The 66802-nt window shown below is 43.5% G+C and overlaps 2 protein-coding genes across 2 annotated transcripts; both read left to right on the top strand.

Annotated features, from left to right (window-relative positions):
- The first annotated feature begins 42213 nt into the window (after positions 1-42213).
- Positions 42214-44269, top strand: LOC148008126 (uncharacterized). Its single transcript, XM_087674470.1, has one exon. It carries the CDS (start codon positions 42647-42649, stop codon positions 44267-44269), a length of 1623 nt encoding a protein of 540 aa, XP_087530596.1. The 5' UTR covers positions 42214-42646.
- A 205-nt stretch (positions 44270-44474) lies between these two features.
- On the top strand, positions 44475-49508 carry LOC148008125 (putative sphingolipid transporter spinster homolog 2; the record flags this gene model as incomplete). The annotated part of the gene is made up of 5 exons (XM_087674469.1): positions 44475-45475; positions 47037-47113; positions 47687-47800; positions 47932-48051; positions 49380-49508. Coding segments are annotated over exons 1-5 (480 nt in total), but the record flags the coding sequence as incomplete, so codon positions are not given.
- Positions 49509-66802: the final 17294 nt, after the last annotated feature.

Below are 66802 nucleotides of genomic sequence, written 5' to 3'. Positions count from 1 at the left end.
TTCATAGTGAGGCCGAGATATATGGATGCTCAACTCTCTCATGGGCTTCGAGTTGCTATTGGACAGATTTGCAGCTCATCACATTAGCTAATGATTGAGACAGGTCGATGGAGTCATGTTGCAGCAAATGAGAGGATATGCCAGAGTTGCGGATGGGAGCCAGAGATGTAGGAATACTACATTTGTAGATGTACTGTATACTATGATATTCGAGGCCACTACCATTGCCGCTTTAAGGAGGGCTTTGGACCATTGAGACGGGTGATGGACTATGAGGACCATAGATGTTTGGGTCTTTTCTTATTGGAGCTCGAATGGAGCAGAGTAGCATAGTTACGGGATCGGAGCCAATCCTAGCCACGTCCACCCCTCCAGAGAGTAGTTACAGACTTTTTCAGTATAGCTACCCCCTCGGCCACTGCCACCTTAGACACATCTCCTACTACTGACAGGCGCCATCAAGGGACATCACTAGGTGGCATCATAGTAGACAGAGCTACAGCATTGTGCAGAGCACGACACCCTTGGGTACCTGCTCGGCAACGTAGGCATGCTCATAGGCAGCACATTCTCACCACGATTGCTCGCTACAGATGAAGATTACCACGCTGACTTAGTCGGAGATAGTTGGCAGAGTTTTGTTGGATTCATAGACTGAGAAGGAGATACTCTTTCCTTATTTTTCATTTCACATTTCAGTTTATCATGTAGATCTAGACATAATATTGTTTTTCTTATTTGATGAGAGATGATGATACCAGTTGTATTGGTTATGGTCTCATAGGCCATCTTGGCCTTCTAGAGATGCTAATAGATCTTTATTTATTTATTTCTTTCTCTATATTCGTGTTCTTCTTGTGTACTCTCATAAATCAAGACTAGGGGCCCATACATGTACTTTGTAGAGTAATGGGGACTTGACCAATATATCAAAGAGCCACATTGTTATGTCCTTGCACATCCGGATGGACGCTAGTAGCATTGGTCACAGTGGTCATAAAGTGACTTAGTGTGAATGTCCTAAGGGCACTTTCGGGTTAGGGCAGTTGAGTCCGATTTATAGGATTCCCTACTATGCACATTCATTGTGTGATCACCACTCTTGGACTCTTAGCCCATTGGCTGGCACATCCATACACTCGAATGGTGTGGGCTTGTGGTATGGGATGCCAATCCTTGGGATGGTTGTGGCTTGGAGTGCTGCTAGCTCTTAGGCTCAAGGGCGAGCTTGCTTGGCTCTATGGTTGGGACGTGAGTCTGATGTCCTGTCCCTTTTATGCGAGTTTGTCGAGTCTTGTGTGCAGGTTGGATCTGAGGGGGGATGTCAACTTGCAATTGGACGTGACATCCAATGATGTGCACAAAACCACTTTTGCTCATGGAACCATGATGGTTCACACCTGACAGGTACGCCTTTATCTCATGAAGGGTGGTATGAGACTGCTGGCAGGAGGGGCATGCACGGGGACATGTGTTGTGGATGGTGGGTATGAAACCGAGGTATGTTTCTTGTTTTGTACTAGTGCTCGAGCTTTGTGTTGGGTCGATGCTTGTGCACAAGGATTTTCGGTGATTCTGATGATTAGAGTCCAGGGAGTTGCCACTCTAGGGCTACAGCAGACCAATGTCGGAAGTTGAAACCTTGTGGCTTGGATAAGCATTAGAGTTTTGGTTTATAGTAATTTTTATCGAATTAATATTTAACGTTAATGGTATTATTAACTTTAACGCTATTGTAGATAGTATCGTCACCATAACATTTAATGATTACCCTAATGATATACTGATTTTGATCTTACCATTATGTTTAAATATTTAGATAAACATTGTTGTAGGCATCAAGGAGAGAGGGAGACTATGATGGCCAAGAGAGAGAAAGGTGTCTTCGACAGAAGAGAGAGAGAGAAAGAAAAGAAAAGAACGAAAGATATATTAACGTCTGCAAAAGGCAAAGTGGCCTATAAGACAAAACCAAAGTACATCTTTGTTCAATGTCATCTCATTATGAAAGTGAAAGAAAAATGCATCCTAGTATAAGGCTAACATCTAAAGATCTGTATGCCTAAAAAATTGAGTGTATAAAATGTCTAGCTATAGTAGCTCCTCTCTAAATGTGAAGATCAACACAGGATCCCAACCATGATGTGATCCAGGGCTGCCTTGGTAATGTGTCGAAGGGTGAGTCTCCTGTGTCTTGTTATGATGGCTTCGATCCAACTATAGTATGGGCCCCTCAGTCATCGGCCATGTGGTTGAAGTCACCGTGCTTGACAAAGTGCAATGGCCTTGTCTAGTGTGACTCCGCGGCATGGAGTAGGGGTAGTTTGGCCTGATGGATTTGTGCCTACTGAGCTAGTAGTGCCTGTGGGGTCTAATCTATGAATGAAATCAATCCATCACTTCTCCTTGCCTGGGTCCTTGTGGGTGAGTTGGTATCTTGTCTCGTAGTAGTGCTGTGTGGTGCCTTTAAAGCTCTAGGAGGAAAAGCCCCAGACATCTTTGGTCCTCATACTCCATGACACGACGAAGAGGTCCAAAGCCCTCATGGAAAAGGCAGTGATATATGTCATAGTACATTGTACGTCTGCATATGTAATGCTCCTCCATATTAGGCGCTTTATCATAGAGCTGGCATATCCTATTCTCTGTTGGAATATCTGCCCATCTACCTGTCTCTATCTGCAATTGATGGGAGTAGGCGTGCATCTGTCCAATAACAGCCTGCATACTGTGGGAGAGGTGCATGTCCATATACTACAGTCGGATAGTAAATCCATCCTCAGAGAGGTGTAGGAAGTGATGTGCATATACTGGCCTAATTTGGAAGTACAAGTTTTCACCTCCAAGTGTTTGCACTATCTAGTACTAGTGTTATGAAAAAGCATTCTCATGTTTTTGAAAAGAGTTGAACTTTGGCATGTGGTAGTAGTGAAATAGTAGCAAGTATGTTACAGAAGCATGTTGTAAGTGAGTACCAAGGTAAAGAACAGAGGGTCGATTTTAATTGAGACAACAAGTCCATACTTCTATTTTAGTGATTGCCATAGTCGAAAGCTCTATTGAAAGTCAAGGAATTTTGGCAGAAGAGTTTACTCCTTGCATGTAAAACTCCATCTACAGTCCTAAAGGGAGCTGCGGGTGGTGGATCAAGTCCTCCCAGTCTCAACTCTTAGGACATCAGCCCTAATAACTGAATTTAGCTCTGACTGAGAGGAAGTGTAGGATAGTTGAAGCTGTACTCAAAGGGTGGGAGTTGGTTGATGTCTAGCCCATGTAAGGTCATCCAAGTAGCCATTTGTGAGTACCAATAGTCCCTCTCACTTGCCTTTGCTAGGAAGTCAATGCCAATCTTGGATATTTGTGGCACAGAAGCTCCCATATCCTGTGTAAGAAAGTCACTGCTCTAAAGAGTGCCTCCACAACCATAGATGTTGCCCCTAACTTTGCTCTGATGATAGGGAGTGGGATGGAGGGCTTGCTCTTGATCATGCATGATATCATCATCACCAATGGTCTCTCTATGCGATCCCAACTATCATAGTGGTCTCTCTCTGGGCCAGTCTGGTTAGCGAGTGGGCTCAATTGTCTGTGATATAGGCTGCAACCCTAGACCTACTCTCCATACGGAAGAGTAGGTGTGACTAGTGTGTCAAACAATCTTAGTTTGGGGCGAGGTTCCTGAAATTGTATATGGGCACACTGGCTCTCAAAGGCCCCTAGTGCTGCATAGCCTCATGCCAACTGGGCCTTAGCTGCCCCCCTTAGTGAAAATCTTGGACTAGAGAAAGTGACTCCTAGGTATATATAGTGGAGGGCCCTCCTCAATGTTTGCCTTGAGTGTAAGAATATGATCCAATGTGGTATTTGGAGGGAATGTAGTGGCACTCCAATCTCCTGCAATCTCTGCATGAAACATGCTTGAGATACTGTGTCAAATGGCTTGCAAAAATCTACAAAGCAACAATAAATCCTTGTCTCGAGCTCAGCCCTCCTCAATGATTGCCTTGAGTGTAAGAATATGATCCAATGTGGTGTATCCATGCCTAAAACTAGCTTGCCCCTATGCTCTTTTGCCTTGCATCTCAGCCCATGCACTAAGCTCATGCTCCAATATCGATCCATATATCTTAGCTAGTGTGTGGCCAATCATGATGGTCCTATAGTTATTGGGAATTAGAGGTTCGCCACTCTTAAAGAGTGGGAGTATAGTATGGTTTGACCATACTATACTCCCACTCTTTAAGAGTGGCGACCCTCTAGTATGGTCCTATAGTTATTGGGAATTAGAGGGTCGCCACTCTTAAAGAGTGGGAGTATAGTATGGCCTGACCATACTTTTGGGAATCCCTCACATACTGCTTTGTTGAACATACCTGTCGATATGGGTGTTAGTGTGTTATATTCATGTGAGAAGTGCACTGCCACTAGACTGTCCTCATCTTGTGCCCTCCCATTCTCTAGTCTGTAGATCGCCTCTCTAACCATCTTACTAGTGAAGGAGCATTGCATTGTCCTGTGGGCTTGTGTAGGCTGTATGGGTGTTTGTCCCAGTACATCATATAATTGTCTCCCATAATGGAACTAAGCATCAAGTGATGTAATTTGTATAGGGGGACTTTCTCTCTCCATGCTCTTTTGCTATCCCATCCCAAAAATAGCTAGTATATCTTTGTCTCAATTTTTGGTAAGTAGTCTTGCTTCTTCTTTCGCACTAGGCATCTGAAGAGCGTCCTTGCTTGGCTATGTGTCTGACTGCCCAAAGCAATCTCTCTCTATAGGCGTGTATGAGTGTCCTTGTACTCATTCATCATCAAACCATCCATTTTGGGGGATTGTAGAGGGTGGGGGTTTGCATGGGGTCAAGGTGTGTGGGAATGCATACATAGTTGAAGTATGCAAGGTCTTTACCAAATCTCTTGTGCATTCTTCTAGTGATCTACTCAAATCTAGCATTTGTAATTTGTCATGCACAAAGCCACTGTATATATGTGAAGTTTTCTTTGCAAGTGATATTTGGGGTGCTTGGGGATATATGGCATAGTGTCTCACATGTGTCTGCAAGAGATTGCAAAGATCAAGATGGCATGATCCACTACTATTCCTATCGGTCTCGCGGAGATCTCAAAGTTCTTGATGTTTAGTATTAATGATGTTGATCCTATCAGGTAATTCACTGTACTTGCTCGTCACTTGTGGTTCCAACATGCCAAAGTATCTGATTCTGGCCAACGTGATAGACCATTCAAGATGGCTAATCGATGTGTGCTTCCTAGAGCTAGTAAGTGTGTCCCGTAGGTATTCAGTTCTTTGTCTTGGACCATCCTATGTAGACCCACCTCATCTACATCAATCTCTTTGAACATGGCATCCTTATGTATGTAAAAGTCACTTTTCCTGGCCCTAGTCTGTGTATTAAAATCCCCTACGAAAAGTACATCTCCCAAACTAGCCTATCTCATGATATCCTCGTGTAATGCGTGAAAGGGTGACCCATCTCGTGAAGTGTAGTTCGAGTTTGCAGGAGGAAAGCAGCATATAGCGATAAAAATATCACGTGATCTCCCTCTGTGTATACTGATCCACATGTATCGTGCATCCTCATCTTATGCATCACCTGCACAATATCTCAGAGACCCTCTCGAAAAAGTATGGCCCCGCCCCTAGATCCCCTAGTGCCACCAGGATTTCTAGCTTGTGGGCTGAATGCACTTTCCCATTTGAAACCCTAAAAATTTGATAGTTAGCTCCCTTTGCATTGGCCATTTCTCTATACATGGCTATGTCTATTTTTCTAAAACTATCCTCAAAATACCCAGCATCCAAACCGTAGCGCTCCATTGCAATTCCATATTGACATCCTAAGTGTCTCATAGGCCACGCACTATCATTGTGATTGATGTCTTGCAGTAATTATCCTACCATCTTTGTATATTGCGTACTTTCTCTCCTTACATGCCTCCAATATCTTGGGCATGTTGGCTTTTCTATGTTCTAGTTGAGCAGCTGTTAAATCCTCATCAAGGTATATTTTTTCTCCCTCATGAGGGCCCCACGTTTTGTGAGGAATGCTTTTTTCTTGTCCATGTTTTCAAACTTCAGCATAAGGATACACCCTCTCGTCCATTGGATCTCCTACTCTCCATGCATCTGGAACGGATCTCTTTTGCCCCCATTTTCTCACTCAAGGTTGTCGCATCTTCTTGTGGGGTGCTCTTTTCAGCCCATTCTACTGCATGAATTTAGAGTGCTCGGATTTTCCATCTTGCTTTTTCCTCTATGGTAGCATTCGTCACTTTCACTTTGCTTGCATGCCCTCCTTTGTTTTTCCTTGCAACTTCAATCCATTGAGCATTTTCTTTAGTGACATGTTCCATTGTTTCTACCTTCTTTCTTGCCCCTTCAACTACGTCGGCCCATGTATGTGTGTTCTTAAGACATTCCTTCTCTTTTTCCAATGCGGATGCTATTAGTGTTGGCTTCTGTGTATCAAGTTTCTCCTTATATGTTGTGACACCTTGCTCATAAGCATTTAGCTTGTAGAGAAAAAGAGACATCGCTGTCTCCAGATGAGATATTGGTGCTGCAAGAGAGAAAGTACGTGAGATAGGATCGTCTCAGAATGGATGCAAGTCTAGCATAGATGTCTGACAGAACATCTATTGTAGGCGGATATCATTTTCGAGATGACACGGGGGTAGTTGTCAGTTTGGGGGGGGGGGGGGGGTTTGATTTTCTGCCACCTAGATGGGGAAGTTGATTCCCTTCCTAAGAGGGGGACTAACGTGTATAATAAGCCATTCGTATGGAAGACGTGGACAATTTTCTTTTAGCCACGTGTAAGTTTCTTTTTTTTAAAAGAGAGGAGAACCTTAAAAAATTATTTGAGCTTGATATGGGGAAGAAAAGCTTGGATGCATATTCACAAGAGTTTAAAGATTTGTTGCATAAAACTAAGGCCTTGGATGATCCTCAAGTGCTGCTCTACATGCGATACCTTTTTGAATTGCTGTTGGACTACTAGAATGAGGTGCTCTGCAATCCCCTTTATTCGCTCGAGGATGTCTACAGATATGTAAAGAATTTTGATAACACTTCCGATGCAAGTAGGGATAGCCAATCGATAGGGGGTTTCCATCGAGCTGCCTCGGTCTTTAAGCCAAAGAAGTTAGCTAGCCCAATAGCAACTTGTTAGCCGTCTTTGGAGTTACATAAGCAGAAGGATGGTAAGCACAATGTCACTCATAGCAAGGAGTGCTCAAAGGGCCGTTGCTTTGCTTGCTATTAAACAGATCACTTTTGTGGTGATCATAAGTGCCTTGCCATTAGATGGATCACTTTTGCAGTGCTCATGAGTGTTCTCAAAACAAGATGGTGAAGTCTACTTCTAAGACTTCGATAAATACTCTTGAAGCTCTAGGTATATCTTCTGAAATTTTATTTGAAGATTGTTTTGTTAATGCTAGTTATAGCAATAGTAGTTCCATTAATAAAACAATTTTTGGCCCGCATGACCTTTTAAAGGTCATTGGTTGTCATAGTTGCTTGAAGTGGTGTTTTCGGGCTGCCCAAAACTGAAATATTTCAGCCCCGAAAGGTTTTGGTTGTGAAATGTGTTTTGGGACAACTATTTCGGGACAAGCAGGGTAACTCACCCAATTTCGAGACAAATTGTTTATTTTGCCTTGCTGCGTGCAGATTTTGCCCTGTTTTGTTTGCTCTCCACCCTCTTTCTTAGCTGTTCACTCTCCCTACTTGGTGTTTGCTCCCCCCCTTTCATATCTACTGCCGTCTACAGCCTTGAAACCCATATTCCTCGTCTCTCAGCTGCCCAATTCTTTTCCTTTCCTATTCGCACTATTTACAACACTTCCTCCCTAGATTTGGAGTTGTTTTTTAGTGTTTCCAGCAAGCAACCCCTCTTCTCTCTTCATTATTTGCTGTCCATACCGGTTTGAGTTGGTTTTCTCGAAGTTTGCTGTTGGTTTCCTCTATTTCCAGCGAGGAACAACCATGGTGAAGGATATATTTTGGAGCCACACGTGTATCATTAGTAACTATGGAGCTAGCAGTAGCTCAAAGTGGTGGGAATGCAACTATTGCCATGTCATACACATGGGGAGTGTTACATGAGTGAAGGATCATCTTGTTTATGTTAGTGGTGAGGATATTGATAATTGCCTTGATGTGCCTAATGATGGTTTGCTAGTTTAGAGCATTAGAGGCGGCTGCCACGGGGACGTGAAATTTTAAGATACTCTAATCTTGATGATAACATTTGATTAAGATATTAATCAAATGTGCAAGGTTTATTTAGCATATGTGATGCACATGGTATCTATTTTATGGTAACAGGCCAAGGACCCGAGGATGTAGATAGTAGGTGATACCTGGTGTCAGATTTGGGCCTAGACCAATTTATTGGCTACTAATGTCAATGGGGACATTAGAGACTAGGCATTAATTAATTAATTAATGAAAGTCTAAGGGTAAATAATTAGTTAGGGATACTTGGAAGACAAATTGGCCTAGCCAATCTAATTGTTGATTGGTGAAATTGAGAATTAGAATAATTATTAAATTAGTTTTCAAAATTAATATTTTGAAAATTAATTTAAATAAGGTGGATAATGCTAGAAAATGGGATTAGAAGGTTGTCACTTGGCAAAACTTGCCCATGCAAGTGAAAAAAACAGAGCCTTCTAAGTGTAGGCGATAGCAGTCCAAGGTCCTTCTGGTGCAATTGACAGCATACATGAGGGGGCAATTGTTTTTTTGGTGGTTCTAAGCTGTAGATGATAGGTGCCATGGCTATTTGAGCAGGGCAATAACAGTTTTTTAGTGTTTCTCATGATAAAACTTTAAAATTTATCTCTCTACAGCATTTTTTCTCATCCCTCAGCCATTTGTCAAGTTATCTTAATATTTTCTAGTAGCTTGAGCTATCAAAGGAAGAGATTTTAGTCAATCTTTACTGTTAACCCTAATTTACAACAAAAATTAGGGTTTGACAGCAGCCTTGGCATGTGTGCTTAGATTGAGAGCCTAGGACTTGAATTCCAGTAGCTAAATTGACAAAATTCAGAGAGATTCAAGAGGCCAGCCAGCCAATTTGGGGCTGAATTTGTTTTTCAAGGAGCAGTGTGAAGACCAATCCCCAAGCAAATCAAGGGGCAAATTGGTTTGAATACTTGCTAGTAAGTTTTGACAGTAAGAGGCACTTGGATTAGTGGAGGAGATCAGAGGATCTCAGTTGTACTCCTTCCATTTGCAATATAAGATAAAGAAATACCGCAAGGGGCGCCAATTTTGGAGGCAACTAGATGTTCAATGTCCAAGATTAAAGTGGTAAAGTGTGCATTATCAGTTTATGTGAATTTTATGCTTGCTGTAATTAGTACTTAATTAGGTTATTTACCACCGTATCCGAGGAGGAAGGCTGGTTTCAATGGCCTTGTGGTCAGTGTTGCAAATGAGGATGATACTCCATGACAAAGTGCGTGTTGTTTGGTAACGTAGTTGTATTTATTTTTCGTGCACTGTTTAGCGAGTACTCTATTTTTTGAGTCTATATGATATAATATGAGTCTATGATTGGTTGTTGTTGAGTCTTCAATTTGTTGGGTGTAAAGCCCCTTTGGGTGTAAACTCCCATTTATCCCGTGTGTATAAACTCTGTGTACCGTGCAATACGCTGGTACCCTCTTACTCGATTCTCTTCCCTCTCAGCTCTAATTTTTGCTCATTCCAGGCTCGCATTCTGGTCAACACTCCAGCGTAACAAAGTGGTATCAGAGTCAGGTTACAATATTCGTGTTTCCCAAGAGTGTTAGGTCGTAGGACTGACAGCAGTCTACAAACAACAGTTGACACGTGAGGCAGAATAGGTTGCGTGTAAACGGCCATCATAGATGGTGCACAGATCGGATGCCGTAAGCGCGCGTAATGAGCGTCGGAAGGTCTCCAAGAACAAAAGGACTCTACTTTTTGCACAAAACTCAAGGTAGAAAGCATGCACGACATGAAAAAGAGACCAATTGGGTGCAATCTCCCCCCATGCCTTGTGTGAGCGCTCCACAAAGCATGTATTTTATGTATTAATCATCTTTAAGCTCAAATAATAGCCCAAATTACAAAATAGCACGCTTTTGGCTTTTGAGTTTGCTTTAGTGCTAAATAGAAATAAAGTTAATGGGCGGGCGCCCAAGGAGTCAGGCATACCCAATACAATGTCCAAATACAAATATCAAAATCGTGCGCCCATGCGTATACAAAAATAATAAATAAATATCCAAACCCTTAATAAATAGGCGCGACAAAATATAGGTGCCATGCCTAAGGTATGCGCCCATCAAAATATAGGTAATAACTTGAATACACGCTATTCTCCAATGCTTTCCTCCGCCACTGCTGCTATCTCTACACATCAACTGAAGTATTCACAATCGTTAGTAAAATAATATAATTAAACCGACAAAAGTGAATACCTAGCAGTCTTCAGCTACATAGATAAATCAGTTGGTTAGAAATCAATCCTAACCTTAATTTATCACGAGTGCGCACTCTAAACTCATAAACGTTTATTAATTTAATATATATTTTGCGGAATCACCCGCTATGGAATCACCCATGTACACACTCAATTAACGAAACGCTCGAAAAGGATAGGCGTCCCATTGACTTCTCGCACAAAGAATCCACTTTGTGTATGAGCCCCGGTAATCAAAGTTTACGGAATCCACCGTAAAACCTCACGGAATCCACCGTGGCACGGAATCCACCGTGTAATATGCCTCCTGGTATCATACCCCCGGGGTGGGATAGCAATTGTCCTCAATTGCTATTAGCTCAATGTGGAGCTAACAGAGTGGGGAAAACATTTAAGTCTCTAGCGTGCATCCATTGAGTCTCTTCAACAGGATGGTTTTTAAACTTGACCAAATATCTAGAATATCTACAGACAATTCTAGTGGTCATAAAGTCAGTATCTATGATAGCTTCAGGCTCAAGGATTTCAGTCTCTTTATCTAACAAAGGTGGGTTTTCATAGACAGGGTGTACAAGTAATTGGCCTCTAAATGGTCGTAATAAACTAATGTGAAAGGTGTTGTGAATTTTCCAATGTGGTGGTAGTTCTAACTTAAATGCATTGTCATTGATTTTGTGAATGATCTTAAATGATCCATAGAATCTACGTGCTGATTTTACAACTGGATGTTTATCTACACTTTGTAATCTACGTTTTTCTATTCTTAACCAAACATAATCATCAACTTTGAAATTCATGGCCTGTCTTTTCTTATTTGCTTGCTTTGTATATGATTGTTGGGCTTTGGCAATCATGTCTTTAACTTCATAAAAAATAGTAGCGTGCATGTTAGTAATATTATCAGCACTCTGAATTTTATTTGATAAAGATGTAACAGGTGTAGATAATCTATAACCATAAATCACTTTAAACGGTGCTTTCTTTGTAGCTGTGTGTGGTGTATTGTTATATGCAAACTGAAGTAAATGTAGATGTGTATCACATGTATGTGGTTTAGAAATAGTGTATGCACGTAAAAGATCTAAAATAGTACTGTTAGTATCTTTTGTTTGACCATTTGTTTCAGGATGAAATGCAGATGAAAAATCAATCTTTGGATCTAAGTTAGCAAACAAAGTAATTCAAAAATTATTACAGAATCTAGAATCACGGTCAGAAATAATAACTTTTGGTAATCCATGATTAGTGAAAACAGTTTTCAAAAACAACTGAGCTGCTTGAGATGTAGTTAAAGTTTTCTTGGATGGAATAAAATATGCTTGTTTGCTAAACCTGTCTACAACAGTTCAAACAATATCATGGTTAGCTTTAGTGTTAGGTAAACCAGTAATAAAATCCATAGAAATTTGTTCCCATGGTCTTGATGGAATAGATAAAGGCATAAGTAAACCATACTGTTTACCATGATGTCTCTTAACTCTTTGACAAACTAAACATTCAGAAACAAAGTTAGATACATTAGTGTCCATATGTGGCCAATAAAAATCTTCAGTCAATGTACGCAAAGTAGATATAATACCTCTATGATCTTGATATGGAGGACAATGAATCTCATTCAAAACAAAAGATCTAAATAGAACTGTAACACATAATCTCTTTTCATAAAACATGAATCCATCATTGTAATACAGTGAATCAATAGGAATTCATTTATTTGCAACTAATTTATTCCAATCAGCTTGAAAAGTAATGTCCTGGTAATAAGTATATTTCATAGGGATAAGGGAATCAAATGATATGACAGAAATATTATGAATGGTCGGTCTTTTACTTACAGCATCGGCTACTATATTCTCTTTTCCTGGTTGATATTGTATAAGAGGATGAAAACTCTGAATGAAAGCTGCCCATTTGATATGTCTGTCAGAGATTTGGGGTTGACTCTAAGGAGATGTCTAATACTTTGTTGGTCAGTCTTAATCATAAACTCAGAACCCATTAAGTAATGTTTCCATTGACGTAAGGCTTGTACAACAGCTAACAATTCTTTATGATAAGTGGAATATTTAAGTTCAGATGGTTTCAGTTTATAGCTAGAGTAGGCTATGGGATGATTATCTTGCATAAGTACAGCTCCTATTTCAGATCCGCTAGCATCAGTAACTACTAAAAAGAATGGTCTATTGAAATCAGGTAGTTGTAATACAGGAGCATGGGTTAATGCATGTTTCAATAAATCAAAAGATTTTTGTTGATTTTCAGACGAATGATAAACAATACCTTTCTTTAAAAGTTTAGTCAAAGGCAAGGCAAGTAATGAAAAATTTCGCACAAACTTTCTGTAAAAACTAGCAAGACCTAGAAAAGAACGTAACTCATGCATATTTTTGGGTATGGGCCAGTTTAATATTGCTTCTATCTTCTTAGGGTCAACCTTAATACCTTCTGATGACACAATATGACCTAAATATTCAATTTTCGTTTGAAAGAATTCACTCTTTTTTGGATTAACATATAATTGATTATCTTTCAACAACTTGAAAACTAAAGACAGATGTTCATAATGCTCTTTCTCATTTTTACTGAATACCAATATATCATCAAAGAATACTATAACACAATGCTGATATTTCAAAAATATGCGATTCATCATTCGACTAAATGTAGCAGATGCATTAGTCAATCCAAAAGGCATCACTAGAAATTTATAATGTCCAAATTGTGTTCTAAATGCAATTTTGAATATATCAGATTTATCTAATCTCACTTGATGATAACCAGATTTAAGATCTATCTTACTGAATATAGCAGAACCTTGTAGTTTATCCATAAGATCATCTACCCTAGGAATTGGATATCTATTCTTTATAATAATCTTATTCAGGGCACGATAATCAATGCACATGCGATAAGTATTATTATTATTCTTTACCAATAAAACATGTGCACCAAATGGAGAACTACTAGGTCTAATTAATCCTCTGTTTAATAATTCCTCTATTTGATTTTGGATTTCTTTCTGTTCAATTTGATTATGCCTATATGGTGCTTTACATGGTGGTTGTGTACCAGGAATTAAATCTCTTTTGTGATATTCAGGACGTGAAGGAGGTAGTCCAGGTGGTAAATCTTCAGCAAAATAATCTTTAAATTGTGCAAGGAATTCTTTGTGCCTAGGGTGCATATGTTTTTCTTTAGCTTGAAGTTCATTCACCCAAATTAGATAAGATTTACTACTTTTACGTAATGCACGTTTAGCTTGAGTATGAGTAAGCAGTGGAAAATTATTAGATGCGTGCATACCATACAATGTAATTTGTTTTCCTTGAAAATGAATTTTAATTGAATGCGTGGAATAATCTATGTCAGGATTATGCTGATGACGCCAAGGCATACCTAGGATAATATCACTAGACTGCAAAGGTACAACTAGGAAATTCCATTATACCTTGTGCCTAAGAATGTTGCTTTAATGCGATAATGCGTAGAAACAGTTTGTAATTTCAATTCTTTCACTAACTTTGCAGAAATAAAATCATGTGTACTACCATCATCATGCAAAATAATCTTTTCTTTTTCATGCACTAAACATTTCATTATCAACAAAGAATGTGGAGTTGGCATACCTGGTAAAGTATTTGAAGGAGTAGCAATGTCGTCTTCATCTTCCGTAAAGTCAGGCATTTCCTCACGTTCTTCATCTTCCATTGCTCCAAGATAATTGATATGGACAGGTGGCTTCTTCGATTGGCAATTGGCTGCTAGATGTCTAGGTTGATGGCATTTGTAACACACTATAGATTTAGCTTTGGATACATTGTTGGCAATGGCAGGAAGTCTAGGAATATTGGGATTTGGCTGTGAAGATGGCTTAGGGTCTTGATTGGTATTTGATGGCAAAGCAGGTGGTTTTGCCCAAGACTTACGGAAAGATGATGAAGGAAAAACGACTTTGATTGAAGCTTCTAAAATTTGAATTGAATTGCTTAGAACCATAGTTACCATTTGCTTGAAATTGTTCTGGACGCTTGTCTCTTCCTCGAGTCTTGTCTTCAGTGTCATGAGCCAGAGAAATTGCATCTTCAAGGGTTGCAGGCTTGAAACTTATTGACTTCAACGTAGTAATGTCCAAGTAATCCAGACATAAATTTGCGCTTGTGAGTCGCTTCAGGTACGTCTTCAAGCATTCTGAGTTGCAGTAGGGCATTCCAAAAACGTTCGGTGTATTGGAAAGTAGGCTCACGATCTCTTTGCTGTAGAAGATCCCATTGCTTTATGGCTTTTTCATGGAATTGAGAAGGAAGGAAATTCTGCAGAAACTTCTTTTTGAAACTCTCCCTGGTAGTGGGACAATCAATGCTCTTACGAACCACGGTCCACCAAAGAGAGGCTCGATCGACTAAATGATTAGTGACACATTTACTTTTGTCTTTTTCAGCGTATGTCTCTTCATGAAAGTAATAATCAAACTGACTTATAAATGCAAGTACAGTCTTTTCATCTCGAGTTCCATTGAAAGTACGGAATTTGAAATTTCTTTTACTTATCTTTGTTTCTTTGCGGTGGATTGAGCTTCAAGCGTCGCATCAATGGTACGTCGGATAAGATTTTCGGGTTGCGGTCCATCTTTGTCGGTAGTAGATCGTTACAAATTAGCCAATTGAACTTGCAAAGCTTGTCGGGCTCTTCGTTCATTATTAAGTTGCATCATAATTAAATCCAATTTTTGTTCCATCGTAGGTTTAGGAAGATCGCCTTCAGCCATTAAATCATCCATATTTTGTTCCGCCATCCTGTAAAAATCCAAAAGACCTTATACTCTTAAAATCAATTAGCGGGATGGGCGTAGCTCAAAGTCGGGTATACAAGGCTTATATATTTTTGTTTGGCTTTTACGGTCTTCGTCCTTTGCGGTTGCGGGATTTGTTGCCTTCGAAAAAAAAACTGCGTATGACCTTCTGCGTGTGCTGAAACTGGTTCAACAAGTCTGCGTATGCGAACAGAGTCTTCCAGGAAGATTTGTAGTTCTGTGCTTCTGCGCAGGAACAATCCTTATGGGAGTAATTGGAGTTAGTCTGTTTTGATCCTCTATGGCTTAGAGGACTTGCAGAGTAAGTAAATTTGAACTTGCAGAACTTGCAGACTTTGAAGACTTAGAAGATTTATGACTTGTAGCTTAGGTGACTAGAGCTTGGAGTTGACCAGTGGACGATTTTTGAGGGGGAGGGGGGGCGTTTTTGGTCCGCCGAAAATCACGCTGAAGGGCCGCTGCTGCCGTCGATTTTACGATTGAGGAAACTAAGCTTTTTAAAAGCTTAGTTCTAAGCTTTAACTTAAGCTTATGAAGTTTTAGATATGGAAGCTTATCTGTTGTTGACTGTGGAAAAACGACTTGATGAAGAAGATATTCACGTGGTCCTCCGCTTCCTCAGGCCGGTCCTTCGCGATCAGAGGCTGTAGACAGAGGTTCTTGACCGCCAGGAATCCACCCATATCGACCGTTCGCGATGAAATTGATTGTAGAGCTCGATCGTTCCAGGAGCTCCGCCTTCGCGCAAGATGGATAGCGATTGGAAGCTCTCGATCTCAGCTTCGCTCTAATACCACTGGTGCACAGATCGGATGCCGTAAGCGCGCGTAGTGAGCGTCGGAAGGTCCCTAAGAACAAAAGAACTCTACTTTTGGCACAAAACTCAAGGTAGAAAGCATGCACGACATGAACAAGAGACCAATTGGGTGCAATCTCTCCCCATGCTTTGTGTGAGCTCTCCACAAAGCATGTATTTTATGTATTAATTATCTTCAAGCTCAAATAATAGCCCAAATTACAAAATAGCACGCTTTTGGTTTTTGAGTTTGCTTTAATGCTAAATAGAAATAAAGCTAATGGGCGGGCGCCCAAGGAGACAGGCATACCCAATACAATGTCCAAATACAAATATCTAAATCGTGCGCCCATGCGCATACAAAAATAATAAATAAATATCCAATGCCTTAATAAATAGGCGCGACAAAATATAGATGCCATGCGACAAAATATAGGCGCCATGCCTAAGGTATGCGCCCATCAAAATATAGGTGATAACTCGAATACACGCTATCCTCCAATGCTTTCCTCCACCACTGCTGCTATCTCTACACATCAACTGAAGCATTCACAATTGTTAGTAAAATAATACAATTAAACCGACAAAAGTGAATACCTAGCAGTCTTCAGCTACATAAATAAATCAATTGGTTAGAAATCAATCCTAACCTTAATTTATCACGAGTGCGCACTCTAAACTCATAAACGTTTATTAATTTAATATGTATTTTGCGGAATCACCCGCTATGGAATCACCTATGTACACACTAAATTAACGAAACGCCCAAAAAGGATAGACGTCCCCATCGACTTCTCGCACAAAGAATCCACTTTGTGTATGAGCCCCGGTAATCAAAGTTTATGGAATCCACTGTAAAACCTCACGGAATCCACCGTGGCACGGAATCCACCGTGTAATATGCCTCCTGGCATCATAGGTTGACTTGAAGAAAAACGATCTGTGCAGCACAGGTTGTGCAAAAGACCAGCGAATAGTCGTGCAGAAGACCAACAGTGCCAGCAAGTAGGTCAAGTAGAAGACCAGCGGTGCTAGCGAGCAGTCGAGTGGAAGACTAGCGGAACCAGCGTGCACCAGCTAGTGGCGACTAGATTTGACAAAATAATGGCAGACGGGACCAACGTGGCGGTTAGGCAGACATATGATACGGGTCGATGTGGGCAGACGAGCGACTAGCCAAAAATTCGTTTTTTTGGGTTGTGAAGTGGCTTACTTTAAGCCATGGTTCGTGTGTGCAAGCATGATCTACAGACCGGTGCATTTTTATGCTTGGAAGTTTGGGGGTTTTCCCAAATTTGATGACGGTTATACATAATAGAACAATTTGACTAGAAAATTGCAGAAATTGCACACATTGGTTCCAAAATTTTTGGGGCTTTTCTCATATCAATGAAATTTTGCTTAGCAGAGTCAAATTTGTTGACATTGGTGCACAATTAACCTGAGAATTTTTGGGGCTTTTGCTAGATTGTGGCAAACTTTGCCAATTTTGCCCATTTTATGGTCTCGGGTTTATGTATTGATGCAATCGGCTCAGATTTGTTGGTAAAATTTTGGGGGTTTTGCTGAAATTTGAGAATTTGGCAAAAATGATGTCTGAGATGTTCATTGGAAACATTGCTGATGCAATCTTGGTGCTGTAAGCAGTGAGATTCATTCCCCACTAGTGAAATATTGAAGAAATTGCAGAGAATCTTAGTTTCTTCTGTGTATTAGAAGTACTTGGTCACACATGTATGCAGTGCATATGTTGGGCAGCTTCCATTGAGTTGATGTATTGCTGAACAGTCATTTTGCAGCAGTCTTAGTGATCATTTGCAGATCTGGGATTATTGCAGATGTACTTTTGGTGATACTGCTGAAGCGGGAGTCACCTGACAGTGATGTATGCTTTGAGTATGTGCTGGAATTTCAGTTATACTGCTGAAAGTCATCAGTTCTACTGCTGCACATGTACTTGGATTAAACCTTGCTTTCATTGACTGAAAATTTGGGCTGATATTAACTAAACTTTCAGCTCATTGTTTATAAATTGCAGTTTTTTTTTGGGTACATTGCTGACCAATGGCTGCAAATGCTTCAAGCAGCAGTGACACTAAATCCCTTCTTGAAATCAAGAGATTTGATGGCATTGGTTTTTGACTTGTGAAAGGATAGGATGCAATGCATTTTGTTTCTCAAGGATTGTGATGATGCTCTTTTGGAAGTCAAGCCTGTAGCTATGGTAGATGAAGATTGGGCTAGACTCAACAAGGCCATTGCATACATTAAAATGGCTGTATTTGATGATGTACTTACAGACATTAAGCGTCTTGATATAGCTTATGCCATATGGAAAAAGTTGATGGATACTTATGAAAATACAACTCCAGTAAATCAAGTTCATCTTATGCGCAAGCTTTTAAACATGGAGTTGGATGAGTCTAAGCAAGCATCGGAGCATTTGAGTGCTTTCATAGGGATTTTGAGCCAGTTACAAGACTTTGCAGCCCTTCAATGATAAATTGAAGGCCATTTTCTTGTTGATGAATTTGCCTTATAGCTGGGAGTCTTTGGTTGTTTCATTGAGCAACAACCTTGCTTTAACCTTCGATGGTGTTAGGGGCTCTATTCTCAATGAGGAGATTAGAAGAAAGTCCAATGGAGAAAGCAGTGGTTCAGCTTATCCTCTTAGAGGCAGGTCAAAAAAGAGAGGTAATGTAAGAAATAAAGGCAAAAGTAGAAGTAAAAGCGAGGGCAAACAACAGGATGTCACTTGCTATCAATGTGGACATAAAGGGCATAAAAATCTCGATTGTCGCTACTACAAGAAAGAGCGAAAAAGAAAGAAACAATAAGGAAAGAAAAAGAAGGATGACAAGAAAGATGATGAAAGCTCTCCCCAAAAGAAGTTGCAAAGGCAAATGTTGCATCTAGTGTGGTTATTAAAGAGCTTTCTGACACTAGAGAGATACTTGTTGCAGCCTCATATAATGATGCAGGTATTGTGGCAGCAACAGGTGATATGCACATCACTAAAAAGGAGGTGATTAATGCCTTACTTTCAGCTCATGATGGGCTGTCTCAATCATGGATAGTGGACTGCGGTGCCTCTTTTCATGTCACTCCCTCTTTGAAGTCATTTTCTGAATACACTTCAGGTTGCCTAGGCAAGATTTACTTGGGCAACAATTATGCATGTGAAATAGAGGGTGTAGGTACCATTCACTTGGCTCTTGAAAATGCTCAAGAGCTGATTTTGCATGATGTCAGATATGTACCTAGCTTTAAAAAAATTCTACTATCAGTTGGGCAGCTTGATGCAAGACAGTATTTTACTACCTTTGGTGGTGGATCTTCAAAGGTTCACAAGGGCTCTATGCTGATTGCTAAAGGCAGCAAAAAGGGGATTTAGTATTATTTGCATTGTAAAGCATTACCTGGCAAGTTTTTGGCTGTGGTTGAAGTCCATTCGTAGATGGAACTTTGGCACAAAAGACTTGGTCATATGAGCCAGAAAGGCCTTCAAGTTCTCTTCTCTTCAAGGAGATTTGATGTGAAAGGCTTTCGTCTTGACTTTTGTAATGATTGCATATATGGAAAACATGTGAAGTTTCCTTATTACTCTGGTGTTGTTAAGAAGTCCAATGCTCTTGACTTGATATATTTAGATGTGTGCACTATGCCTGTTAATTCACATGGGGGTACACAGTATTTTGTCACTTTTATTGATGATTTCAGTAGAATGTCATGAGTGTATGTATTAAAGAGTAAAAAGGAAGTGTTTAATGCTTTTAAACGGTTTCATACACTTCAGGTTGCCTAGGCAAGATTTACTTGGGCAACAATTATGCATGTGAAATAGAGCATATAGGTACCATTCACTTGGCCCTTGAAAATGATCAAGAGCTGATTTTGCATGATGTCAGATATGTACCTGGCTTAAAAAAAATTCTACTATTAGTTGGGCAGCTTGATGGAAGAGGGTATTTTACTACCTTTGGTGGTGGATCTTCGAAGGTTCACAAGGGCTCTATGTTGATTGTTAAAGGCAGCAAAAAGGGGATTTAGTATTATTTGCATTGTAAAGCATTACCTGGCAAGTTTTTGGCTGTGGTTGAAGTTCATTCGTAGATGGAACTTTGGCACAAAAGACTTGGTCATATGAGCCAGAAAGGCCTTCAAGTTCTCTTCTCTTCAAGGAGATTTGATGTGAAAGGCTTTCGTCTTGACTTTTGTAATGATTGCATATATGGAAAACATGTGAAGTTTTCTTATTACTCTGGTGTTGTTAAGAAGTCCAATGCTCTTGACTTGATATATTTAGATGTGTGCACTATGCTTGTTAATTCACATGGGGGTGCACAGTATTTTGTCACTTTTATTGATGATTTCAGTAGAAAGTCATAAGTGTATGTATTAAAGAGTAAAAAGGAAGTGTTTGATGCTTTTAAACGGTTTCATGCCTTTGTTACCACATAGAAAGGGCTTAAGTTAAAAGCTATAAGAATAGATAATGGGGGCGAGTATATCTCTAATGAGTTTAAAAGATTTTGTGAGATGCATGGTATTAAGAGGGAGTTGATAGCCCCTTACAACCCTGCATCAAATGGCATGGCTGAAAGATATAATTGCACACTTTGTGAGAGAGTCAGATGCATGTTGTCCACAGCTAATCTCCCGCAACAGTTTCGGGGAGAGGCTCTTAAAAATATAGTTCATGTGTGTAATTGCTCTCCCAATCGTGCATTGGAAAATGACATTCTTGAATAGGTTTGGTCTGGCAAACATTCTTCATATGACCATTTGTGTGTCTTTGGTTGTGATGCTTTTGTGCGTATTCGTGTAAATCAGAGGACTAAACTAGACATGAAATCCATCAAGGGCATCTTCATGGGATATGGAGATGAGGGAGAGATGGGATATAGAGTTTGGCTTTCTTAGGATAGGAAGATAGTACGTAGCTGAGATGTAGTATTTAATGAGGCAAAGTTACTGAAAAATGCTACATATGGTGACCTTGACAAGAAGAAGGTCAAGTTTCAGCATGAACAGCCAGCCATTCAGCAACCATTAGCTGAAGATTTTGTCCCTTTTGATGTTGAAAATGAGCAGCAGCCTATTGTGCTACAGCCAAAAGATAATGGATAGCAAATTGATGCACACGATGGGATAGGACAGGAAGAAGAACATGCTGAAAACAGGTTACAGCAGCAAGAAAATGCTGAAAATCAGCCACCAGGTGATGGTGTGCACATACCTGAGGATGTAGCCCCATTGGCTATCAATACAGATCATTGGGTAAGAAGGTCTACACGGGTCAGAAGGCAGCCACAGAGTTTTCAGCCATCTTTGGATTTCATTTTATTGACTGATGAAGGTGAGCCTTTGACATTTAAAGAGGCACAGACATGTGAAAACAAGAGAAAGTGGGAGCTTGCTATGTAGGAAGAGATGGAATCTTTATATGTGAACAACACATTGAAGCTTGTACCTTTACCCAAGGATAGGAAGGTTATTCCTAACAAATGGGTTTATAAGGCGAAATGTATTGATGGGAAGCCCAAATACAAGGCACGTTATACATAGAAGTGTCAGATGGGAGAGGATCGAGGTGCAGCTGAAGTGCAGTAGACAGTGTGAGAGTGAGAGACAGAGTTGAGCACGATACCCAATGCAATAGTACTGAATAGAGTGTCTAACTGAAAGTACAAATGATAACCCTTATACCTTAGGGTTATAAGGGGCTGTTCACACCCGAACACAGTAAGTGCCCGTAAGTGTGCACCACAAGCACATACAAAATAGTACACATAATCTGGGGGAAAAAACCTCTCCTACCGAGAGTAAAAAGTGCCCCAGTGTCCTAGTGATCACCCGCACACTCCCATATGAGCGTAGGCGTAAGTAAGGCGTGTGAGATACCCAACAAACCCCCCTGGAGTGAAGAGTGATCAAGTGTACAAGGATCATCCGCCACCAAAGGGCGTCAAATTCAAAGCATCGCGAAATGCTTCAAATTTGTCTCGTGGAAGAGCTTTGGTGAAGATGTCTGCCACATTGCTGGTGGTAGGACAGTAGACAAGGCTGATATCACCTGCATGTAGCCTCTCTCTGACAAAGTGGTAGTGAATCTCTATGTGTTTCGTGCGAGCATGAAACACAGGGTTCCGTGCCACTGCAATGGCACTCTGACTGTCAGTATATAAAGGAGTAGGCTCCATAACAGATACATCCAAATCAGCAAGTAAGCGTCTAAGCCATACGCACTCAACTGCAGTAGTGAAGGCTGCCTTGTACTCAGCTTCACATGACGACGTGGCAACAGTGGATTGTTTCTTGCTAAGCCAAGAAATGCATGACGAGCCAAGAAAGAAACAATTGCCACTAGTGGAGTGACGAGTATCAAAATCACCAGCCCAATCAGAGTCACTGTAAGCATGTAACTGCAGTGGTCCCCCCTTGGCATAAAGCAATCCAAGAGCTCTAGTGCCCTGCAAGTATCGAAACACACGCCTCACAGCTTGCCAATGCGACATACGAGGCTGATGCATGTACCTGCTCAAAACTGAAACGGCAAACTGTATGTCTGGCCGAGTGTGGCATAGATAGATGAGACATCCCACTGCTGGAGCATAAGTATGGATATCAAACAAATCACTGTCATCATGTAATGACAGTTTGAGCCCAGGTTCCATGGGTGTACAAACTGGCTTGCAATCCTGTAAGCCAAACTTCTCAAGAAGTTGCCCAATGTACCTTGACTGACATAATCCAATGCCTCTAGCATCATGTACAAACTGGATGCCCAAGTAATAGTGCAAAATACCCAAGTCAAACATGTCAAAAGTTTGCTGTAAATTATTTTTGAATGCTGAAATCTGATCAGCATGTGTTCCAGTGAGCAAAAGGTCATCTACATATAGACACAAAATCAGCATGGATCCCCCCTCTTTATGTACATAAAGGGTAGACTCAGATGGGCTGTTTACAAACCCCTGACTAAGCAAGAAAGCATCTATCTTTGCGTACCAAGCTCGTGGAGCTTGTTTCAAACCATATAGAGCTTTTTTCAGCTTGCATACTAAATTTTCTGAGCCTTCAACTGCAAAACCAATGGGCTGCTGTACATACACTTCTTCCTGAAGTTCCCCATGTAAGAATGCAGTCTTTATATCCAGCTGATGCACTTTCCAACCAAAATGTGCAGCCAAGGCAATCATAGACCGAATGGTCGTCATACGGGAGGTAGGAGCAAAGGTCTCCTCATAGTCAATGCCCTTTTTCTGTGCGTAGCCTTTAGCTACCAGCCGTGCCTTGTACTTATCTATGGATCCATCTGCGTTCCTTTTCAATTTATAGACCCATTTCGTACCAATGGCACGCTTGCCAACTGGCAAAGACACCAAATCCCAAGTATGATTCTTATGAATAGAATCCAATTCAGCTTGCATGGCTGCCATCCAATGCACACTATGTCGTGCATCCTCAAAACATTCAGGCTCCTCATTATCATGAGTACATGCTGCCATAACAAACTCCATGGAATGTGCTGAATCATGCAGTCGAGTTTGCCTTCGAGTACGACCAGCCAAGGGTGTTTCCAAATGACTATCTCTCATAGTCTGCGTGTACCATCTAGGCACCTGTCTTGCTTCCTGACTGTGTACAAGTTCCTGCTGAATTTCAGTTTCAGCAATGTGCTGATTTACTGCATGTTCCATAGGAGCAGCTGGCTGAACATTAGGTTCATTTGCTGAAGTACCAGCTGAATCACCAAATGTGATGGGCAGCAGCCCTTCAAAGACATCACGGGCAGCCTGATATGTATCAAAACCAGCCAAGGATAATTCTGATTTTTCATCAAATACAACATCCTTGCTGACAAAAACCTTCTTGGTCACGGGATCATAGAGTCTGTAGCCTTTGCTTTCGCTGCTATATCCCATAAAGATGCATTTTACAGCCTTGTTGTCCAACTTCTTTCGAAGTACCTGTGGAATATGGGCATATGCAAGACACCCAAAAGTACGGAAGTGGCCAACAGAAGGTTTGCGGCTGTGCCAAGCCTCAAAAGGTGTGACGGTTTTCAAGGCCTTGGTAGGGCATCTGTTCAAAATGTGGCAAGCGCACATGACGGCTTCCATCCAAAAACTATGAGGCAAACTCTTTGCCTTCAGCATACATCTGGCCATCTCCATGAGTGACCGATTTTTCCTCTCTGCTACCCCATTCTGCTGTGGAGTATATGCAGTAGTGTACTGATGGATAATGCCCTTCTGCTGCAAATAAGAATTCAGCATAGAGGACATGTATTCCCCCCCTCGGTCCGAACGGAGAGTCTTAATCTTGCAACCAGACTGAGTTTCCACAAGTGCACTGAAAGCCAAAAATGCATCATACACTTCTGACTTCTTTTTCAAGCAGTAGACCCAGCAAAAACGTGTAAAGTCATCAATAAATGTTACAAAATAGTAACAACCACCCAATGACTGTGTCTGCATGGGCCCACAAACATCCGAATGCACAAGCTGCAATCTGGCTGTTGCTCTAAAAGCAACATCACGGGGAAAAGAGAAACGATGCATTTTCCCCAAAATGCAACCCTCGCATAAATGCTCAGGAGGTCTCTCCAAGAGAGGTAATCCATCCAACATCTGAGTACGCTGTAATAGCATCAAGCTGCCATAGTTTACATGCCCCAAACGAGCATGCCATAACTCTGCCTCTAACATAGCAGGAGTAAGAGTGGATGTCAAATATGCAGACTGATCTACCGAAAGAGCATCCAACTCATATAACCCATGACACAGAGAACCTGTCAAGACCAATGTCATGTGTTCCTTGTCACGGACCATGCAACGGTCATCATCAAAGGTGATTTGCAAACCACAACGTGCCATAGAAGAAATGGAAAGCAGATTTTTCTTAATGCCAGGCACATACAAAGCATCCTGTAGGCGGAGAATAGAGCCATCAATGGCTGTAAGCTGAATCTCCCCAATACCACGAACAGGGTATGATGCATTATTAGCACACTGAACAGACTTCCCAACGGGAGGTGCACCAAGAGAAGCAAACAAATCTCTACGAGATGTGATATGCCGTGAAGCACCACTGTCAAAGAACCAAGTGTCAGCATCCTCTGTAGAGCTAAATGCTCTATCAGCCCAAGAGACATCATAACTGCAAGTGTAAAAACAATAGTCCCTGTCTGCAACAAAGGACGCGGACTCACTAGCAGTGGAAGGAGCTACAGAAACAGACATTCCTGACTCCTTCTTCTTTTCTTTGGCGATGCGCTTCCTGCACTCAGTGATGTAGTGGCCAGGCTTCTTGCAGTAATGGCATTTTCCTTTCTTGGCTTGCGTGCCCCCCTGTTTCTGACTTGTCTGTGAAGTGTTACTACTACCAGAACTCTGCGAAGCATTTTTCCCTTGGCTGTTTTTACCCTTCTGCCTTGACATAAAAGCCTGCTTAGAGGCTATACCATCCACACCACTGTTCCGTCTAGTTTGCTCCTCCTCTAGAAGCAAACTGACAAGCTGAATGAAAGTGATGGGCTCTTTCGAAATCCTCATAGTGAGGTTCAAGGCAGTATGAAAAGCCAAGTAAGAGGGAGGCAGTGAATTCAATGTCGTAGAAATCAGCTGCGCATCTGAGTAGTACTCATCCACATTCATGAGTTGCTCCCGCAAGTCCTGAATTTTGTTGAGATGATCCTGCATAGAATCACCCTCATTCATCTTTAGAGTCTCTAGCTCTTTCTTCAAGAAAGAGATGCGAGTCTCATTCTTTCCTGCAAACATTTGCTCCAATATCAACCAAGCTTCTTGTGAAGAAGCTGCTGAACGAATATGAGGAATGATAGAACGCTGAACTGCCAATGCAATCAGCGACATAGCCTGTGCATCCCGTGTATCCCAAGCTTTCTGAGCTGCAGTTCTTGGGGGAAGTGGCTGAGCGGGCTGAGGTGGAGGGGGCTGAGGTTGCCCTCTTGCACGTCCTCCTGGAGGAGGAGTAGCGGGAGCCACAACTCCCGGTCGTGCTTCCTCTCCACTGACATAATCCCACAAATTTTTGGCCACTAATACATTCTTCATCATGAAAGACCAAAGGGAATAATTGTTCCCATCCAATCGGTCTTCCTTGGACACATAGGTGAATACATCTCCTCCCTGATTTGCCATTATTTCCCAAAAGGTAATAGAGCAATGTCAATGCAGTACGGGCTGGAAATCTGCAAATTTCCAGAAATTGCAGCAAACACAAGTCTGCAATTAATGTGCAAAGGGTACTCTGTCAAAAAAAACTGTCACTGATGCACGCTTCCCAAGGTGCAATTAGTGCTCAGCAGCACTAAAACATCAAAAGCCCCAAAATTTTCTGCCCAAAATTTCTGTCACAAATGTCTGTTACAAAAGCCCCAAAATGTGCATTCAATGTGTCACAGACAGACACAGCACGTTTCCCAATGCTGAAAACTGAACCTGCTGTTCAGCACGTTTCCCAATGCTGAACCTGAACCTGTTGCACGAACTCCTGTGTAAAAGAAAAGTGCAGAATGTTACCTCTGCGTGTTGACGACGGGCACGATTCCCGAGGTAATGACTGCTGGGTACAGTCGGACTGACGCACAGGTACAGGTGGCGCGCTGGGCAGGGCGGTGCTGCGCGCTGATTGTTGGAGCTGCACGCTGGGCAGAGGAGTCGTCTGGTGCTGCGCGCTGACGGACTGACAGGCGCAGGCAGGACTGGGCAGGAACAGGCGGCTGGGGCAGAACTGGCGGGGGACTGCAGACTGCAGACTGAAGACTGCTCTGAGCTGAGCTCTGATACCAAATGTCAGATGGGAGAGGATCGAGGTGCAGCTGAAGTGCAGTAGACAGTGTGAGAGTGAGAGACAGAGTTGAGCACGATACCCAATGCAATAGTACTGAATAGAGTGTCTAACTGAAAGTACAAATGATAACCCTTATACCTTAGGGTTATAAGGGGCTGTTCACACCCGAACACAGTAAGTGCCCGTAAGTGTGCACCACAAGCACATACAAAATAGTACACATAATCTGGGGGAAAAAACCTCTCCTACCGAGAGTAAAAAGTGCCCCAGTGTCCTAGTGATCACCCGCACACTCCCATATGAGCGTAGGCGTAAGTAAGGCGTGTGAGATACCCAACAAGAAGGAAGGCATCGACTTCCAAGAGGTTTTTTCACCGGTGGTGAAGATGAGTACGCTCTATGTTTTGTTTGCTCTCACTGCATCCTTGGATTTAGAGTTGGATTAGATAGATGTGAAGACTGTTGGTGACTTGGATGAAGAGCTGTACATGAAACAGCCCGAAGGTCTTGCTATTCCAAGGAAAGAGCATTTAGTTTGTAAACTGAAACGCAGCTTATATGGGCTGAAACAGGCCCCTAGACAGTGGTATAAAAAGTTTGATACCTTTATGCCCAGCCATGGATTCAAATGCAGGCATGCAGATCACTGCTTATACACTAAGAAGGCTGATGATGGAAGCCTTATTGTGCTGGTTTTATATGTGGATGACATGCTGATTGCAAGAAAGCATAAGAGTAATTTACATACTCTTAAAAGGCGGCTAAGTTCAGCCTTCTCAATGAAAGATTTGGGAGTAGTTGAACACATTTTGGGCTTGCGCATTAAAAGAGATAGAGAACAACACTTGTTGTTTCTCTCATAAGACAAGTACATTAGCAAAGTACTTCACAGATTTAATATGGCTGATGCTAAGTCTCTTGGTGTGTCTTTACCACCATATACAAAGCTTAGCAAAGCTGATTGCCCAAAAGATAATGCAGTTGCTACTGCGATGAAAGGCATACCTTATGCATCAGCTCGTGGTTTTTTTATGTATGCCATGGTTGCAACTCGTCCAGACATTGCCCATGTAGTGGGAGGAGTTAGTAGATTCATGTCTAACCTTGGCAAACCACATTGGGAAGCAGTGAAATGTATCTTTAGATACTTAAAAGGTACACAAGACAAGTGTATATGCTATGGAAAGGGTACACTAGAGCTATAGGGATTTTGTGATTCGGACATGGTAGGAGATCTTGACACTAGAAAGTCTACCAGTGGGTATGTCTTTACTTTGGTTGCTGGAGCTATTTCTTGGTGTTCAAGGTTGCAGAAAATTGTAGCACTGAGTACTACAGGGGCTGAATATATTTCAGCCACAAAAGCTTCTAAGAAGCTATTTGGCTTGGTCGTTTGGTCAGGGATTTTGGTCTTTCTTCACGTACTCCAGTGCTTGGTTGTGATAGCCAGAGTGCAGTATGTCTGGCTAAGAATGCCATGTTTCATGCAGGTACCAAACACATAGATTTTCGGTATCATTTCATTCGAGAGGTCTTGGATGATGGCCTTGTCACACCAACTAAGGTCAAAACCCTAGATAACCTTGCAGATGTTCTGGCTAAAAGCCTTGCAAAAGGTCAGCATGAGCATTGCATTCGACTAGTGGGAGTTGGATAGCTTACATGCACCACTTCGGGGAGGTTGTTGGGTGTAAAGCCCCTTTGGGTGTAAACTCCCATTTATCCTGTGTGTATAAATTTATGGGTGTGAACACACTCTTTACTTGTACCCTAACATATAAATACATTTTTATTCTTTGTATACCGTGCAACACACTGGTACACTTTTACTCGATTCTCTCAGCTCTCAGCTCTTAGCTCAATCTGTGCTCATTTTCTAGGCTTGCATTCTGGTCAACACTCTAGCACAACACAATCTTGACATACGTCATCATCATTCATGGGCTACATACTGCAATCTTTTATATTAGGTTAACTTATAAATCTTGATTTTAAAAGTTTTTAAAACTCATTGATTATGATTTTATAGTATTATTGTCTTAAATTTTTTGGTAGAATTCATGTAGTTTTCGAATCTCTTTTAGAGTTACATGTATACTCTATATTGGTGAGCAAATTAAGTGGTTTGGTGTAGATGTTCAATATATAAATGGTATTACCCATTTATATTTGTCTAATGTTAAAATATTCCTAGAAATAGACGTAAAATCCTTTTTCTTGTTTCGTATTTCGACATGGGGCCAAAACTCCGTTTTGCGACTCCAAAACATGTTTCTATTTTGCCATTTCGGAAACTCTTGGCAAGTAAACTGGGCCTACAAATGACCAAGAGGTTACAATTTGATTTGATAATGTCTCTACTCATAATTTTGTTTATTCTTACTCGATGCAGAGAATACAACTCCACAAAGTATTCATTGATCGAACTTATCGTGCGTGATTTTTAGAGGGACCAATTGTGGATGGCCAGAATCAGGTGGTACCGGATTTGGATCTTTTGATCCAACAGTATCATCAGATAAATAATGTGCATTTGATTTCAACAATGGAGTTTACCCAATGTTTTTTCGATCGAAGTATTACTGCTTATATTTGTTTCAATGTAAAAGTTCAATAATTTGTAATTTAAATTTTTAAAATAATAATCTTAATAAGAATTGAAATGTAAGTGAGTATTTGGATTTGATATTACATAAGTATGCTGATATCTTTTTGTTCGAGCTACTTGATGGACTTCTATTATCTTACAAAACCTTAGATTAAAGTTTTGAGATTTTGCTCGGTAGCCATCCTATCTTTGGCTGCCTTATAGGTTTTGTCCAAAAGAGGAGGATGAGATAGCTAGGAAACTCGAAGACTATTTAGCTAAGGGATTTATTAAGCAAAGTAAATCCCCATGGGACATGCCTGGCCTTGTTGTTAAAAAGAAGGATGGCACAATGCGCTTCTGTGTCGATTGCAAAGGCCTTAATAATATGAGCAGTAAGAATAAATATCCGTTAGCTAGGATGGATGACCCTATAGATCGGTTTTGTGGTGCGCGGTATTTTACCAAAATTGATCTTAGGTCTAGTTTACCATCAAATATGGATAGCTTCGGAGGATGTCTTGAAAACTACGCGGTATGGACATTATCAAATTTTGATCCTACCTTTTGGATTGACCAATGCTGTTGCAACTTTCCAACATATGATGAATGACTTATTTCGTCCATATCTTGGAAAGTAGATAGTCGTTTTCCTCAACGACATCCTTATTTATAGCAAGTCATTGGAGAAACATATGAAACATTTGTGCATCGTCTTACATCTCTTAAGACGAGCAATTGTTTGCCAAACTATCCAAGCGTGAATTTTTTTACACGGAGTTGTTATATCTTGGTCATGTCATCTCGATTGATTACATTAGAATTAATCCCAAAAAGGTATGAGTAGTGCTTGATTGGCCTATTCCGAGGACCATAAGGCAAGTAAAACCTTTTTTAGTTTTACTGGGTTTTTACATGGAGTTGTTATATCTTGGTCATGTCATCTCAATTGATTACATTAGAATTGATCCCAAAAAGGTATAAGTAGTGTTAGATTGGCCTATTCTGAGGACCATAAGGCAAGTAAAACCTTTTTTAGGTTTTACTGGGTTTTAAAAAAAATTGGTATAGGACTGCTCACGTTACTAAACCCTTGATACGTTTTCTTAATGGTATCCGAAGCAAGAAAAAACACGTTCACTAGTTTATTGGTTATTTGGACCAGTGAGCTTGATCAATGTTTTTAAACATTGAAATGACTTGTTACCATTGTACTGATGTTGCAGATTATTGATCCAAATAAACTTTTTGAGGCTCATGCGGATGCAAGCGATGATGTTTTAGGTACTGTCCTTTATCAGGATGGCTGACCTATCACATTTAATTGCCATAAGCTCACCAATGCCTAATCACGTTATTCCACCCAAGAGAAGGAATTATTGGTGATCATCCATGTGCTTAAAGTATGATGTCATTATTTGTACGATACCCGATTTATTCTATGGATGGACCACCATTCATTAAAATACCTTTGTGATTAGCCCAGTCTCTGTGGCTGCAAGGCGAGATGGGTGGAGCTTATGCAAGAGTTTGACTTCAAAATTCATTGTAGAAAGGGTGCAACTAATATGGTTGTTGATACCTTTGTGATTAGCCCAGTCTTTGTGGCCGCAAGGCGAGATGGGTGGAGCTTATGTAAGAGTTTGACTTCAAAATTCATTGTAGAAAGGGTGCAACTAATATGGTTGCTGATGCTTTGTCAAAATTTTGAAGTTAATGCCTTATCATTCTCCAAAATTTCGATTGATTTCTATCTCTCTCTCAAAGGGCGTTGCAAAATTATCTTCACTTTGGTGAGATTTGGCAACTAGTTCAAGAGGGACCTAGTAGCGTTGAGATACGCCAAGTGAAGGAGTTGTGCAACAAACTTGGACGGCCCAAGTGATTGCAGGACCCTCACCTTCTCAAAGATACCAACAAGAAAATGGAGATATGCCAAGTGAGGAACTTGTGCGAAGAGCTTGGGAACAACAAGATATAGTATGAATCCCAGCAAATCAATTGCTTCTTGGTAAAGGGAAAATATGTGCAATGATATGGAGGGAACGTATACAGTGAATAATCAAAGGGAGGGACACAGGATTGCGGCCCCGAAGCCTGAAGGCTAGAATAACCTTGACGGGATGGGAGAACCTGTGAAAATGTCACAAGCAAGACAACAAGATGCAACCGTGTGGAATCCCACCTCCCACATTGGCGCACCACAGTGACTCAGTTGGGTCTCCTTGGGGGAGATTATGATACTTAGTAAGTGGAACGCAGCTAACGTGTGGCAACCAAGAGCGGACAAGCTCGGATAGTACAGCTTCCTAACCCTAAAGAGTGATAAGAAAAAGACGGGTGGTTGAAGCGTAGACGCTCCCCTGGGTCTAATCAAGTTGGAAGGTGAAGGAAGCGGTACAACGACATATGATGTGTTGAGGAACTCGTGGGAGGACGGCAACCCAAGGGACCTCGGGAAACCAAGGCTAACCCCTAGGAAGAGGGTTGATGTCAAGGTTCCTAAAACCGCCACAAGTGACAAATAGGATGGATCTTAGGGAAACAAAGGCTAATCCCCAAGGAGTGGATTGATGCTGAGAGATCCCAAGGTGCGTTACAGTACTCGCCCTAGGCGACCGGGTTATGACAGGGGGTGATCCAAACAGCCTATGTACAAGTCCATTTTGGTGGTAAATGAGGATTTAGAGGTAAATGGACTTGAGCACACATGGTCCCGTGGAGCTGCAAGGTGCAAGTGCGAGCGAGAACTTGACCTCAACCCTCGAGCAACTTTAGCAGGGCGTTGCTCACTTATCGTCTAGACTCGAACTCTACTTGTGTGTATGTACAGATTTGGATACACGAGCAGGTGGGTGGTGGTTCTTGTAACGAGTTCAAGGTCTCGAGCGTGGCTTTGTTGAAACCCGAGACGGTATGGCTTGATCTGGGGTTGGGGGTCGAGGGCAGTATGCATTCAACGCATCAGGGAACACGAGGCCCCGGTTTCGGCCACGAAGGGGCGCTGGCCCCTAAGAGGTGACGATGCTCCGGGGTGATGGATTGGACATAGCCGACTCACTAGTCCCAAAACTAAAAAGAGAAAACCTGGAGCCGGGCGAGGCAAATGGCATAGGGGCGGGATTGCTTGACATAGTGCCCCCCTGAACGAAAGTGTTCCTAGTCCCCTTGAAGTAGTCGTGCCAGTTGGGACTTTAAACCGGGGCAATGGAGAGGGTGGAAACCCTAATCCCCAAGCGTACCAGGATTGGAATGGTAGTCCTGAGTACCCAACCAGCGTCGTTGCCCTAATGACCTCTCGAAATGGAGGGAATGAGGACCCATCAGGTCCCATCTTTATTCCATTGCCGAATGAGATAGGTGTATTACCCCGCAATCAAGGTACTATTGTGGGAATAGAAGGAGAACGACGACTTATGCCTCGCTCGTCGCTCGACGAGGTTCCCAAGTGACTAGACACAATGGGAGTTAGAGGAACGGGGAGGGATCCTATAACAGAATGGCTAGTAACGCCTTGGCCGTGCACAGAACAACCAGTGTCGGTAAACAATTGCCTTTGCCATGGTGGGACCCTCGATGCCTCGTGATGAGACCCACATTGTCCTTACGGGGAGGGACAGAGACATGGCCCTAGCTTTAAGGTTGACAAGCTTGCATATGTACCTGAGAATTGTGATAGGGGGGGCTGGAAGCCTCACAAAATGGTCTATGTGGGGCACCTTGAGATGTATGCTCCAATCAGATCTATATCAGAAGGTTAAAAAGTGCGATTGAATCACGTGCTTGCGAAATCGGTCCGTGTGTTTCGATGTCACAGTCGAGTCTCATGAAGCGGCCTTGAGTATTTTGACTCGTATTAAGGAAGAACGTACGTTTTGTCGGTTTGGCTGGCTCGCCTGTCGATTCCTTTTAGAGAACACAAGGTTGCGGCTCCATCATAGACAAGCCAAGGCCTTGATAAAAGGCCTATCTTTGCAAGCTTGAATATTAACTCACTTCGCTCCAAGCGAGGCGAATTGGATATGCTGGCTCAGAAAGAACACTGGAGTGTGATTGGACTGTAAGAGATGCGAATTTTCCAAGGCGGAGGGCCACTACGGCTATATGGATACGACTCATTCCAGCGCATGGGCTTGAATAACCCCGGTGAGAGAGGATTGCTCACCATAATCTCACGGGATTACCAAGCATTTGAGCTATGCCAATCGACTCCCAATGTCTACTAGTGCTGTTTTTTCCTTGTGGAGCAGGGAAGCAAGGGACATGGATCCATGGAAATGTGTATATTCCTCAAAAACAGTTGTGCGCAATGAGAAGAGAAGTCCTAAAAGACGTGTGCCACAAAATGAGGACCCTACATCCGAAAGGTATCCCAATCATAGTTGAGGGTGATTGGAACTGTAAGCAAAGAATACTAAGTCGGTATTTGGAGGCACACTACCCCGAATTCTCTATATTGTGCACCACTGGCTTCGAGCTTACATACCATTCCAAGATGGGGCATGGAACTCGGATCTTGACTTTTATGTTGGGAACGATGCCCTGATCTCTAGACTCTCAGCAGTCCATGTCTTTAGAGCAACTGACATATCCGACCACTGGCTTGTTACCTGCAAGATGCAGGCGGTGGACGATACGGTGATGGTCCCGAATCTCAATACTCCACGAGTGTCCTGCATCGATGCGAGCAGGGTAGATGCGGTGGCGAATGCCTTCTTATCTAGCAATAGATGGGCAGCATTAATCTACCTCTATGAGGAAGTGGAGGGAGAGGATCCACTCCTAGATCAATTGACGAGGGCCTTCACTAACATAGTAAAGGCCATCGCGTAAGAAAACGGAGCCATGTCAGTGAGACCCCCACTACCACCCAAGAATCGTTATAGACTCAACCCCAAGGCATGCCGTGCTATCAACCTGAAAAGGAAGGCTTGAAAGTGACACAAGTTTCATCTTGAGACGTTTGAAGAGCACGCCAAGATTTGGAAACAACCTAAATTAGCCTGTCGTGATAGCGAGAACCAGAGCTTCTCTCGTGCAATTGCCAAAGGGAAAGGTTTACAACGAGCCAGGTTGGCTTATAAATGGTGGAAGCTCCAGAAAGGCATTGCGGGAGTTAGAAATTGTGGTGGGCAAAAAGCTTAGCCCCTCAAAGACTCAACTGGAACACTGCAGACGGAACCTCCTTAACTCATGAGGATATGGAAAAGCCACTACTCTAAGGTGTACGATGATCCCCTAGGAACAAGTAACAATGCTGACCACTGGAAGCATATGGATATAGGCTTGCGTCTAAGGCCCCACATTAAGGACCTAGATGTTCCTATTGCGTGGTACGAAGTCCGACATGTGCTCAGGAAACTTAAACGACATAAAGCCACAGGCATAGACTGCATCCCTCCAGAGGTATTCAAGATTGCCTACAAGGACAATGGATGCCGTGGATAGAGGGAGATCCCAAAGTCCCCTTATGGGCTAGCGATGTTACAGGTATTGAACACGATTTTTGAGTCTGGTAAGATTCCGGAGGTGTTGGAGTCATCCATTGTGGTCTCCATTCTGAAGAAGGGTGATCTCACCGATCCTGACAATTATCGCGGCATATCTCTAATATCGCTATTGCTCAAAGTGCTAACGTCGATTGTGGTGTCTAGGATCTATAAGGCCCCAGAGAACTGCAAGTTCTTTCTCAAAGCACAAGCAGGATTTCATGAACACGAGGAGTGTATCGAGCAAGTTGCATGCATCGAGGAGATAGTGAAGCGACGGCGTGTGGAGGGCAAGCCAACATACGTCGCCTTCATTGAGTTCAAAAAGGCATACGACACAGTACCGCACCAAGCCTTGTTTTGCAAGCTGCAAGCTTGCGGAGTGGAAGGATGTTGTATACGATTCATAGAGGGTCTGCACCAAGCTTCTAAGATAAAGGTGAGGGTGGGAGACCTCCCATCCGAAGCCATATCAGTGAAGCGATGCATACGCCAGGGGTGCCTCGGATCCTCCACCCTGTTTAACATATTTATCAATGATATTATAAATGAGGGTGACGGATTTGGAGTCGGCGTTCCCAGGCTTCGAGAGAAAATTTAGAGGTTGCTTTTTGCAGATGATCTAATTTTGCTTGCAGAATCTACCGAGGAGCTACAAGCAACATTAAACCGGTTGAACGAGTAGGCCACCAAGTGGGGAATGAGCTTCGGCCTATCCAAATGCAACACCATGGTATTCTTCCGGAACATGTAATCTCTAAGGGATTGGCTACTCTACTTAGGGACCAAACAAATCCAAGTTTGTGAGAAGTACACTTACCTTGGCATCGTCTTGGATAGTGAATTCCCAATCGAGACAATAATTTGGGAGAGGATTGAGAAAGGTTGTAAGACCCTTCATGCCTACTAGGCCTTCCTCTCTTCCCGTTTGATCCCTATGTGGACTAGACTCAATGTCTTCCAGGCATGTGTGCTTCCGGTACTTACGTACGGAGCCGAGATTATGGGTGGACATTGTCAAACACTCTTCTAGCCATTGGAGACAATGGTAGTCACAGGGATGAAGTGGGATTTGGGCAAGGGAGCTAAGTCGACAGCGGTCGGGGTAGCTACCCTGCATAAGGAATTTAATATCCTCCCCATTCCAGTGTTTTGTGGCGGGCAACGTGCGTGTGCTTGTGAGAAGTACTTGGGACTCAAGACGTGGATTCAAGAGCTGGCGAAACCACTGTAAGAGTACACAAATAGACTTGGTCATCTAGGACAAAACGTTGGTTGGAAAAGTATGTCCCTGAAGCACCTCTACTTGCCGTAAGACATCATATTTGGAAGAAATGGGATCGGCAGCATAAGTGTTTGAGGCTTTCCTCCTATAATGAGAACAAGTTCGAATGCTCAAGGATCTACCTCTTTCGCACAAATCTATCGGAGAACGTCAAGGTTGTAGAGGAGTGGTTTTTGTGCTTGCACGAGTCGGTGGTGTGAAGATGACATACAACTATCGTCACTCTCGTTGACAAACGTGTCCCTTGTGCAGCTCCCATGAAGTAGGAACCTCTTATGCACACATCCTGCTCACTTGTCCTGCGTTGACTGATGAGCGTAACATGCACATTTCGGGTATTAAGAGCAAAGCTCACGACCTTTTGTCCCGGGGGAGTATCTTAGAGGATGAAGCTACGCTACTCCTTGGTGGGGAGGTTGGCGGGGTGTGTTTACCCAACTAGGTGAGCACTCTAGGAATGTCATTTCGGGGCACCGCCTCGTAGCAGCATTCCTCGGTGAGGCGATGCTGAGGTACTTGGGAGCATTATATGCAAGACCCCTATCCTTAAACGGATAGATAAATGATGATATCCTACCTATGCGAACTTGTGTGCAAGCTCGTACTCGTACCAATGATGGCACCGCCTCGCCCAAGTAAGCGAATGTTGTTGGGAGGCAGTGTTTGCTTGGGTGCGACGGGACACCACCTTTGAGTCGATGCCCAACCTTGGGGTATGGCATCCCTTTAAGGGAATCTGCCGAGATTGGCGGTTTTAGCTGGTGAGAGACCAGCAGTACCTAGACCCTTGAACCGGGGTGCTAGGTGCCTACCCACGCTCCACCCTTTGTGTGGAGTCTTCCAAGGATCTCGGACTTGAAGGAAGTAGCGAAATCATAAGCTAGTGGTACAGGGTTCCGCCTTTGAGTCTGATTAGGCACCCGGCTCAAAAAACAAAAACAAAAAAACCTAGTAGCCTGGGAAGCTTTGGAAGTCCGGATGCTTGAAAGCTGGCTATTGAGAGACGGAAAAGTATTCCATTCGTAATGGACTACTTTTTAAACAAGGAAAAGTGCATGCGCCACAATGATCGGGATACCCACAATAAAATTTTATGAGTATTATGATGTGTTGAGTGCTAGACACCCTGGCATACATCGGACTTTAGCCTTGGTTAGTCACTATTTTTATTGCTACATATTAAGACTATGGTTAAGTCTTATGTGTGTGAGTACCTGTAGTGTCAGCTTAATAAAGTTGAACGGCACAGATAGGTAGGGATGTTGCATCCTTTACAAATTCCCAATAGAAAATGGAGTAACATTCCTATGGATTTTGTAGTAGGATTGTCCCGTACGAATTGAGGTCATGATGCAATCTGGATTATGCTTGACCAATTGACGAAAATGACTCAATTCATTCCTACAAAGACAACTATGAAAAGCCACCAGCTGGTTGGTCTCTTTGTCAAACACCTTTATAAACCTCATGGTTTGTCCAATGAAATAGTCAGTGACCAAGATCCTAAGCTCATTGACCATTTCTAGTAGATTGTTTTTCAAAAATTGAAAACTTGATTATCTATGTCATCCTTGGAATATCTTGAAATAGATGGATAAACAAAACGGACGAATTTATGCTTATGTATGATTATGAGCCCAACCATCAATTGCCACAGTGCTTAGGGGGTGAAAATGTAGTCCATAGTCGACTTTTTGCATAATATGTAGGAGATGTTGACGATTGCTAGGGAAAGCATTAAAACGGTCTAGAATTGTGCCATGTTTTATGCTAACCAACATCATACTCCTAGAGACATGTGGGCTTACCTTAAAGTCCCAAAGGACTCTAATTCAGTGACTACTAGAAAATGCTAAAAATTGTCTTTGAGGTATTCTGGTCCTTTCCATATTAGTATGAAAATAAGTAATATATCCTATGGCTTGGATTTACATTTGGAAATCCGAGTTCACATTATGTTCCACGTGAGTCATTTGAAAGAATGATTGGGGCAAGGTGAGCCAATAGTTTCAATTGAGGACGTTTCACAACTTCAGGATACTGCTCATCATGTTCCACTTGAACTCAAATTGATTCTTGACCTTAGGACTAAACAATCTTATCGGACCATTTATCCCGAGTATTTGGTCAAGTGGAAAAACTGCCCAGAGGCAGAGGCTACTCAAGAGTCGGTATGATCAATGAAGAGTAGCTTTGCTCACTTTGTTCCTAAGAATATTGCTGAGGATAGCAATCATTTATAAGAGGGAAAATGTTACATCCTTGGACATCCGGATGGGGGCTAGTAGCATTGGTCACAGTGATCATGAAGTAACTTAGTGTAGATGCACTAAGAGCACTTTAGGGTTAAGGCAATTGAGTCCTATTTAAAGGAATCAAGGCCCTACTGTGCATGTTTATTATGTGATTACCACTCTTGGACTCTTAGCCCGTTGGTCGATGTATCCATATACCGGGATGGTGTGGGCTGTTGGTATGAGACACCAACCCTTGGGATGTGGTCGTGACTCGGAGTGCTACTAGCTCCTAGGCTCAAAGGTGAGCTCGATGGTAAATCTAGCTCATAGGATGTTTCATATATCTTAGTGTGGGGTTCTTGATATTGCACCTGTGAACACAAGCCACCTAGTGCTGCATATCCTCTTATCAGTCTAGTATTTACTGCTTCCCTCATAGAGAAAGTGGGACTTGTAAATAGCACCCCCAAATATGTATATGAATCCACATACTCCAATTCCTCTTGCCAACATGTGAGTTTAGGTGTTGATCTTGTGACCCGTTGTGATGCAGTGTTAAAACCCATCACCTTGGTTTTACCAAGGTCCATTGATAGCCCACTATCTAATGCATAAGAGTGTATTGTATCCAAATGTCCTGTAGTCCCTATGGGGAGGGCATGACCCTAGGCCGAGTATGTCCTCTAGTGTGTGTGGAGTGTAGAAAGCTTTGCAGTGTGGTTGAATGTAGGATGGAAGTCAGGTGGGAGGTAAGTGTCGCCAGAGATGTGGTGTGCTCGAATTGAGAAAGACCATTGTAAACATGGTGACTCTATATGTTAACTGGGTATGTGTGATAGCTTTTTCTTGTCTGTGTGGTGAAGTGGCTATAGTGAGAGAGAAGTAGATATGATTTGGGCCATTTGGAGAAGGAGGGGTGGTGAAGGATGTGAGTAGCTTCATCCCACCTGCTGTGGGTAGGTCCCTTAGTGGAGGTAGAGTGGTGGCTAGCCCCTAGCTTATTGGCATTTGGATGGGTAGCAAGGCCAAGGGCCATGGAAAACCCATGGTCATGTTGCTATTGGATGGCTATCATAGTCTATGTCCTTCTTGACTTTGTAGGAGACGTTGGATTTGTTTGCTGGACCACTGATGGATTTTAGTCCACAAGCACACCTTGTTTCTTTTGAGACACATGAGCATGTGAGCTTGGATTGTCTACTTCCATAGAGGCCCACCCTAGTCTTCCATGGAGCCATCAAGCCAAGTGGATCATGGATAGTGGAGCCACACATCACTTGTCTCTTCTTCAAGACATCTTTATCTTGTGTGAACCAGTGATGGGAGAAGTCTATCATAGGAACAGTTCCTTAGCCAAGCTTTGAGGCATTGACATTGTTAAGTTTATACTAACCAAGGCCCTGATATTGCTACATTGATTATGTTTAAGGTGTGTCCTAGTTAGGGTGAATCTTTTATCTATCTACCATATTTGCCTCTTGGGGAGAGTATTTTCACTTCAACTATGGTTGAAATCTTAGATGACAAGACCCATCTAGTGATGGATTGAAGCAAGTATAGCACTAATGGTCTCTGTCTGATTCATAATTCTTTTCACAATCCACTACGAAGGTCTCATCTCCATCGCATACATGGTTTGGATCACTTATTGATGATGAGCACCTTTGGCATTATATGCTAGGCCACCTTGGCTACAATTTTGTTTAGTATTATTAAGGCAGCAGTTAGTTGAAGGTGTTCCATGCCTAAAATGGCTAGGGATGTATGTTGAGCGTGTAAGCTAGGGAAATAACACCAAACCCTTTTGTGCAACATTCATTCATGGAGACAAAGGGCCACTTAGGTTGATTCATCTTGACTAGAGTGGTAAATCATCCACACCATTCATTAATGGTTCACAATATTTCTTTTTGATAGTGGGGTAATAGTATGGTTAGGTGGTACCAAAAGCTATGTCATTGACAATACTTTTCTAAAAAAACTTATTCATGATATAGGCTAGTTGACTCAATGCTATAAGTAAACTAAAGTACTTTTCAATGATATGAATTAATATAAGTAGTTTTGATACTTCTAGGCATATGCTTCAAAGCATAACACTATCCTAAGAATATTCTAAAAGTGGTTTGATTAAAACTGCTAAAATAGTGGAAAATGGTACCTCCTAATTGTGCTTTTACCGAGTTGTTGACTACTCGACATATGTGGATATACTTTCTTAAAGATAAATTTGAAGCTTTGATCTACTTTGCTGGTTGGGTGTGGCTAGTGATGAATTGTATGGTGTCCCATATATAGACAATGTTGAGATGTCAAGCTCTACATGAGCTAGCACCGACTATATACCTTGGAGATGTAGGACTTTACTTATTGGCATGTTAGGTGAGTGACATGGAGGATATTCTATAGCTGGACTACACCCACATAGTCCACTCTTAGGTATGGTACATTCATTATGCCACCTTATCTACGTATAGCATGTCCACACGTAGTTACCACATGTACATATTAGTCTTTTTTATGATGTTATAGCTTAAGTCTTGTGTGTGGAAGAAAAAGAAGATTTCAGCCCTACTTTGCGTACTCAAGTCTCCATTGTGTGTATGCATGCCTTCTTTGTTGCTTCATCATTCTCCCCTCTTGTTTGTTTACATGGTATCGGAGCAATTCCACGGCTGTGCGGAGCTCAATTGAAGGTTGAGTGAAGGTGATAGAGTACGAAAGCAAGCGAGCAAGCAATATGTAAGAAGTTGTTTAATCTTGTTTAGTTTACCTAGGAATATAGTTGCCGTAGGAGACTTGGAGGTTCTAGGGCTGCAGTCTTTAATTGCAATGAAAGTTGGTAAGCACAAAGAGTAGTTTATATATTGCAGACAAGCCCAAAGGACTTACGTGCTATGATTTTTGCCATTTGAAATCGTTTTGGCCATAGTGACAGGAAACGGCCGGAACGGCCCCCCGGCACGCGGAATCGCCGTCCCCGGCATGTATCCGGCGCGGACCGCGTTTCCAAAAAATGGAACGTTCCCTGTCCCGTACCTGCTGCGTTCCCTGTCTGAAACGGGACAGGGAACGCCACGTGGCAAAATGACTTGCGGGCCGCCCGCGCCCTGTTCTATTGCGTCCCGCCTGCGTCCCGTCTACTCCCGCCTGCGTCCCGCCTGCTCCCGCATGACCCATTTCTCCTGCTCCCGCCTGGCCCAGTTCTCCTGCCCCTAGGCCCAGCCACCTTCTTCCTTCTCTTCCCTCTCTTTCTTCTTCTTCTTTCTCTTCTTTCTCCTCCCACCTCCAACCTCTTCCTTCTCTTCCTTCTCTTCCTTCTTCTTCTTTCTCTTCATATTCTTTCTTATCTTCCTTCTCTTCTTCCTTCTACCTTCTCTTCACTTCTCCCTTCTCTTCTTCCTTCTTCCATGAACCTTCTTCTTCTTCTCCCTTCTCTCCCTTTCCCTTCTCTCTCGACTCTTGAGTGAGTCTTGACTCTTGAGCCTTCTCCCTTTTCTCGAGCCTTCAATAATCAATTTTCAGCCTTCAATTTTTCTTTCTCTCAACTCTTGAACCTAAGGCCTTCAATTTTCAGCCTGAAATCATAAATGGCTTCATCTTCCTGCCCCGCTCGTTGGGTTGGTAATCGAGGAAGAAGGTCTGATGATTGGTCATGGTGGGAAGAAGTAAATGCTGACCGCCCTTTGAGTGGTGGAGGATCTCGACCATGGACTTGCAAGCTTTGCCGATACAAGCGAACTAGTGGAGCAAACAAGGTAATCCATTGAGCCGAGCATTTGTATTTCAAATTTTTATTGATTTTAATTTTTCAAAGTTACTTAAATATTAGAATATGGACTACCAATTGCCACTTGTTCCATTTTAAATTTTAATGTTTATGCATAATCAGATCCGAGCTCATCTCCTACATGAGCCAAATTCAGAGGTGCAGTTTTGTCCAAATGTGACCTTGGAGAAGCAAAGGGAGCTTCGTAACCGTGTAGCAGGTCAACATGCTTATCTTGCATCTAGACCATGACGTGTTGCAGTTGACCCTGCAACTTTTGTGACACCATCCCCATCAGATGTATCTAGAGCAGGGTCAGTATCAGGAAGTGCTACCTCCACACCTACTACAGGCATTGCATCAGCCATGGCATCAACAACGCCACATGTTGTACGTAGACAAAGCACACTTGATGCTAGTTGGGATCCCAAGAAGAAGGAAGAGGTGGATACATCAGTGGCACGCTTTTTTTATCATGACCACATTCAATTTCGTGCAGCCAGGTCAGAGTATTTTAAATTGATGTGCAAGAAGATTGGTGAGTATGGCCCTTCGTATGTACCTCCATCATCAGAGACCTTACGCACCACTTTGCTCGACAAGGAAAAGCGCCTTGTTGAGCAAGCAACAGTGACTAGAAAGAGCATGTGGGCTAAAAGTGGAGTTTCCTTGATTGCTGATGGTTGGAGTGATACACGCAAGCGATCCATTCATGGTATGGTTGCTTGTTCTCGTGGGGAAATGTATTTTATATCTTCACATGATGCATCGGGGACAGGAAAGTCAGCAGATGTACTTGCAGCAGAGTGGGTTACAGGTGTTGAGCTTATTGGCCCAGAGCATGTTGTGGGATTTGTTGCAGATGGAGAGCCTGCAAATAGGGCAGCAGGTGCTATTATTCAGGGATATTATCCACATACCACAGTTTCATATTGTATGGCTCATTGCTTGAACAACCTACTAAAGGATATTGGTAACTTGTCATGGATTGCACCTGTCATAGAGCAAGGAGCTCAAATGGTTAGCTTTGTTTTGAATCACCAATTTCTTCGCCATCACTTTTCTTTGCGGTCGAAGAAGACACTTTTAAAATACTCTGATACCAGATTTGCCTTTAACTTCTTGATGCTAGGCAGGTTAAGAGAATGGAGTGGTGCCTTGAGGCAGTTATTTCTTAGTGATGAGTTTACCTCATCAACATTGGCAGATACTCCTACAGGTATCTTATGCTTGGAGAAAGCAAATAACTCCACTTTTTGGGATGATGTAAAGCTGATAGATGCTATGGTATCAGCCATTGTACATTTATTGAGGGTTATGGATGCTATGCAACCTTGCATTGGCAAGGTATATGAGGCTATGGACAGACTGAATGAAAAGTTGCAGGAGTTGGCACCAAATGATGAGGCGTATGAGGAAATACACCATTTAGTTGTGACGAGGTGGAACTCCTATAGCTCACCCATGCATACAGCTGCATTTGTTGTGGGTCCTGAGTTCCAGGGCAAGGGTCAGGAGAATGACAGTGAGGTTATGGATGCATGGAGACTTATATTGTCTCGTCTAGTGCCTGATCATGGCACTAGACGAAAGATCAGAGATCAGCTTTCATGTTATAGGACCTTTCGGGGTTCTTTTGGTTGTGGGGATACACAGGAGGATCGCTGTAAGATTGGGGCAGCTTTGTGGTGGGAGGACTATGGTTCGGATGGTCCTGAGTTGCAGCAACTAGCCATCCATATTTTGAGTCAGTCAATTAGCTCCTCTTGTTTGGAGCAATTGTGGAGTACCTACGCTCACATTGCTTCAAAGAAGAGGAACCGTCTTGGTGTGGAGAGGGCAAACGATCTAGTATTCGTTAGTGCTAATTTGAGGATGCAGCAATTCATGGTACACATGATGATGAGGCTGGCACTTCAGGAGTGGCTAGAGCAGCCTCAGATCATGATCATGATCTTTGATTTAGCTTACTTATCACGAGTCTCATGATACATGACACATTTACATTATATATGATATTATGATCATTGATGACACTGTGACACTTGGGTTATTGACAGTTGTGCCATGTCGATATTATATTTGTACTTGAGTTTTGCAGTCTTGTAGTTGCCCTTTGGGCTATTTTGGCATGCCCCATTTTGCTTGAGTCTAGAGATTAGACTTTATATTTGCAGTCTTTTTTGGGGCAATGAGCATGTTCTTTCAAAGATTAGACTTCAATTTCATATTTGTAATCTTTTAAGTTTTTTGGCAATGGTACCATAGGCATGTTCTTTTAGCTTAAACTTTTAAGTTTGGTTCATTGTTCATTGTTTTATCATTTATGATTTTTGGCATATGTATTATGGATTTTATTATTTATAATTGAATAGCTTACCTCTTGAGCCTTGTAAGTTGCAATTCAATTTCTAATGAGTAGTTTTAGAATAATGCATGATATCTTAAAGTTAAAACTTAAAATGATTTGTCCTTGTGGATTATATACCTTGGTTTTAAGTTTTAACACTCCAGAGTCCACATGGATTATGAGTGAAATATTAATTTTTTTTCATGAATTTTGATTTTTAAAATGCCGTTCCCGTTCCCACGTCCCCGTTCCCTAGGTTTGGCGTTCCCGTCTCCGTCCCCGTCCCCGTCCCCGTTCCCGTCCCCGTTCCCCGTTCCCGTTCCCCGTTTCATGTTTCTATGGTTTTGGCCTTCTTTTTAGCTTTGCACTTTGGGTATGCTGCAATTTCAATGGTGTTAACTGTTTATAGATGTAGAGGTTACGGATTTTGAATCTGTGAAGTTTAAGTGTCTGTTGGATAGACACAGAGGGTATTTGTATATAGATTGTAGATTGCAGTTATTATTGTGCAGTTAGTTGAAAAGGCTATGTACTTGGTTGTATTTCTCTTGATATTGGCTTGGTTGTTGCAGATTGTAGTTTTTACATGACAAAATATTTGACAATTTCAACCAGATTGTCACTGAGAAGCTTGATAAGAACAATTATCCAGTCTAAAAGTCCAGGATGATGAATTTCTTGAAGGGCAAAGGCATTTGAAAATACATAGAAGAAAACAATGCAATGACATTTGAAGTTCCTTTGCCAAATGCTATTGTAGAACATATAAAGACTAAGAAGGATTAGAAGCAGACAGAGTAAAGAAATGCATTGGCTACTAGTGACTGTCACAAATAACATAATGGGTTAGTTTTAAGAATCTAAAATCCCTACTATTGCATGGAAGAATTTGGCAAGGCTGTTTGAAGTAAAGATCAAGAGTATTGTGAAAGCTCTTGGATCTATCAGTATAGTAGTTGATGATGATGATGTTGTGTTTGCATGCTTAAGTAGACTTGGAGATGTATATAAGAGTTTTAGGTTATCTATGAATACTAGGGGTGATACCCTTGACTTTGCAAATTTGATTTCTATGTTGATACTTTAGCAAGAGAATCTTAGCTTACATTTCTCTTCTTCTCAAAGCAAGAACAAAATTGAACATGTATTTTACGCTACTAGTAGAGGTAGAGATCATTGTCAAAGTTATATTGCACAACAAAATAGAAGAGAATAGTCACAAGGAAGGGGGAGCCAAAGAGGGCAAGTTGTAAGTTTTAACAGATAATAGAATTCTAACGATAACAGTGAATGTTGACATTGCGGTGAGAAATGCCACATTTCTAAGAACTACTTTAAAAAAAAGTTGAAAGTAGAGATGGAAAAGGGAAGGAAGGTAACTATGCTTCTACTCCTAGAAACAATGATGACAGAAGTGAGCAACTATTTGTCATGCAGAATATGATTATTGATGGTTAATCTAAGAATGATATATGATATGTACAAGGTGCCTCTAACCATATGATTTGTTATGGAAAGTGGTTTAGAGAGATTAGTAGTCTTAAGCCTCTAGGCTATGTGGAGACAGGGAATGATATGACCCACCTAGTTACTCACATTGGAAATGTTCTTATGAGTATGCAAAATGGTAAAAAAAAATACTTAGCTAATGTGCTGTATGTACCAAACATAACTAAGAACTTGGTTTCCGTTGGTCAGATGATAGAATAGGGATTGCAACTTCAGTTCACATTTGATGGTTGTCATGTAGAGGGCCTTGGAAATGGTTGTAGGTTGATTGCAAGTCAGCTTAAAATGAATGTTGCTATGTTCTCACAAGGTTTAGTCTTGTGGTTGACATTGAAATTTTATATTAGTCGATCGGTCATGTAAATGTGTAACGTCTATGCAGTCAAAATAGATTGTGGATGGCTTATCAAAGTTTAGAGTTGATGGGATGCATAAAATATGTGTAGCATGTCAATTCGGAAAGTAGGCAAGGCATGCATTTCTATATGAAAAGAATGTACGCAAGAAGTCACTCAAGTTGTATTTTGATGTGTGGGGTCCTATGAGGACTGCAACCATGAGTGGTTGCAAGTATTATGTTTCCTTAATTGATGATTATATTGGAAAAGTATGGTATAGCTTTGATAGGTTCATAGTAAACCACATTGCTTGATGATAAAGCGGAAGATCAAACATTATTTTTCTCTAATTTGAGGGTATTAAGCTTTGAAAAAGGTTAGATTATCATCAATGTGATATCTAGTGGGGGTTCTTGTGTGGTCTCAACCATGTAGCTCACTTTATACCACCATTTAATGGTTTCATGCCTAACATTGTTCATAAGATTTCAGATAGCTCAGATGTTTTGTTTGTGTTAAACCTGACCATTCTATGGTGAACATGCCTTTTCTTGGACAGGCTATATTGTCTATAACTTTGTTCTTGGTGCCTATTCATATTGGGGCCCACGGGCAGGTTATTCTATTTTTTCTTTGGTGAGTTGCTCCTTCATAAGACTTGACAAATTGCTTAAAAAGAAGTATTTGCAAACTCATACAACTGCATTGATTACATGAAGGTGAAGGCTCACAAATCTTGTAATTCTGAATGTCATTTAGTAAAGCTAAAAGATGCTTGTGCATAAAAATCGTTTGTTATGTGATTCTTGATCTCCTGCTCTTAGCATGCTGCATTATGTTGTCCTCTGCAAGTGTTTTCAATCTGACAAATGAGGAATTTTTTATTTCATGGTTTGAAATTCTCCAAAGAACTGTTGTTCCTGTTGAGGTAATACCAATGACTGAAGCATATTAAGCAAATATAGTAACTTTTGTAGGATTTACACAACGTTCACCTGGTTCTAGATTGGTTTATGGATCAACGAGTATCTGATGCCCATTGTTTAGTTCTTTTGCTTATGTGTATGTGCGTATCTATATGCAGGACATCCATATATAAAGTGATGCCTCTTGTTTATGTTTATATCAGGTTATGTTGGTATGCATTAGAGCTTGTGAATTCTGTTAGTTTTTTGCATGAATCAATAATTTGTTACAAACAAGTTACAGGAAAATGCAGACCTCGTGTTTGGAGGTGTAACTGTCATCTGTGGCCTCTTTGGAACAATTGCTGGAGGCTTGATTCTTGACTGGATTGGATTTACTGTTCCAAAAGGGTTCAAGGTTTGACATACTAATCAGATGTTGGATGTAATTCCATCTGTGTATGAGCAACTTTTATTTGTATACATCCCTAGTTTTTGTTGTTCTACAGTAGATCTCTGACAATTTGACATTTTTCTGCTTCAATGCAGCTTTTGACAATTGCGACTTTTCTTGGGACAGTTTTCTGCTTTGCATCTTTCATGTCAAAAACACTCTTTCTTTTTATTCCTCTTTTGGCTGTGGGAGAACTTTTCATATTTGCAGGACAGGTAAGCATTTTAAAGGTTTTCAAATAGTTATGTCTAGGTTTGAATGATTTCATTCAAAGTACTTGAATAAGTGACTTTTATTCTTTTCTTCATGAGAATAATCTTGTTTGATGCAAGGGCTCTAAGGACCTGTTTGGATGGATATATTCACTATAGCTCTGCTGCTTGATATGATGATTCTTGGTTTTTCCATCTTAAGCTTTTCCTGTGCATTTTTGCTTCTCTACACTAGTGTTGTGTGTTGCAAATTGGAATGGAAGAAAACAAAACACATATCATGTAGGGTGGAAGGAAGAAAGAGTACTTCAACAGTGCTCCAGGCAATGCACAATAAAGAATACAAAAGCTGAATATGGGGGTGAGCTGTTTGCTTCATTAAAACAAAAAGCTGACAGCAAATGGTGCTGGTAACTGCTGTAAACTGGTCATGCAAAGGTCAAATGCAGAATGACCAAAACACAGATAGAGACCAAAATGCAGCACAAGGGCCAAATGCAAAAGTGATGGTGACCAAAATGCAGAAATGAAAGCACTCTGAAAATGCACCTGTTGAAGCCATGATGAGGGCGAAAGCAGCTGAGGCTGATGCCTTGAATGAGGCTGCCTGGGGCTGAAGCAACACTGTCTAGCCTGGATAAGGTAGACAAAATTGAGCGGACCTTGCAAGTAGCAAAACAAAATTTTGGGACTTTTGTCGAAGGGCTGAGAGCTTATTTTGGCTTAGCTAGGCTGACCTTTGCTGTATGCCATATGAAATACAAAAAGCAAGGTGATGGAGGTGGCAGCTTTGGCTGATGCACTTTGGAAAAGGGAATGCTGATGTCTAAAGCTACAGGCTGGGCCAAACATTTTTGCAAGCTGAAAAATAGGCGAATATAGTACACGACAGAATATATTTTTTGTTACATTCACACAGGTGATCTTACCCAGTTAGGTTTCCATGACATCAATTGGGAAGGTTGATTCATCTGATCTGAACTGGGTGCTAATTTGAAAAGATGCCTCTCATGATAATGCATACACCATTGCAACTCATACCTGGTGGAAAAGGTGATTCCCTACAGTTGCATGAACTTGATTCTATGATGTAAGGGGTCAGTATCATGACGGGCATATGTATAATGTCACACTCCTGCACAAATAATGGAACAAAACTCAGATGGTGTATGCTAATTTGGACATGAATCAGTTCCAAAAGTCTGTATCATAATAAACACATGCTGTGGTATGAAGGCTAAATTTTTGTTCTACTGTTAACTTCATGTTTTCATTTACCCTTTGTTTGTTTGAGTTTTTCTTTTTCCTGTGACGGGGTTGGGGTGGGGCAGGGTCCTGTGAACTTTTTGACTTTGCAATGCGTACCCATGTCTTTGAGGCCGCTTGCAATGGCAGTGTCAACTGTTTGCATCCATGTTTTTGGAGATGTTCCGTCTTCACCTTTAGTAGGAGCTGTGCAGGTTTCTTCTCCTCTAGTTTTACTTGTTTACTGTTGGGACTACATACTTTGACAAGGTTTGAAAGTGATGAAAATTTAGGCCATAACATGAATACCTGTCTTGCCTAATTTTTAATACTTGTGCTGTATTTTGAAATGTATTTTTGAGATGATTGACTGGTGTGAAACTCCAAAAGAGTTCTGATAGTATCTAAAGACTGCCTATTATTGCTCTCACTTTCTAGGCTTCAAAAAGCCTTCTAGTGATACTCGCGAGCTTCAAAATAACATCCATGAAGCATTGAATCTGAATCATTTCAACTTGACATTATGTTTACCTTTGGCCCAAAAACTGTAGGCACTTTTATCTGTTGGAAATTGTTAAACAGTTTCTTGAACTTTAAGGATCTTAAATCTGGAAGTGACATTGTGTTTTGAATTCTGTATTACACCTACAAGATTTGCAAGATGTGGACCTCTAAGCTTTCCCTTGCACCATTTATCTTGTAACCTTTCTATATGCCAGGTGCATGCATACAAGTGCTCCCATCCTACACCTCCCTTGTGCTAGATAGACAATAGATCTGACTTTTTAGGGATATCTTCTGCCTTATTAATTCAATTTTTCTAGGAAGGAGATCATCCACATGTCTCCGGAGAGGTGGGAGAGTTTACAGGATGAGTATGAGCATAAGGAGGAGAGAATCCTTGGTTGCCTGACTATCATTTTAGAAGCATGTAGCTAAATGTGCGGTGGTCTAAAATTATCATCTCGTCTTGGGTAAATAGTTTTGATAGAGTTGAGAAAGCTTACCCTCATTTGCAGGCCCAATTCCCAAAGTTGAGAGGGTTGCTTTGGGAAGGTGGGGCCAATGGGTGGGATGAAATGCCCCCCCAAGATCAACCTGCACACAAGACACAACACAAGCCATTCCCATGCCACAGAAACCACAAGGGAATGGACATTAGACTTACCTCCCAACCACAAGCTCACCCTGAGTCTGGGGCCAGCAGCGTACAGGCCACATTTTCACCCAAGAGTTGGCCTCCTATACCACCAACCCACATTGTCCCAGTGCACAGACACAACATCCATTGGTGCCTAGAGTCCAAGCATAGTGATCACACAATGAATGTGCTCAAGTGGACCTTCATTCCTTTTTTTTTTCCCCTGTAAAATGTGGCTGATTATATTACTAAAAAAAAACTGATTACAACGGAGTATTCATGCTCAACAGACCAAGCTGGAGCTGATGAAAGCCACAGATACATCATATGTACAAGTCTCTCAAGGCAGTCTGGGGGGGACAGGGGCAAGAAGCCTTGGAGGGGGGGTGTATCGCCATCTGGGGCTGCCTGCCTGCATCACAAAGAACAGGTCCTGAACGCCCCAAGTGCGCATGAAATGACCTTGGAGCTCCTGACGAGCCCTGGACTCGCCCTGCACCTGATCCCATTGGCCTTGAAGGGAGTGGATGATGGAGGTCCAGAGCTCTACTAAGGTCGCCTGTATTGAAAGTCTCTCCACCGAAAGCCACCTGACACCGCGCCTTCCAAATATGCCAACCAGTAAGACTCCCTATGATTTCCCATACCTCAGAGCGGTCTGCTGTGGGCTCCAGTACTTGGTGGATGGGTAGAGCCTCTAAACTCACCATTGCGCACGACCCTGCCTCGATAATGAATATCGTATCCTGCATCTCGGCCTCATACAGAAGGTGACGGCCCTGGCTGACCGCTTGCCAGCAGAAAGCTCCCCAAGAGATACATCCAAGGCTGGGTGCTATGCGGCGAAGGATGAGGCATACTCCTCTCCACACGAGCTGTGCCGCCTTACACGACCAAAGGCAATGCTTTGGGGTTTCCATAGATTGCTGTGTGGAGCGCTTACAAACTCCCTCGTTCTGCATCTGGGCAAGCGAGCTTCCCACCGCCAAGCCTCCATGTGTCACCAGCCATAAAAAATACGATACCCTCCTCGGCCTCCAGCTGTCCCATAGGCGGCGCCGGAAAGTCCGTCGGAACGGCTCCGTGATGCTATGCTCCGCCCAGTGCCTGCTACGTGACGGTGCCGAATCCATATCCTCCTGCATCAATACGTGTTTGCCAATCCTGGCGGTGTACTCCAGGAACCTCGGTGGCTTCTTGGCGACCACAGTGGCTGGCCAAAGCCACTCTCCCGGATCCCACTCCAGCTCATCAAGTGGCCTTCCTTCCCAGATCGAGAGAGGCGCCACTCCCTGAGCTCCTGCCAAAAGACCAAAGGGTCCAGCCGCCATGTCTTCCCTTGAAGGCCAACTACTCGGATCCTCTTCCATGAAAGGACAGCTATCTCCTCGTCTTGCTACCCTCTATCAAGAGCCAGATGCCCCCTCTCCTGCACTGTGAAAAAGGTCCTAGGTGGAGCGCCACCCACTCTTCCTGCCACCTGTAGGGGGATGCCTGCTGGTGAAAGCCTAGTGGCCCATACCTCCCCGACCTCTATCGGCTCTCGTATCGGGGGAGCAAGCCACTCCTGAGGTATTGCTGCGTCTATCTCCCTTCTCCTCAGCTCCACTCCTCGCTGGCAGCCTGATACTTATTGCAGCACCTCCTCGTCCGCCATCCTGTACACCTCCCGCCATGTCCTGATGGTACGAGTCGGGCCAGCCTCCCAACCAGCCCACTGATGTGGGGGCGCTCACCAATTTGTGCCCCTTCCTGGTCCCTGACCTGGGGGTTCCAAATCACCGGTTGGCGGTCTATCTCCTCTTGGCAGCCTGGGGGGCTCTGGATTAGGACCTTACGAAGGCCTTGCCACATGCGGAGCAAGCTGCATAGGAAAGGTGATCTGGGGGGGTGATCTGAGCTGATGTGAAGATCCATCTCAGGGACGGCCTCCACTCACCACCAAGCCTCGGTCCACAGTCCTGAAGACCCTCTTGCAATAGGACCTTCCAGGCCTGCCCTCCCGGTGTGAGGCCGTAGACAACTAGCTTGCCCAGGAGGGCCATACTCTGATACTCTGGGTCTATGATCCCAAGCCCTCCCTTTGACCAATGTCGTATGATGGTCGCCCACGCCACCTTGGCCCTGGAATCCCTGGGGCCATCTGACCCGGACCAAAGGAAATTCGGCACTAGGCGGCGAAGCTGCATTACGTAGGAGGAGGAGAAGCACCAACACGAGGCGATGTACCAGGCCATCGCTAGGAGGACCTGGTTAACCACCAGGGCTCGGACGGCTAGTGAGAGGCGAGCCATGCTCCAGTAGGTCAGCTTTCTCCGAATAGAATCGAGGACTGGAAGAAACTGCTAGGCGGGAGTGATGTTGAGTCCCACCTGGAATCCTAGGTACCGGACGGTCTGTCCTCTGCTCACCCATCTAAATCCCAGTTGGCCCCACTCCGTGCTAGAGTCCAGGTGTGTGAGGAAACCAACCGACTTTTGCTAGTTGATTTTTGCTCCCGCTGCAGAACAGAACACCTCAAGAGCCAATCTCACTCTCTCCAGCATCAACTCGTTGTCCTCTATGTAGAGTGTTGTATCATCTGCATACTCTGAGTCTAACAACTCGGTCTCCTCTCTTACTGGAAGTTGGAGGCCACGTAATCCGCTCACACGTGACCTGAGGAAGTGAGACATCGCCTCTGCAAAGAGAAGGAACAGGTACGGGGTGAGGGGGCAGCCCTGTCGGACCGATCTCTCTAGCTGAAACTCCTCCCCTCGCCTCCCTCCTATGAGAACCTGTTGGTGACCGATCTGTAAAGTGCGGAGACCCCGGAAATCCAAGCCTGGAGGAAACCCAACATCACCATGGTGCCCTCTAGGAAATCCCAGTCCACCCTGTCATAGGCTTTCTCAAAGTCCAAGAGCAGTACGGCCAGTCTCTGCCCACTGTGCTAGGCCCACTCTGTCACCTCAAAGAAGGTGAATACATTGTCCAGGATGCTCCTATCGTGGACAAAGCCTGTCTGTGTGTCATGGATGATGTTTGGAAGCAAGGGGCGTAGTCGCCTACCAATCATCTTTGCCAGTGCCTTATAGGCCACTGACAATAAGGTGATCGGTCTCCACTGGGAAAGCTCCAACCGGTCTTTCCCTTTGGGGAGAAGATTGATAAGGCTTGCTGAAAGACTCCTTGGCATCTGTCCTGAAGTGAAAATCTCCTGAAAGGCCATCAATAGGGGGTCCTTCACCATTTCCCAGATGGTAGTGAAGAAAGCCTTAGAGAGGCCATCCTCTCTCGGGCATTTCTACTCGTCCTGTGTATGGGACGGGATGTTATCCCAGACTTGCTGTCTACATCGCTGTCCTCTAGCTGAGGCTGTCTCCTGCTGGAAGAGGCGACTATAGTAGTCGGTGGCAATCTCCATCACCTTGTCTGGGCTAGAATGGGTCCTCCCATACTGATCTCGGAGGCTGCGTATCTGCTCTCCTGAGGTGCGAGACTGGTGCACCTGGAAAAACTCCCTGCACATCGTGTCCCCCTTCCGCGCCCAGAAAGCTGCTGAGGTGCGGAAAGAGAACTCAGGGCGCCTGTCCTCTAGGCCAGCAATGGCTGCTCGCGCACGCACCTCCCGTGCGTGGAGAATGGGATCCCCTGGTGCCTCTTGTAATAATCTCTGCGTGGCTGCAAGGTTCCGTCGGAGTGCTTTCTCCTCCTTCCAGCTTTGTTGCCTGGCCTGTATGGCTGCCTCTTGGCAGATTCTGCTCGACTCAGCTAGGACCTCTGCAACCTCCTTTGCGATCTGGCCCCTCCTGCCCTACTCTCTGGTCCAAACCTGCTCTATCTGTCTCGTCACCTCCTCCCTCCTATAGATCGAGTCAGGGATCCGACAAGATCGTGTATCTAGGGCAGATGCTGGGGGATCTAGTGTCAGGAGAACTGGGCAATGATCGGACAACGTGGTGCCCGCCAACTGCCCAATCTGGCCTCCCCGAGAACCTCCCCACTCTCCCACGTAAAACCTGTCCAACCGCTCCAGCAGGACTCCACCTAGCCGCCTGTATCCCCAAGAGAAGTCCAGGACCTCTCCCTCCTGTGGAAGGCAGGGTCTATCCAAGCATCGCGTGCTCCTACTGCCAGTAGAAAGACCTCCCATGCCTCTTGCTCCTCCCTAGCCATGCCATGGTAGTTTCTCCCTCTGCCCTGCTGGTCCTCCAAAGCCTCCAGGTTGTTGAAGTCTCCTCCAACAATCCAGGAGTCCACCTCTGGGAGTCCTTCCGCAATCTCCACCCAGAACCTGCTGCATGCCCTAACCTCCGTGGGGGCATAGATATTAAGGACTCCAAGGCACGAGTCCCCAATATCCAATCTGATCCATAGCACCCTCCCTGCCACTATCGTCCCGTGGTCTCGTACACAAGCGGTAAGACTCAGACCAATAGAGGTGCATACGCCTCCACTCCTACCGTGGGCACCTATGGCGTGCTCCCAGTAAGTGTGCGAGCTGCCTGGGAGTACCTTCCCTACCCGCTGGACCTGGGTGGGGGTGAGCTTGTGCTCTTGTAGAAGTAAGATGTCGATCCGTCCTGCAAGGGCGGGCTGCAACTCTTGCCGAACAATCAATTTCCTGGAACCACGTGCCCCACTGCAGTGGAGGCTATTCACATTCCAGGATGCAAGGTGTAAGCTCATGGGGAAACCTGTGATTGACCGAACAGGCATTTGTTTGGTGTGGAGGCTGCTGATGAAGAGGAGGAGCTATGAGGCATACAGGTACGCTTTGCCGCCGGTCTGGACGGCGAACTCCAATCCCCCACGGTGGCCCTTGGTAGGACCATAGGGGTGATAGAAGTTCCAGGTGGTACTATCAATGCATCTATCAGCCATGCTGAGAGTCAAGACTCTGTGCACTGGTAGAAACGGGCCGCTTGTGCCAGGAGCCACTCGATCACATCCCTCGGAAAGGGGGGGGATGAGCTGGTGGCTGTATGGGAGGGGAGGACTGTTGATGCGAAGAGGATGTAGGCGTGTGTGGCTCATTACCTCCTATGGGAGGAGGGGAGGTGGGTTTGGGAGGGATCGCCTGAACCTGGTGCGGATCAGGGGGGGTGCTTGGTACGGGGGGTGGTGGGGGGGAGGATGATCGAGGGATGGTGGGATGGACGGAAGTACATGGCGGGTGTGGGGGGGGAGACTGGTGGCCCTGGAAATGGGGGGCTGTGGGCCAGGGTCAGTGGGGGGGGGCATGGGATGTGGAGGGAGGTGGTTGTGGGGGCTGTGGGGACTTAGGAGAGGTAGTCTGAGGCACGGGCGGTGGATGTGGGGGGCTGCGGTCCTGCCGGGTGGGGTGGGCGGGGGGGGGGGGGGGGGGGGGGGGGGGGGAAGTTGTTGTGGAGTGCTCTGCCAAGGGGGCGTCGCACGCCCACCTGCTCCCTGCTGCCGAGGCTGGGTCTGAGACGCTGCCCCCCTTCCCCCCCCCCCCCCGTGGTGTCTTCCTCTCTATCGTCTCTGGACCGATGTGAAGCCATTAGCGTCCACTTGCGGGCCTATCGGCGGAGCCACCTTGGCTCCGAAACGCGTGCAACGTGCTGCCTGATGCCCAAAGTCGTGGCAGCGCAGGCACTGCCCTGGCTGCCCCGTCACAATGACGTGTTGCCAAAAGGAGTGCCCGCCCACTTCAATCTCTAGGAATTGTGGGATATTCTTGACCTCTTTCACTGCCACCCGTACCTTTGGGACTCCTGCAGCTGTCACTGCATCCGCGAAGGATGCGGGAAGGATAGTGCCGAAGAGCCGTCCAAAGTCTTCCCCAAGTGGCAATACTCAATCGCTAGGCCGGGGAAAAGAAGGGTGACCGGGTGCCGAAGAAACATGTTGTGGAGTGCAAATGCCTCCACAGTAAAGCCACTGTACCAAGGGACCATGTATATGACCCCCTTCGTGGACGCATATGGTGAACTGCCAAGCAACTCGCGAGCTGCGTCTGTCGAGCTGAGCCTGACCATGAAAATCCCTTGCCCCATTAGGACCGCCTCCACGATCTGCGCTGTGCGGATGCGCATCGTGGAGTGAAGCCAGTCCCGAATCTGGGCCCTGGGGAATGTCCTACTACCTGACCATAAATCATTGTTTCCTTTAGCTCCAGCTCCTTAGCTCGGACGGCTAAGAGCTGCTCCTCAGAGAGGACGATGTGCAAGGTGTTTGACTGGGGGGCACTCGCTGAGTGCGCCGGCGTCTGACCAGAGGTTTCCATTGCACGACCCTTCTGAGGAAACTACCAATCACGTCGCGATGCTACATGAGGGGGAAAGTTGCTACAGGGGAGGGAGCAACTTGGAGGGTGGGGGTTACAATGGCAGGGGAGGACCAGCAGGGCGGGCAGGGGGCAGCAGGACGGGCGGGTGTATGGCGGGGGCAGCAGGGCGGGCGGGGGGGCTAGCAAGGGGGATTCATTCCTATAAATAGGACTGAACTTCCATAATCCCAAGGGGCCCCTAGTGCATTCACATGAAGTCACTTATGACCCAAGGTTGTGACCATTGCTATGGGCACCCATCATGGATGTTCAAGGATGTAATAAGTGGGTGGGTGAATGCATTTGTATTAGCAGGCTAGGCATTTTTGGCTATACAATCACATTGGGAAGAGGGTTTAGATAGGCAGGTTTAGATCAAGGCCTCTCCAGCAGCAAGACCCTATTGGTATTGCTAGGCATCACCTATCCATTCTTCAGGAATTTGTGGACCTTGAAAGATTGTTGCAATCCCGATAAGACACCCTTATTTCTTTGGTTGTTGATACAGGAGAGCCTAGCAGTGGTGACTTATTACATGCTTGGACATCTTGGGGGTGTTTGCAACATAAGCCATTGACCACTAACCATTTGGTCATGGGTTGTGAACACATCCTAAGAGTTAGGATGATTGAAGGGTCTTGTTTTTTGAATGTGCCCCTGGCTAGTGCAGTTAAGGACAGGTCATATTGTTCAACATCTCTTGTGAGATTGACTCTTGGATTCCATAGTCTAGATGGAGGTAGCTCCATCCACACCAGGATGGTGTGGCCTGACAATTTGGGATTTTGGCTTTATGGCTGGGAGGTGAGTCTGATGTCCAGCTCTTTATGTTTCAATGTATGCTTGTATAGCTTGTGCAATGTCATGTGTGGAAGTTGGAGATCTATAGGGGTGTTTCATTGGTATTGGAGCAACAACCTACTCTCTACCATGTGAACTGGCAACACGCACAAACCACCGAAACTCATTTGACATTGATGGTTCATGCTTGATGGGTCTACTCCACTCCCAAATACCCAAAATGCACAATCCTTGGAGAAATCCCCTGTTTTGCAGCTTCAACATACGAGAGCCTAGCAATCCACTGCCTAGACACGACCAGTCTTCAGTGTAATGCACTCCTTAACATGCTGCTGGGCCACCAACCTTTGTATATGTGCATGGAAAATGCTGCAGTGCAGACAACCAGCATGAGTTTGCAGTCTCTGGATGCTCACCTCCACGAGTCTAGCTTGGGAATCCTAGGAGGAGCATAAACTGAAGAATGAGTCTTTGGTAGGACAATTATCTTAAAAAGTTCTAGAAAAGGGGACCAAGAAACATGCCGCTTTTGGTACTGCAGTTACCAACTTTGATTGCCATCTTGCCTTGGACAAAGCTTCTATCATTTATGACACCTGATTCTGAACAGAGCCTGTTTGAGTGCCATAGATAATGTTCTGGACTAAGGGTCAGAATCTGCTGCTGCTGATAATCTTGGTTAGGGCCTTGTGCATAAACATGAGAAAAGTGATGGGCATCCATTGACTCAACTCCTGCCTATCTTCCCCTTGAAGAGAACGTAGATCAGACCTGCTGAGAGGCTAATGGGCATCTTGCTCCCAGGCGGTAAGTTTGGCTTGCTCAGGTGAGAAAAGATGGTTGCTGTCACTGCTGCCATGACAAAATCATGGAGATTGGCTAGCTTAGCTTGTATAGTCCAGAAGCTCAGAGGATTCAGCACATGGCGTAATGAACTTCTAGAGGATACTCCTGGACACGACGTATCACTTAGAGCCAGTTTGCTAGCTCCTTCTAGGTTCTGGCCCTCACAAGCAGTATGACGTAGTAGTAGTTGGGTCACAGACATAACTTGGCAGTCGAGCCTCCTACAGGCACAAGAGGGCTTCTTAGAGATCAGAGACGTGTAGATGGTACTTGCTAGTGTTTGTCACCTGGCAGCTTGTGTGGCAGCATTGTCACCTTGCCGAGGGCTATAGAAGAGCATACACACTGACTTCAAAATTGGCAGAGACATGGGGAGAGATTCTCACTTTGATGGGGCACCTGCTATCTGAAGGTCTTCTTGGAGTTTAGAGAGGCACCCCTGAAGTGGTGGAATTGTACTGTCCCACTGGATATTTTTATCTAGTTTCCACTGAGAAATTTGTATTGAAGCATCCATGGCCGTTTTTGTGATCAGTTTTTGAGATAACATGATAAATATATATTTTTTGCAAATACAAGGGAATTTTTTTCAAGTGATTCTACACACTCCAACTGAAGGAAAGGATGACTTTTTGATGCCTTTCTGAGGATTGGAAGTACAGCCACATCCACTCAAGCTGATCCCATATTAGATAGTGCCGTGGGCTTCCTTTCTATTGAACTATTGTATTCAGTGTTACAAAAACAGATGCTTGTCTATAGGGCCAGTCATTCTGACCAGGATGTCCCCCATTCAGGGATATCCTTGCCTGTATATCTAGATTTCCAACAGTAAACATTGTTGGTTCCTGCTCTTCTCAAATGTCGATTACTTGCAAAGTAGCACCAGTCCTTGTAATGCACCATAACCATTGTATTCAGTGTCATGAAAACATATGCTTGTCTATATTCTGACCAGGATGTTCCCCATTCAGGAATATCATCGCCTGTATATCTAGATTCCCAACAGTAAACATTGTTGGTTCCTGCTCTTCTCAAATGTCAATTAGTTGCAAAGTAGCACCAGTCCTTTTAATGCAACATACCGCACCTGCTGGCAGTCACATAATCTGCTAATGATAATGGATGGTACTGTCAAGTCCTCCTGGGCTTTGCAGGCAACTGATAATCATGCTTTCTCTATTTTATTTGACAATCTCATAAGGGTATACCCCCCTTGGATCAAAATTGGAGACCAAAATCTCATAAGGGTATAACCCCCTCGGATCAAAATTGGAGTCCAAATTTAGAAACTTGAAAGAAGCTCTTTGTTGTGCTTTTGGCCAACACTTGGTAGCTTCCCCTCCAATGGATCAAATTTATAAAAATCGAAGATGTGCATCCTCTGCCCCAAGATCTGCAGGGAAAGGGGGGAGCTGAAGATCTGCCCTATCTAAAACCATGATGAGGTCTTCTTGTATGGCTGCAAGCTCATCTAGATGACTAAGGCTCCCTCAGCCATGACTGAAAGGTGACCTGCCTCATGCTCTGACAGCTTGATGATTGATCAATCAAAATTGTGTGTGTGTGTGTATAGGCTTTGGTGCTGTCAGAGTGCCTTCAATGATCCTCCCCATGTGGACTGAGACTCGGACTGGTCTGAGGCCTTGTGAGTTTCCCTTGTGAAAAAATCTGTAAGTTGCCTCTGGATAGGGCCTTGGTGTCCTGGAGCTGTACTCTTGAGGAGCGTCTCATGAAATCATTGTATCTCAAGGAGGAAGAGGCCAAGGCATCATCAATAAAATCCATGACTCTAGATAGTGGTCCAAACCCATCTCTAAAGAGACAATGTAAGCAGCCTCAAATCTCATAGTATGCTGGGCATGGCAAATGTAGTGCTCCTCTATCTCTGGCTCTACCTGACATATCTATATATGCGCTTCTCTGGTGATATGGATCTATAGCTACTAGTCTCAATCTCTAACTAATGTGAAGAGGTGTGGAGCTTGACCAATCTCTAACTGATGTGAAAGGTGGGTGTTCATGTATCTCAGGCCAACAATAAATCCATCAATTGTAGCATGGAGAAGATGCTCTTTGTAGAAAGCCATCTTTGTCCCCAACTCTTGTACTAGTGCCAACCATATCCTCATGCTGTTGAGTTGGGTGAGGTTCATCCTGATGACCCTGCCAATCTTTGAGCTGTTCAAAGTGAGAGATGGTGCATCGAGGGAGTACTGGAAGGGGGATAGACCGTCCATGCTAAAGCCATAAAGCTCAAAGAAAGTTGACATTTGTGTACACTAACGTGAGGTATTGCCCTCTGTGGCAAGCTCTTGGGAGTACTGAAGAGCCTGTTGTGCATACCTATATCTGGATAGATCCTTTAAGCTGTGTATGTATGCGATTGATCAGGTGAGGGCCTCTAGTACAATTGGTGTGGCCGCTAACTCACCTTTGATGATCTCATGTGGAACGGAGGCCTTATGTCCGATCATCCTGGATTTTTGAGGATTCTGATGTTGTTCACTCTGCTTGTAGAGACATTTGCGACTTGGTTTGAAATCAGGTTAAGCCTGAATGGGTAGATTTTTCTGCAGGCATATATTAGTGAGGCTGACGTGGAGAATGTGCTGTCCCATTTACCATCCAGAAAAAGCCCTGGCTGGGATGGGCTCCCTAATGAGCTGTTTCCAGCCTGTGTTGAATATCTCAAGGACCCATTGACACATTGCACGACTTTATCAGCATGTGTGGAGTTTTGATTTGATGCCTTTGGATTGGAAAGTTGCAGTTCCTCAGTTGTTGCCTAAGGTTCCTTCCCCGCGTGCCTTAAAACAATGGAGACCCATTTTTGTTTTGTGTTCCTCGTACAAAATCTTTTCTAAGATCATTGCCAACAGATTGCAGAAAGTATTTCCAAAGTTGATTCATCCACATCAATTAATAGTAGAAGGTGTGGTAATAGGAGGAATAGTAGGAGACACAAAACCATTCTATAGCCTAGACTTCCACATTTGTCACTTCACCAAAGTGGTAACAACGTCCTTTGCGTCTTGCCAATCAGTCTTCAAACCCATAGGCTACAACTTGTGCTCCAAAAGCTCTCCTAGTTGCGCTTGTAACAGTGGATCCACAACTTGTAGAAATAACTCCACCTTCTTAGGCGATAAGGCTGCTTGACCTGTAACATCCATCTCATTAAATCAGGAATCAAACTCCTGTAGAAGCTCCGTTGCCACTAAGCCCTTACTTGGCTTGTGAATCCACTCACCAAAGTTGCGCCTCATACCCATCCCAATATCCTCAAGGAAGTACTCTTCCTTTAGGGCTTTTCTTGAAGGTGGACCAAATAAGACTCACAGCATAAACATTTTATGAGTTTGAGATGCCCACATTTCACAGCTTGAGGTGCCCACATTTTATGAGTTTTGAGTGTCAATTGTTGCGTTATGCATAGTTATTCGATCAATTTCATAACACGTCCTTGACAGAGGGGGTTCTAGTGTTGGGTGTAAAGGCCCTTTATGCTCTCCCATGTATATATTAATTCACACACATGAACTCACCCTAGCGGGTGTAAGTGTACCGTACCCTAAGTATAAATACATTCTTCTTTGTGTGTACTACACTGGTACACACATACACACCTATCCGTCGACTCTCTCACTCTATCTCACTGTTCAACACTGTTGAGTTCTGGATCATTGAGCACCTCGATTAATGCGCATGCTCTCTGTTCTCTCTCTATCTGCTTCCGGTTCAACTCTACAAACTGGTATCAGAGCCAATGGCTCACGCAAGCAGGCAATCGTGACCGGTAGCCACTATTGACAGTGCAGTCATTACCATTGGGACCAACAGGCGTAACAGTTTGTCAGGCTGTTAAGGAGTAGGCTAACAGATGTCAGGCGACAGGGTCAGGTGCAGGCGAAGGAAGCAGGCAGCTGACGAGCGCCAGGCAATAGGGGCCACATGGCACAACAGGTAGCTGACGGGCGTGGTAGGCAACAGGGGCCATGGCACAACGCGTAGCTGACGGGCGTGGTAGTCAATGGGAGTCATGCGGCCGGATCAGGCGCTGTCAGACCTGATGGGTCAATGGACCCGTCGTTCCATGGGTCTTCTTTTTTTCTTTGCAAAAACCATTATTTTCCTTAAAATCCTTTTTTGAAACTCCTTCCTCTAAACGAAGGTCACACGATGTTGGAGGCACAAAACTCAAATTTGTGTAAATTTGCTCCTGGAAATTTGGGGCTTTTCCTAGATTTGGTGCCAAACACATGTGTCAGTGACTCTTGATCCATAAATTGCAGACATTGAGTGCATGGGTCTCAAAAATTTTGGGGATTTATAGATGCAAATGAAATTTTTGCTTGTTTGAGCCAATTTCTTCGAAAATGTGCACTCTTGGATCCTAAAGTTTGGGGCTTTTGCAGAAATCGTGAAATTTCTGCAACATTAGCCCGTACTTGATGCTCGGGAAGATGTATTGATGCAATTGGAGCAAATTCACTACAGAAATTTTGGGGCTTTTCACATTGGTGATGTATTTTTAGTCGATTCGAGACTGGACAATGAAATTTGCAGCAGATTCACTTCTGAGTGGGAGTCTTTTGAGTTTTGGATGCTTCAAATGTTAAAAAAGGGCAGCTTCTCTTGGTACATGTATTGCTGAATACTCACTATCTAGTGAAACAATGGTAAATACAGCATTTGGGTCATTGCATTTGGGAATTTTGGTGATGTATTACTAAAGTGGGAGCTGTCTTTAATGCAAATATATCAATTTTGATTCACGTATATGCTGTAATCAATACTTGAGACTAAAATTGCAGCTAAACATCTGCTTCTTGGACACCTTGGAAGTACAAGAGTGTGTACTTGTTGTTACAATTCAGCAACATTGCTATTGGCTGAAAGCATTCAGCCCTTTATTGCAGTTGTGTATTGCTGAAGATGGCTGGCAATGCATCTTCATTTGACACAAAGAATCTCTTTGAGATTCATAAATTCGATGGCAATGGTTTTGATCTTTGGAAAGATTGTATGCAGGGTATACTCTTTCTAAAGGATTGTGATGATGCTTTAGTAGAATATAAGTTGTTGGGGGTAAAGGCGCCTCTGCCTAGCTGCCTGTGTATCACTACACTGACAGTACCCGCCATTGCACATTGCAGGTGATGGGTGCTCGTCACTGTCACTTTATTCTTTATTCTTTTAGTGACAATTTGAATAAAGGAAGGCCCGGTCACACATTGTGATTGTTGGAGTTTCCATTTGGTCTCTCTCTTTCTTGCTCTCCCACCATAGCTCTTCCAAGTAAGCTTCGATCCTTCTCACATTTCAATTGGTATCAGAGCTGGTCTTTCGCAAGCGCTTCCCGGCATTGACATGAGGTATGGGAGTTCTTCTCTCACTCAATTTTCAGCTCACAGGTTCACAGTAGGGTTTGAGCTTGTGGCAGCCATTGGAGAGCTTGGTTGCTTACTTAGCTTGATTTGTGGCCTTCCTTGGCCCCTTGGGGATCCCTCCACCACTTGCAACCTTTGTAGCAGCCCCCCAACCCCATATCTACAGTTGACACAATCATGCCATGTTGACAGACGTTTTTTCTAGCATGACAGAGATCTACAGCAGCTCCTTACCCACTTGGCACTTGTTTATGGTCTATTGAGAACCCTCGGCAGTTGGTATTGAGCTTGGGCACTTCCACATGACTTGAGGCTTTGATCTTGAGCTCCTCTTTGCTGTATAAACAGCAACAGGCCTGATTTCAACCTGTCCCAGACATTTGCAGCAGCCCCCAGCTCATTTACTTTATCTGGCACTTGGTTATGGCTTGTTGAAGCCTCCCGGCACTTGGCTTTGGGTTTGGGCACTGATTAAAGTATGCCTATGGTTTGTCTATGGTTTTGAGCTTGGATTAAGCCACTGTTTGCTCAGTTTTGGATGTTTATTTGCTGCTGGAATATTCAGGGCTGAAGCTCTTTTGCTTATGTTTGGATATGCCTATTGCATTTGGGCTATGTCTTGGATGTATACATTGATGTAGTGACTCTCGGGGATTGGCACAGAGTTTGGATTTGCTCTCCGATCATTGGTTGAGCTTGATCTTGCTTCGCATAGCATTTGGATCTCCATCTTTGATGTACTTATGGCATGTACTTTGCTTATGTCTGACCGGTCTTGATATGCTTGGCTTATGCCATTCCTATACATGCTAGTTACATTGTTTGGAGTTGGATGCTATTGAGCCTTGCTTTGGCTTGACATTTGATTGCCTGAAGCTTACTTTGGCTATTTCTCGGCTTGCTAGAGTTACAGTTTGGATGTACTTGATGTCTATGGATGCTGTGTACGGATGCTACATGGCCTATATACTCATGAGGTCTTATTGATGCTTGATCTTGGATCTTCTAGTATTGGTGCTATCATATGCCCTTGTTGAGCTTCTTTGCTTGATATTTACAGCTTTTGTGTCAGTGGAAGCGTCTTGATACGCTTGACAGACATTGAGTAGGCGGTTTATGCTACTTGAGTATTCGGATACTTGAGACTAGGATCTTCACTTGGATGTTGCATGGTTGATATGCCGTGGTCCTAATAGATGTACTTGGGCTGATTTGGGCTTTGCACCCCTTGAGCATACACCTCTTTGTGTTAGGTCTTGCTAGTGTTGTGTACACTTTGCCCTATTATAGAGGGGGTGTGCCGGCTTATTGACGGATTCATTTGACATGCTTGGGTATTTGCTCGATGTCTGTATGACTATCACATGCTGATTTATGTCTGCTTGATGCTGGTTATGCTTTGACAATCAGTGGTTGACTTGGTGCATTCATTTTGTCTACAGTTTGCTCTCATTCTACCGGGCTGTAATTTATTACAGCAAGCAGTTATGTATGGATTGACGTGGAATTTTCATGCTGAATCATCCTGATTTTATGTACTTTTGATGGTACTTGGTGGGCAGCATCATTAGCTATCAGTTTGTGGCCATTTGCCTTGGTTTTAGTGGTATCTTGGCTGTTTACAGTAGAAAACAATATGCAATTTTGAACTGTCAGTACCATTTTGGATTGCAGTATGGCATTTTCTTCCACTGACAGCGCTATCTTCAACATCACTAAGCTTGATGGTACCAATTATGCCTATTGCAAGAGCCAAGTTTGTCAGTTATCGGTGCAGAAATCTCAAATCAAGCCACTAAGGATGCATGGCGAGCAGCTTGAAACTATGACTGATGACGAATGGGATGAGCTTGATGAGTTATGCAAGTCCATTCTCATCTTGTCTCTCACTGAATAGGTGCATTACAATGTGGTTGAGGAAGCACAGAGTGCTTGGCAACTTTGGGATAAGAATAAGAACCTCTATGATAAGAAAAGTCCGGCAAGTCAGATGTATTGACTGAAGCAACTTATGGACCTGCGCATGAAGGAGAATATAATGATGTCTGCTCATTTGAGCGAGTTCCATGCTATTCTCAAGAACTTGACTTTGCAGGACATTACCTTCAATGATGAGGTTACTCCATTGTTTTTGCTTGGGACTCTGAGTGAGTCATGGGATGTATTCCGCACTACCTTATATGCTCGTGCTACTATTCTGAACTTGCCTAATGTAGAGAGTGCTCTTCTGCAGGAAGAGATTAACCGTAATAACTTGGATACCTCTCGTGTGTCGCATGCTTTGACTGTTAGAGGCATAGATGGTAATGGAAAGAATGACTATGGGAATGGCCGTGGCAGAGACTTGCAGAAGTCTAGGTTTAAGTCGCGTGGTAAGTCGCGCAGCAAGTCTTGTGGAAGAAATGCTAATGTGACATATCATCATTGCGGCAAGAAGGGTTATATACGCCCACAGTGTCATGAGTTGCGTAATGAGAAGCGCAAAGAGAAGGGGAAAGACAAAGTACAGGTAAAGTCCTCTGAACGCAACATTATGCTTGCGAAATCCAGTGTGAAAATCAAGTAGATAAATGTCAAATGTAGACTAATGACTCCGATGGGACAGATACTTGCGACTAGTTCTTGTGATGCTATGTCGTTGATTGAGGTTCACTCTATGTATGCGCAGTGCTGGCTTTTGGATTCTGGTGCTTCATTTCATGTTACACCATGCCGTGAGTGGTTTCATTCCTACCGCACTGTCTCTGGTTCAATTTGCTTGGGTGATGACAGGTCACTTGCTATTGTTGGCATTGGGGATGTACGACTGCAGTTCTCTACTGGCAATACTTTTTTGTTACAAGAAGTACGTCATGTATTTGCGCTTACACGCAGTCTTATGTTTGCAGGGCAGCTTGATGATGCTGGATTTCATGTTTCATTTGAAAATTCTGCCTAGAAGATCACCCGTAGTAGACTTGTGCTTGCTAGAGGTGCCAAGGCTGGCAGCCTCTATCCTCTTGTAGTTGATGGGTTCTCTGTTGACCAAGCAAGACCAACGTGCCCAAGCAGCAC

This window comes from Lygodium microphyllum, unplaced genomic scaffold (genome assembly GCF_053477565.2).
Source record: "Lygodium microphyllum isolate KBCC unplaced genomic scaffold, Lygodium_microphyllum_v1.1.10 scaffold_343, whole genome shotgun sequence".
Classification (NCBI taxonomy): Eukaryota; Viridiplantae; Streptophyta; class Polypodiopsida; order Schizaeales; family Lygodiaceae; genus Lygodium; species Lygodium microphyllum.
The sequence above is the reverse complement of the archived record's forward strand: the minus strand, read 5'-3'. Positions and strand labels throughout refer to the sequence as shown.

Coding starts and splice junctions, on each gene's coding strand:
- LOC148008126 (XM_087674470.1), top strand. CDS start 42,647: ATGGCATCAACAACGCCACATGTTGTACGTAGACAAAGCACACTTGAT.